The sequence below is a fragment of the Phalangium opilio genome, unplaced genomic scaffold, assembly GCF_054372755.1.
Source record: "Phalangium opilio isolate 3A_F unplaced genomic scaffold, DU_Popi_V2 ptg001170l_1, whole genome shotgun sequence".
Lineage (NCBI taxonomy): Eukaryota > Metazoa > Arthropoda > Arachnida > Opiliones > Phalangiidae > Phalangium > Phalangium opilio.
The window spans coordinates 11,051,969-11,102,717 of record NW_028324255.1 but is presented as its reverse complement, the minus strand read 5'-3'; the positions used below and the strand labels follow the sequence as shown (position 1 = coordinate 11,102,717).

The 50,749-nt window shown below is 37.6% G+C and overlaps 4 protein-coding genes and 1 long non-coding RNA gene across 5 annotated transcripts; 4 read left to right on the top strand and 1 right to left on the bottom strand.

The window, feature by feature from the left end:
• The first annotated feature begins 9,401 nt into the window (after window positions 1-9,401).
• Window positions 9,402-17,107, top strand: LOC149587251 (cytochrome P450 3A5-like). The gene is made up of 14 exons (XM_089863422.1): window positions 9,402-9,545; window positions 10,068-10,167; window positions 11,327-11,379; window positions 11,439-11,535; window positions 11,597-11,716; window positions 11,782-11,870; window positions 12,417-12,562; window positions 12,637-12,752; window positions 13,838-13,976; window positions 14,042-14,202; window positions 15,699-15,787; window positions 15,850-15,993; window positions 16,689-16,854; window positions 16,949-17,107. The coding sequence occupies exons 1-14, from the start codon at window positions 9,472-9,474 to the stop codon at window positions 17,021-17,023; spliced, it is 1,569 nt and encodes a 522-aa protein (XP_089719548.1). The 5' UTR covers window positions 9,402-9,471; the 3' UTR covers window positions 17,024-17,107.
• Window positions 17,108-18,502: 1,395 nt separating this feature from the next.
• Window positions 18,503-35,656, top strand: LOC149587250 (cytochrome P450 3A9-like). The gene is made up of 10 exons (XM_089863547.1): window positions 18,503-18,563; window positions 19,180-19,229; window positions 19,309-19,361; window positions 19,420-19,516; window positions 30,716-30,804; window positions 30,863-31,008; window positions 31,066-31,181; window positions 33,055-33,202; window positions 33,272-33,432; window positions 35,633-35,656. Exons 1-10 carry the CDS (start codon window positions 18,503-18,505, stop codon window positions 35,654-35,656), a joined length of 945 nt encoding a protein of 314 aa, XP_089719673.1.
• Window positions 35,657-36,604: 948 nt separating this feature from the next.
• LOC149587249 (uncharacterized) lies at window positions 36,605-41,070 on the bottom strand. Its single transcript, XM_089863654.1, has 8 exons — window positions 40,714-41,070; window positions 38,431-38,517; window positions 38,272-38,373; window positions 37,751-37,803; window positions 37,484-37,678; window positions 37,330-37,408; window positions 36,972-37,141; window positions 36,605-36,872 (listed from the first exon to the last, which is right to left on the bottom strand). The coding sequence occupies exons 1-7, from the start codon at window positions 40,861-40,863 to the stop codon at window positions 36,989-36,991; spliced, it is 819 nt and encodes a 272-aa protein (XP_089719780.1). The 5' UTR covers window positions 40,864-41,070; the 3' UTR covers window positions 36,605-36,872; window positions 36,972-36,988.
• A 483-nt stretch (window positions 41,071-41,553) lies between these two features.
• LOC149587248 (uncharacterized) lies at window positions 41,554-43,922 on the top strand. The gene is made up of 2 exons (XM_089863546.1): window positions 41,554-42,555; window positions 42,693-43,922. Exons 1-2 carry the CDS (start codon window positions 41,554-41,556, stop codon window positions 43,920-43,922), a joined length of 2,232 nt encoding a protein of 743 aa, XP_089719672.1.
• Window positions 43,923-47,979: 4,057 nt separating this feature from the next.
• On the top strand, window positions 47,980-49,331 carry LOC149587247 (uncharacterized). Its single transcript, XR_016380340.1, has 3 exons — window positions 47,980-48,210; window positions 48,280-48,404; window positions 48,889-49,331. It is a non-coding gene; the product is annotated as an uncharacterized LOC149587247 (long non-coding RNA).
• The last annotated feature ends 1,418 nt before the right edge of the window (window positions 49,332-50,749 follow it).

Below are 50,749 nucleotides of genomic sequence, written 5' to 3'. Positions count from 1 at the left end.
GCTTTAAGAGGAATTCGAAGGGAGACGGAAATTGCAACAGAGTTATCGGCGTGTCATGCGCAGTACAATCTACCGGACTTCTAGATTTTAGTGCAAATCAAAGCCGAATCAAGGATGATGGCGGGAGGATGCGAAATCTGAGAGAAATAGGCGCGCTGTGGAACGGCTTAGGTCCGGTGGAACGCAATAAATGGGGGAAATACTCGGAATAGGAATTCAATTTGTCCTTGATAGGGAAAAACAAGACGACGCGCATTATATATCCCTGTTAAAAAACCCTCTGCCGCAGTCTCGTCTGAACGTACGTGAAAGGCTCGGGTTGATAATCCCTCTTTAAACATCTAGTATCCCTGGTAAGGCGCGGCGCTGGTAAAACTCCATAGTGTTGATAAATAATTTTCAAAATGTTTTTCGAGGCACAAGTATAAATTAGTCTTATGGCTTAATCGCTCTCATGGTTTTCTAAGTTGGTGATTTTCCCGAGTTTTGAAAGTGGTCTCGAAATTTTTGTAAGGATTTTTACATTCGCATTGTAATGCGCAAATACGAATAAATTTATTTTAAAACGGCCTAGATTATCTTTAGAGGAAAACATAGTACATGGATATACTTAATAAATATACTATATTATGTAGTATATATAAATTTAGAACTTAATTTTCGTTAGGAATTTATTTACATCATGATGCTATCTATGTATTGGTCCAGGCCGGTTGGGCCGGGCCCCACCAAACATTTTCGAAACTCTACGCTTATGCACCATTGCAAAACCCCTATTTACCTCATTTAAAGTCCCTATCTACCCTATTTCAAGTTTATATATACCCCATTTCAAGCCCTATTTACACAGTTGCAAAACCCCTATTTACCTCATTTCAAGTCCTTATTTACCCCATTTCAAACCCGTATTTACATCAATTCAAACCTCTATTTACACCAATTTTCAAACCCCTATTTACACCATTTCAAAACCTATTTACCCCATTGCAAAATTCTATTTACAACATTTCAAACCCCTATTTACACCATTGCAAACCCCTATTTACCCCATTTCAAGTCCTTACTTACCCCATATCACCCCATTTACTGGAATCATTATTGTAGTGTTCAGTGGGACTTCACTGCCTTTCCTATTGTGTATATACACGTTGAAGGCTTTTCTATTATATCAAGCTCGAATTAACACGACTATAAGTTAATAATGTTAAAATTATGCAAAAGAACTTTCTTGGGTAACAACTAATGGAGTCAGATCGGTGTTAATAAAGAGCACGTGTTACTTTTTAAAGCACCACCTTTCTTAGGTCGGTATGCACAATTTTTACCTCTCCGAGTGACGTATGTCACGGAGAGGTTCTAATTTCGACGTGTCTGTGTGTCTGTCTGTGTGTCTGTCTGTCTGTTGTTACACCCACGTGACCGCGTTCGCAGTTTGCAAATCGGAGCAAACGTGTTCTCAATTTCCGGAAATTTCGGAAATTGTACTACACTTACAGGCTATTACTCCATTGCCTGTCTAACACCACCAGTCTCTGGTCTTTGTCCATCCCACATGGACACCAGTCTGTACACACTGGCTTCTAATCACCACCCTCTTGTGGTCTTTGTACATCCCACATTTACACCAGTCTGTACACACTGGCTTCTAATCACCACCATCTTCTGGTCTTTGTCCATCCCACATGAACACCAGTCTGTACACCTGGCTTCTAATGAGATCCCCACCATCTTCTAGTCTTTGTCCATCCCACATGGACACCAGTCTGTAAACACTGGTTTCTACACACCACCATCTACTGGTCATTGTTTTTGTCCATCCCACATGGACACCAGTCTGCACACCTGGCTTCTACTCCATCATCATCGTTAAGGTTAAGACATACGCGGCGATCGGCCAGGGTTACGAGAAACGTCCGGCCTCCCTAAGGTGGGGCTTCCACCAAAGGTTCACGCAATTGCGCTGTTCTTATCCATAGCTGCGATTCGAAACCCTTATATACTACCTATTTTAGTAAGGCGAAGCAACCGGAGTATGCTTCATTTCAAACGCCAAAATTAGTCAAGTCTCTCAAGAATGTTTAATTGTTCTTTTTTAAAACGATGTAACGTTCAATAAGGCGAATAACTAACGAAAAAAATATTAAATATTAATTATATTTATTTTTATATTTAAGATCATCTCTTTTCTCAATTCAAAATTAATACGGAAAGAGTTATGGAGCAGTCTATTTTTTTGTCTGTGTGTGTCTGTCCGTTGTCACACTAGTGCGCCGAGTTAGCAGTTCGCTTTGTTTTGATGTGTTAAGAAATCCTACAGAACCTTAATATTCACTTTTTCCATAATATAAAGTGAATATGTGGACATCCTTTTCGTAATTACGATGCATTTAGTACTTTTGTAGCTTTAAAGCTCTGTTTCATTTGGATATTCCAAGGATATTTTTTAATATTATTATTTGAAATGGCTGTTTATATATTACTTAAGCTATACTACATCTGTATATAGAATAATCCTTGTTTTAGTTATTTCAAGAAGAAAGCTAAGGCCTGGATTCTGTCGGGTAAATCAAGCTTGATCTGCAATAGGCTTAGTAAACCAAAGAGTAAATAATTGAGACCTGCGGTGGAGTAAACTTTGGGTTTTGATTATCGTGTCTGTAATGAAGGGACATTAACGGTTCAGAGTGAGCCGAAAGTTAAATACACGTTTAAATAATCAGATATAGATTTTATAATAGAAGAAAGCATCATGGTAGCATTAGATCAGTGAAAGGGCTAATCGTTATGGGGTTAGTGGTATGCATCGGAGAATAAAATTTAACATAGAACTTATATATTCTTTGTAAATAATGATTTGAAACCTAGGATTAGCGGATGATTATATATTTTACAATGTAGAGAGAACTATTCAATGACTTAAGCCTCGTTAGACAAAACAAAGGGAAAAAATGTTGCTCTAGTATTTCGATATTGTGTCGTATACTAGTCTTTTCCCCGACTCGGAGAGGTAATATTTTGGTTTTCCCAACTTGTTAGAAATATATTCAATACATGATTTCAATTATTGCTCATTCGAAAATATTTTATGGCATAAGAATTGTCATTTTTATGCTGCAGACCGAGATTAATATTAGGTCATTGCATAATAAACGCGGGCCTTTTCGAAAAAATGCTCTATTTTTTTAGGTCCTTGAACAATAACGCTATATTTTTTAAGGTTTTGAGCAATAAGCATCTTGCTTTTCCAAATATTGCTTGATTTATAGATAAGGTTAGGGTTAGGAAAGGCATAGGTTAGTGTTAGGAAAGGCATAGGTTAGTTTTGCTTATGTGTCTTTGAGACCTACGGTTCCAAAGTTTGATCATTTGACGTCTTGATAGTAAGCGTATGCATATATTCATATCCAATAAATGCCAAAAATTGAAAAACAATTTCAATAATAACAAACTTTTTATCGTTTAAAAATGAAATTTTTGCTTATTTCGTTTTTTATAGGCACTATATTACGTTAGAAAATTGTTTTTGGGTACTCATTCTATGTTCAAACTTCATAATACTTATAACTTAAAAATAACAATTTGCGAATAGCTTTATCAAGGTACATTTCTCCGATTTGAAAATATTTCGTTCTTCTAAACTCTAAATTTTGCTTAATATTTAAAAAAAAACACAAGGAATTAATGCCAAATTTTCCTAACCACTCAATCTTCATTAGGTATTCAGATTAGCGGGGGTTAAAAATCTTAGTGTTCACGAGAAATAATATATTTCCATCGGGAACTTTTAAAAATAATCGGAGGCTCCGAAATGAACTAGGCCCATGCGTGTCGCGAAACGAGAACACTTTTTTAACCAATTTAGTTCGCCGTGGTTTTACGCTTGGGGACGCTTATAGTACCGTAAAATAAACAAATTTAAACCCCGTGACCCTGTCGACTGCTTAAGTATTTGGGCCAAGGTCGCGGAATGTAAGTATACGTTTTTATTAATTTTACTAAATTAATTTAATGAAAATAATTTAACATCTAAATTTATTTAAAGAATCTTGGTTTTTTGCCTGGTTCTAAACTGTTTACAATGCAGTATTAACAAGAAAGGAAAGGAATTGCACAATGGCTCAAATGTCTGAAAATGTATCCCATATACCGCGGCCCTTCCTAAAATTTTATCCTGGAGACGGCCCTGTTGATAACTTACGTTTTCTGGCAAACTGAGTACGCTTACGTTATAGACCTCTTCTTCCATATGTTAAACAAAGAGAAGCCTTGTCCAAGAGAAAGGTTATGCTCCGATTTAGAGGTACAAAATGATTGAATCTACAGCCTGTCTTTACCAGTCGAAATCAGAACGAGTTTTGCCGCCGGAATCGACTGAAGAGTCCAATTACCACCGCACGCTCATTTTGCTGGCATCATTATCCTGCCAAAACAGAGCCTTAATAGTGTTTCGACACCAATTTGTTAAAACGTTCATTTCTAATCACGAAAACAGACATGGATCAACAGCGCCAAACGAGGAGTTCATCACTCTCAGATTTCCGGTCCACCTATTAAAGATTGCTCGTTATAATTTTAGGACTGTCAAGAGTAGGCCTTAAAAGATTAGCCGTAATCATTTTTGTTAAAAACAAGGGCGCAGACTTGTTCACTGATTACGCTGAGTGGCTGGCCCCTCGACGCCAAGTTGGAATAATTACGTTTTGAAATGATGGCATATACGACAAGTAAACACAGAGTGTTATTAAAGTCATTTAAAAATCCACTTAGTTTTGCACGCACATTTGCTAAATCAAAACTGTAAAATGTTTCATTTCTAAAGGCCTATTCTCAATCAAGATATTCTTGAAAAAAAAAAATAAGACTTTGCGTCAAATGTAATGTTCAGTCAAAAGCAGAAACACAAATTATGGATGGTTTTCAAACAAGTTTCAAATTCAGCTTGTTGTCCATGCAGGCTTTAAACCTTCGAGAAGTGGATATCTGAATGAGTTTGATATTTGTTTCTCATTTTCTTTAAATTTTAGCCGCTCTAAGTAAACGTAACTATGTTACGCCATCTTTAGTCAATTTTGTTTCTTTGATACTTGTTTGAAAACGGTCCGAGTTATTGTAGCTTTACGATATTGGATTCGAAAAAAAAAAGAAAAAAAAAGACAAAGCTAAAAGGCTGGAAAACGATGATTGAAAGTGGCCCTTAATTAAAAGTCAGGGATAAAATCTCAGTTAATACTGGCGAAAAGCTGAAATGATAGCATTGGTAATGATGGTTCAATATTAGAAAAATAGCTATCATACCGGTAATTAAGGTTTCGATTGCTTTAAACCTCATTCTTACACGGCTGAAAAAATCACAACGGAAAAGGTGTGACCGAAACCTTTCAAGCCCAGCTTGACTTAATTGCCGTTCCGTTGGATGAAACGCTTGTTCTTTTTTTTTGTTGAACTTGGCGTAAATTCCGAGTATTCCACCAATGAGCAAACGTTTTGGAAATGGCCTTTGATAAGATATGTTTCGAGCTAAAAGAAAGAGGTTTGCTTTTTTTAAGATCTCACAATCAAACTCGTTGACCAACACACACAGCTTCATATAAGGCAAGGAGACACAGTGAGTACTTTCTCTATGGTATAATTCGGAAGTCATTTTATTTACGTGGTTGGCTGAAACATTTTAATAGAATGAGAGGGGCAAATATGAGGGAAACACTAGTTACCATGATGATCAGTTAGATTCGCATTCGCGCAAGATCAGAAAGTAAAGGACGAGGTTGCCACTGCAGCGCAAGGGTCAATTAGTCGGTTGGCAATCTACCCGACTTTAAAACGAGTAATACCTTATGGGTCATGTGGATGGCCGGTGTCGAGTCGAAATGTCCCACCTGCCAAACAGCCGACCGACTTCTTTTATCTTGAACTAAAACAGACCATGTCCTTCTCTTAGGACAGCGTTGTTTTTAATTAAAATTGTAATTCAAAATCTTTAATTTCTTACTCAGCAGCAACCAAACCGTCTTTATTTTTATTTTATTCTCTTTATCATTTAAACTAATGACTAAACACTCAAGAAACAATCTTAACCTAACCATACCTGACGCAGACAAAGAAAATACAGAATATAATACTATTTTGTCCCATATATTTAGTTAACCTCCGTTCAACAGAATATTGTTTCGGAAAACCACTGTTTAGTCTACAAACCTATGAATCAAGTCCAGACCAATTGATTTACCGTGTGGTTATATAAAAACCAACAGAGCATTGCTCTGATAACCAGTTGGTTACTAAGTTATTTAGTAGACCTGTGATTCACAAAAAGACAGTGCATGCGATTCCATGGATATTGCAATCGTAAAGGGGTCTGGTAAAAGTGACAGCTTTGATGGTTCAAAAATCGTGGCAAGAGAAGTTCAGTAAAAAGCTAGGGTTCTAAAAGGAGTGTTGAAACGTATCTTATAATAGTTTGAAGAAGTTTATAATAATCTTTATACTCGTCCTCGAAATGAGCTTGCAATTTCAGAACTAGTTTTCGTATACATTTACTTGTAAAGAAAGCCTTCCCTCACTGGGAGCCGATTTGTCGTGGTGAGGTTGCTTCCAAAATTCCATAGACATCTGGAACACCTTTAGTTGGCAAGTAAGTTCATACATTTATTTTTTAGGCTAACGAAATTCTGACATTACTTTTTTCAGGGTATATTTGTGATGGTGTTGATTTTCTACTATTTACGAAAAGAGAAAAAGTTTATGCTTATTTAGAAATTACACCTTATAGTGTCGTGGTCACTGTATCCCGCGAGTATTGAATTGGGAAGGTATTTATCAATCAAGCGTTTATCGTTGTAAATGGAAAAACATTCCGTAAAATGAAGGAGATAGACAAATCTAATTTTGATTAAAGGCTGATTACTCGTCACTTACTCATCCGAATTGAATTTGGTGAAAACTCTTCAAATATGAATCGGCCCGAAGGAATCCGAAAATCGCATTTATAACCTCGAGATTCCAACATATTCAAAGTTGATAATTTTAACACTTCCGGTTTCCGGTATAAGTATTCAAAGGACAACTTGAAACGGGTAAAATGTGAAAGAGGAATGCAAAACTATAATAACGCACTTTATTTCAGAGCGCTAGCTTGAATAGTTTTTGAAATATAGTAAAATATGTACGAAAACTGCAACGCGAAAAGGCTTTTTTAACAGTCTGTACAGACTTGAAAGTTACTAAAAATCGCTTGTGATGTTGGTACTTTGATAGATTTATTAAGTGATCGTTTAAGCAGGCACGGATTTCTGGAGTTCTGGGGTGTCCGAGGCTGACTGGTGAGGGCAGTTGATTAGGTTTCAGTGGTTTTTCTTGCTTGGGGACCACTACCAGCGGGTGCACCCAGTCCGTGGGTTTAGTAACCAGAGTGATTACTTTCCCTTTTTAGTGGTTTCCGAAGAGCGTGAGGTATGGTCCGAGCTGGTACAATTCTAGGTTCGTCTTCATTCTTGAGAGTGATGTGATGTATTCCTGGGGGACTTCCCATAGGCCCAAATACGTCCTTGAATTCTTCTATAATCTTCTGAGGTGTTACTTCATGGGTTACTTGTAACCTGTGGGTTTCCAGGTGTTTCAAGTCCAGACGCTGAATAGGACGAAGTTGCCGTAGGGTGGTTGCCCCTAGAATCGGGATAGTGTCCTGTGCGGTGATGTAGTATTCGCAGACTCGTTGAGAGTTTTCCGAGGTGGTGACGAGGTTAGTTGATCCTAGCATCGGCACTCCGAGGCCCGTACATGACATAACGTTCTTAGATGTTGGTATGATTGGTGATGGGTTGAAGAGCATCTTGTACAGGGAATGCGGCAAGACATTGACCTGGTAACCAGTGTCCATTTTAAAGAGTACCGATTTGTTGTGGACTGTTACCCTAGTCATCCAGTCCTGGTTTGTGTTCGTGACCGTTGTGGCATCTATCGTTATGAGGTTGATGAAGAAGGGTTCTGTATCTTGGTATTCGTCTTCAGTGGTACATGTTGGTGTGTAGTACTGTCTCGTATCGGCTTGCTGTGTCTGTGAATACTCTTGATAATCGGGTTTTTCCGTTGCGTATTGATTTTGTGTCCTGATAATATATTGATTCGACTTGATGAAGCGAAAAAGCAGCCACACAAACTCTAGCCCAGTGGTTCCTTCCTTCACATTTGGCGCAAATTGATCGGTTTGATCCGGACATGATCGATGTTGGTGAGTTAAGCCACATATGGAACACGCTGTTTTGACTCGCGACGGTGGAATATCCCGAGAAAATCCTTGCCGTGTTGAATGAGTTGAAGAGGCACGAGAAATATTATGTGCGGCCGAACTGGATTGTCTTGTTGCAGGAGGGAACCGATTTGCACCCGGTTCTAATACGAACAAAAGGTGTATAATAATGTAAGAGTCAAAGAATATTAGTTATTAATTAGCAAAAGGACTTAATTTATAACATAATTGTTCAATTGGCGATTGAATGAGAAGAAAATGACAGACTTGGCTTTACATGGGATCTCAGTACGTTTAACGGCAAAGATGGCACGAAGCGAGGCTTGGCCTATTTTTGTACATGTTAATGTTTTTGATAGGTTAATTATTTAAGAAAAACCTCTTAATTGCGTCTCGACTCGGAGAGGTATATTTTAGTTTCCCAACTTGTTTTAATCGAACCCTGCTAGGCACCAACATATGTAAGATTTCTAATCAGCAATTTACTTTATGAATAATTCTAACAGCACGCTACACGCAACCCTAAAATCTGATTGACTCCCTGTTATCATACCCCTAAGTTTCACATTGTTAAGCAATAGAGCTTAATCCCAATAAAATATCTATCGTATCAATTTTTCCATGCGTTAAAGGGTCTGTAAAGTTCTTGACGGACCGTTCTATTTATTTTTTGAAAAAGACGTTATTGACAACACAATCCCTCGGGGGTCTTTCCTCCTAGCAAGCGCAGCGGGGGTCTCGGATTCTTCGGGGTGAGGACTGGGGAATATTTGAAGCGGGGCGGCTCACAACCAATCACCAACCACAAGAGATGGGAGGGGGTTAGTTGACTTTAAAAAAATACACCGGTTCGCCGACATCTTTACAGTCCATTAAATCCAATTTTCAATAAACCTCAATTTTGTTTGATATACGAATAGTTTATTACGAAATTAGAGGGCGTTAGTGTTCAATAATTCTATAGTTATAACAGAAGTTTCTTACGGTCAAAAATGTACGGGTTTCACAACAGCGCCTTTAATAATGGTTTAAAATAAAATACTGGTGTTTAAACATAAAGCTGTTAAATAAATTTGTTATCGATAAAGAACGAAGAGTTGCAACATTTATAGTAATTTTTTTAATCATAGATAGAGAGGCTTGTATGATAAGGAAAAATTGTAAGTCTTATACCGCAAAATCGTGGTTTGGCTTTCACTAGGCACTGTGGATTGGTAGGTGTGAAGATGGGTTTTTACGAGGGAATAGAAGTAACCGCGGCGTTAATAGCATTCCTTTGCGTGTTTCTCGGAGGCTATTGGTAGGATAAATATTTTCTATTTTAATTCCATTTAAAGGCCGACTTCCAGCGAAAAGGGTTCTAGCGAACTGAAAACCGAGCATCTAGACTAACAATGAAGCGACCGTGGCGATTTTCGAAGCCCCGCTGAGTCAAAAGTTGGAAGGGTTCTCACTAACTGAAAGCCGTGCAATGTGGTTCTAGCGAACTGAAGATTAACAATAGAAATCATTTTAAATTAATTTCCCTCGAATTTTTGCTTTCCCCTGAAGGAAATCTCTATTGTGTATCTTCAGTTCGCTAGAACTAAGGCCATTAACTGTTAATGGTCTTAGGCTAGAACCACATTGTACGTCTTTCAGTTAGCTAGAACCCTTCCATCTTTTACACCAGCAGGAATTCAAAAATCAGCACGTTCGCTCCATTGTTAGTCTCGATGCTCGGTTTTCAGTTCCCTAGAATTCTTTTCGATGGAAGTCTACCTTTAAAAACCGTGAACAACTTGTTAAAGAAATATTAGTTTATTCGTTACTTTATTCTCAGGATATACTTCAAAAGGAACCACTATTGGGTTGGAAAATCCATACCTTCAGATTCTCCAGTACCACTTTTAGGAAACGCAATCGGACTTTTAACCGGAAAGGTTAGTGACGTTTAATTATTTAGAACCTACTGGGTATTTATTTTCAAATTAGAGTGGATTAGTGAAGGACCTTCATTTGAGGTAACCCTAAAGGGGGATATAAATCGATTAATAAGTTTTGCACCAATTTTTATCCGAATAGAATGTAAAAAAATCTATGATATATAGAAATAAATGTAATATTGTTTGAGAAATATCCATTTTGAAATTTGCGGTTTAAATAATCTTTGGCGACAAGTAAGTGACACAGTTTTGCTATATCGTGTATTTTGCTAAATCAAGCAAATGCCATTGGTTAGCTACGCATCTTTACCAAAAGAAAGCAGTAATGGGAAAATACGCGAGTGACGTTGTGCCATAAGTTTATAAGATATGTGGCATAAGTATGACACTACCTTTACTTCGTAGAATTACTGAGAAGTCACTTCATGACAAGGTCTCAGTAACCAGTGACAAACTTATGGAACATATCGTATGAACTTATGCTTTAAGTTAGATAAGTTATTGCTATGTTATGTTTAATGAAATAGTTCTGTAATAATTTTTTATCTGTATGCTAAATTGGACAAATTTTAATATTGATTTTGATGCATAATAACAGAATCCACTTTTTAATTTCATGTGTATACGGAATTGGAATGTAAAAATATTGAGTGGAATCAGGGATAGATGTAATTTTAGAAGCAGGAATGGAGAAGAGAGTAATCTGGGCGCGTCAAAGTCTCGGACCATCTTCCCGGGAGGAGGGCGGTATGAAAGAAGAGGCGGGTCATAGTGATAGGGGTAAAAAAAATAAAATATTTTTCGCTGTCCCCGTCAGCTACGTCATCAAAACGTATTTTAAATGAGCCAATAAGATAATTTAAGATTTTCTTTACATGTTGGCGGGAGGGGCTCTATACTGGGCTTTGAGTTGGACTGAAGTAAATATTAACCGTTCTCCATTCCTGCTTCTAAAATTACATCTATCCCTGGTAGAATAAAATAATATTTAATAAAATTTGTAGCAGATGGGGCTGGATCATTAGTACTTGATCCCATTTGTAAGTTATTTTAGAGATTGGATAAACATTTTTTTTAAATAAATGCTTGACGTTTCAAAGCCCAACATATAGAGGCAAAATTATAAAATCTTATTAAAAAAATATTCCTGATTTAGCCTATCCATGAATGTGACAAAGAACTATATGAAAAATATGGTCGGGTTTTTGGGTAAGATTAACATTAATTGGCCTATCATTTCCAGTTGTTAAGTTACCGTAAATTTGTAGCACATATTCCGGTGTCAAACCAATTATCTACGTAGCTGATCCAGAATTGATAAAATCTATATTCGTGAAAGATTTCTCAAGCTTTTCCACCAGAGTAGTGAGTTACTTTTAGCTAGATGCAAACATAAGTCGGTCTAATTTGTTATTCCAATAAAAAGCTTTTGAATGCTGAGGATCCCTATGTGGACAACATGGTTTCGGCAATACCTGGTGACCATAAGTGGAAAAACATACGAACCACAATGACTCGGGCATTTACATCAGGGAGATTAAAAAAGGTACGATCCCGAAACTTTAAAATTGTTCAGGTTTTATATCTTACGGAATTCTTCTGTCTGATAAGATGATGCCTCTTGTTTCCGAGTGCGCTAAGTTATCTGTAGAGAACTTTGAAAAATATTCGAAAAAAGGTGAACCAGTCGATTGCAAACGGTAAAATGAAAATAACCCTTGACAGATGATAGGACTGTTCACAAGCCGAGCTGAGCGAGCTTTTTAAAAGCTCGGCTCGGCTCGAAAAAACGCTCGGTTAACATGTACATGTGTAACAAAAATATCTACTACAATCGTAAGACTTCAGAACGACTAGAAATGTTATCATATGTTTAGGAATGTAGTGGTTCAGTAAAACCCGCTCGGAAAAAAGTGAAGAAATCGTTGTATGCTCACCGTTAGAAGCGAGAGAAAGCAAATACAACGGAACGTTATTGGTGGAGAAAAGGACCAAAAGGAAAGCACTATTTCAGAAACTAAGCTCGCGAGTCGTAGTGACTCGATGCCTATCGACTCGGTTCGGCTTGACCCTAAAAAAGCTCGCCCGTTAATTTATCGAGCCACCAAAGTGTCGGCTCGGCTCGGCAAGGGCTCGAACTCGCCTCGCTCGTCACGAGCCCGAGCTGGCTCAAGCTTTTGAACAGTCCTAGTTGAACTTAACTTTTTCTGTTGCAAAAAGAATAACATTAATCTATTTTGTCTTAGAATATATGGATGTTACACATTGGATGTTATCGCCAACGTGGCGTTTGGGACGAAATTGGACTCTCTTAATGACCCTAACAGTAAGTTCGCAGAGCACGCTAGGAAGGTATTTGCCGCGGAACTTAACTGGAAACAAATTTTACCTTGTAAGATCTACCTGATCACTAAACTTAAATCTTATGGGTAAAGTTCAGACTTTTTCTTTCACATTTTTAAAAAGTGCTCGCTCCTAAATTTTCCCGCAAGCTTGGCATATCTTTCTTCCCTCAAGACACAATGGATTTTTTCAAGAATACCACTCTAGAAATTGTTAAAAGAAGACAAGCCAACAACGAGGTATTTGTAAACTAGTGCCTTTCATTTCAAAATTTCAGCAAATCGAACCTAAGAGTATGAGCATAAGTTCATAAGATATACGTTTGTCACTGGTTACTGAGAGCTTGTCATGAAGTGACGCAGGCGAAACGTCATAGATTCTCGTAAAGCCACGCCTGGTGAGGCGCTGTCAAAGGCCTAGTATAGACTAAATAGGAAGATGGACTGCAAAACGAAGTGTAGTCTTTCTCGAACAGTCGAACTAGCTCTCAGTAAGTCTCTACCATTACGAAGTATAGAAAGTGTCATACTTATGGAACATATCTTATGAACTTGACCTCTTTGAAATGAGAAAGCCCACACTTCCGGCGCTTTATAATGCCATGAAAAATATACCTAAAAAAGGCATAAATCGCGTCCGGTGCTCGCATGACAGTCGACAATCCCCCCTTCATGGGTGGGGGAACGGAGGCGGGACTTAATATTTTATCTTACTCTATGTTTTCAACCACCTATCTCTTTTTACCCTTTTGATTGGTATTTGGAACTCACGAAATCATAAGTATAGTACACTTGATTCGATTTAGAAATAATTATTGATTGATTTTCACGTTGAGACACACATTGAAAATCCATCAAATTAGGTTCAAAATCTTTAACTAACTTGTTAATGGAAATTAAAAACAACTGGCGTACCGTTTCAGCACCCCGGGCAGCATCCTTTTCTGTTTACTTTGCCCGAGGTTTTTTCTGTCTCTATTTGGAATGGTCATTCGCGTCTGTATGACCTATCCCCACGGGATCCAATGGGAAAGCGCAGATCACTGACGGGCATGAAGGGGTGGGGCTTATTTGTCCACTGACACCGGCGTAAGAGGAGAAGCCTAGAATCTCGCAATTTAATGCCTTTTTATGGTATATTTCTTCTCGATAATGCCAAACATTGACATTTTTTCACCCTTAACGATTAATAATTTCTTTCATAAACTGTCGCGTTTGCAGTTTTCAAAAAAAGCTAATAATAGTTACAGTAAAAATATATGGATTTCCATTTAATTGACCATTGGTAAAATTCAACTCATTTAACGTTCAGTAAATTCAAACAGGTCCGAAATGATTTTCTACAAATTATGATGGAAAGTCTAAAAGATGAAAATGATAAGGCAAAGAATGAATCTAACAAGGAGACTGAAAACGATGATGCGGACCCCATTATGAATAGCATCGATGACATCAAGAGACAACGTATTATAGCGCAACTCTATGATATTTATCATCCAAATTTGATTCACTTATCATTCGTGAAATAGCTCTGACCATGGAAGAATTTCTTGCACAAACAATTCTATTCTTCTTGGCCGCCTATGACACAACAGCTACGACCTTAACCTCGACAACGTACTTCTTTGCCACCAACCCGGACTGTCAAAAGAAAGCCTTGGAAGAAGTTGACAGAATATGGAAAAATAAGGTTTGATAAATCAAAGGCTATTAAGATTAGATATTGGGGGCAATTCTCTAGCTTTTAAAAGGAGTTATCGCAAGTGATAACTATAACGCCTAAAGGGTTGTTGTTAGATAGATGGCCAGTACGAGGTTGACAACAACCCTTTAGACAATAGTTATCACTTGCGATAACTCCTTTAAAAAGCTAGAGAATTGCCCCCATTATCTAGTGATTTTCACAGAAAAGCTCAGACAAAAATTAATCGTGATAAAAGATAAGATCAATTAATTTTCTTAAATTTCTGAACCGTGAGGCCTTTCTGACTGTACGTCCAGTACAGTTTTTGTAGTCCTCTGTTGTCACATTTACAACGATATCTAAAGCGTAGGAGATCAAAATTGGTGTTAACGAAAACTGCCTTTGCAGACAAAGCAATGAAAAGGTTAAGTGGACAAAATCGACTAGATGATGTAAGAGATATTCAAATATTCAGTTTTAAAATTATGATTTTGAAACATCAATTAATCTTGGTTTTTTCGCTTTAATACCATTTAGTTTTTGAAAATATATTACATAAAATTTGTCGATTATTTATTTGTAAAAGGTTGATCAAGCATACATTACATATTCCCTTATTCATATTAACGATGATTACATAAGCGTTGCTATCCGCTTATGGTGAAATCAACAACACAAATAAAAAAATTTAGCTCCAAGTATTAAAAACTAATATTAGTTGAAATTGCCATAGTTTTAAAGATCGCTTAACAACTCAATTTTGTCCTAGAAGTAAAATTGAGAGCAAAGTCGAGTGTAGTTAATATTGGTAATTGGAGGACGGTGAAAACCCTAATATTAACATTTTTTAAATTTATTAATGTTTTATAATTTTGTATTTAAAACTAATTATTTGAATATCTGTTACTTCAGCGACTGGATTTTTTCCACTTATTTAATTATTTTTACTTTTTCACGGCTTTGTCGTTTGTCCACACGCGCAATTTTCATTAATATCTGTTAGTTCAGTAATAATTTGGATAGTACCTTAGCTAGTACGTTGTAATGAAAATCAGCTGGAAATCGTTTATTATTGGTTAATTTAAAAAAATAATTAAATAGCTGTGCGGAATATAGGCCTAATTCAAATTGAACCTAACCAGAACCTAACCAAACCTAACTTGAACCTCGCCAAATCTAACCTGAACCTCGCCAAACCTAGCCCGAACCTCGTCAAACCTAACCTGAACCTCGCCAAACCTAGCCCGAACCTCGCCAAACCTAGCACGAACCTCGCCAAACCTAGCACGAACCTCGCCAAACCTAGCCCGAACCTCGCCAAACCTAGCCCGAACCTCGCCAAACCTAACCCGAACCTCGCCAAACCTGACCTGAACCTTGCCAAACCAGACCTGAACCTCGCCAAACCTGACCTGAACCTCGCCAAACCTAACATAACCCTCACCAAACCTAACATGAACCTAACGAAACATTAATAATTTAATTGTTAACAAACTCCCTAGACGGCCATCGATTTTGAAGCGTTTTCTGAAGCTAAATACATAGGGGCCGCTATAGACGAAGCGCTAAGACTTGTTCCGCCAGGAACCAGGTACGTGAATCACGGTATACGCCGATATTTGGAAAACTATACTAAATTGAATGTTTGTAAAGGCTTGAGCGAACTTGCGTCAAGGAATATGAACTTGGAAACACTGGAGTAACAATCCCACCGGGAATGATTGTTGAGGTTCCAGTATACGCTATGCATCATGATCCAGAATTTTTCCCAGAGCCAGAAAAGTTTATGCCAGAGAGGTAAAGTCATTGTGAAAAAAGTCAATCAGTAAAGATCGGTACAATAGTTTTACAGATGTAAAGAGTAATGAACTAAAAAACCTGAATCATTAGTTTTTAACCTCTCCGAGTGACGATGACGTTACAGAGAGGTATTACACTGGGGGTCTGTGTGTATGTGTGTGTCTGTCACCGCCATCGCAGTTAGCATATCGGAGCAAACGTATATGCACTATCCGTTGCCTACGGAATAAGAATTCTTATTCCGTAGGTAATGCACTATCTGACAGCATTCTCGGTAAGCTATAAGCTCCACTATCATCGTTACGGTTAAGATGTACTCGGCGATCGGCTAGGGTTACGAGAAACGTCTAGCCTCCTAATGGCAGGGCTTCCATCAAAGGTTTACGGAATTGCGGCGTTTCTTATAATTTACAGTGAATTAATCGCCTTATATAACCTATATCTACAAAAATTCTTAAAGAGGCATACGCTAGAATTCAAACGTCAACAATAGCTTTGTTTAAAATGATTTTAGAAATAACGTTTCATAAGGTAAATTACTGATGATTAAAAAAATGAATAATATCAATTATACTTAATTATTTAAGAAAAACCTCTTAATTGCGTCTCGACTCGGAGAGGTTTATTTTGGTTTCCCGTCTTCATATATTGGTTTCCCAAGTCTAATATACTTGCCAAATTTATAACAATAGGTTTTTAGGTGAAGGAAGGACTACTATCGCTAACTCGTACACATATCTCCCATTCGGGACGGGACCCAGGAATTGCATAGCCATGAGATTGGCTCTGATGGAAGTGAAGCTATGTTTACTTCACGTCTTGAAACACTTTGAATTTTCCCCATCCGCACAAACCATAGTGAGTCAAAAAATAATACCATAAGTGAATCACATGATCCACTTCTGATAATACTCGTAAATGAAATTCGTTAAAATTCGACTTTTCGTTATAGATACCATTGGAATTCCGAAACTCTGGTGTTCTACAACCAAAAGATGTGATTTTGCACTTCAAACGAAGAAATTGATTAACATTTTGAGATAAAAAAATTTCACATCATTGATCGCATATGTATAATACAATATTTTTATGATGATAAAATATCGTATAGTTATTGGCAATTTGAAATTTCAACGAGGTCAATTCAATAGCTATTTACACCTACATTTTTTAGTAGGCCTATGCATGATATTCTTTGATTTAGAAGCAATTTATGATTCATCGATTGGCGTTCTATGGAAGATACAATATGAATCGGATCTCTATAGTAAAATGTAAGAAATCCCTAGCGATTGAAAGAAAGTGAAGTTGTTATAGTGAATTATACATCTAATCTATGCAGAAAAATATCACTATAGTAAGTGAAGGCCTATGCGCCGGGCATAGTACCTCTCACGTAGAAAGCTCACCCATTCTAGGAGACACCTTGCCACCTAGTGGCGGCTAAACGCAAAAGAGGGTAGCAACTAGCAAATTATAGAACTAAAACTATTTGAGGGCATAACCATAATTTACTATTAATAAAAAATAAAATAACGATAAATGTTCCGTTAAAGCACTAAAAAAATGCTGCGCGACGCGTTAAGCCTTTATCAAAAATTAAAACAAACGAATAGACGACGCCCGATGACGATGTGCGTGGAACTAGGTGCGCGGCTAAGAATCTCCCAGAACGAGTGAAAAGGGGGTGACACCACGGCCGATAATCTGTAAGCCCGTTTCAATGGGAAAACTGACAGTCGAAGTCTCCCTCACCCCTATATCCTCCTAGATATAACCACACATAGCAAAAATAGGTCGAGTTCCAAAAAAGGTTTCTACCCCCCTCCCTTCAACCTTAAGCCGAGGAACACGGACGCGGGTGCCTGAATCTAGTTCGACCATCTACCGCCGCGAGCGTCTTACGTTTGGGAGGGAAAATCCAGAAACCGTTACCAGAGGGCCAACCGTTGGTGGGTTATTATTCACTTTCGCCAAGTGAAGAATTTGGTTACCTCGATACTTCTAGTCCCTTATCTTACTTCTGCTACTACTTTAATGTATTTTATATAAATACGTATGTATTCAGGGAGTTTTCAGTGTTTTTAAGATTTCCCACTTTAAAACATACAGTAAATTGTTAATATTTTTAAAATGAAGCTGAAAAATGTATATTAAAATTGTATCAGACATTGAGTCGTTTATAATTAACACAAAAAATTATGCTTGGTGCAGAACGTGAATTTAATTATAACAAAATCTTCGCACTTTAACGGTGTACTCCATGATATACACAACTTTTATGGTTGATGAATATTATCTGCGGAGTGATTATACGAATCCACGAGCGATGTTTTAACGACAAGTGGGTCAACCAAAGCCATTATACATCTAACTGTAAACAAACTGGGGCGTGTTTTCAATGGTTCGATCAACTATTCAGCTGTACACTGCATGTACAGGCAAAAATATTTCAAAATATTTGGTCCAGATATTACTCTAGTGGCGGCAAAAATGGTCGTTTATGATGGATTGCAAATTACCGGAGCATTATAAGCATTTATTTGCTCGTTTCTTGGAGCGTATTGGTAAGACATACTTAACGCTTTATTATACATTTAAGTTGCCCGCCAAAAAAAGTAGAGTTTGACGACAAACTAAAGTCTTTCGAATAATATATTGAACATAGGAGTTCCAAAATGGATGATAGTACCGAAGTATAGAGAGTAATTCTATGGGAAAGTAATTGAATATGTTCTATGACAATTTGCACTAATTAAGGACCATCGTTTTCAAGTTATGATTTCAGTGACCCATTAGCTTAACTAGAATTGTATTTTTTGCAGTTTCTTGTTTAAATTTAAGGAGTTATCGCTAAAACACTCTAATCATAACTTTTACAAGTCTACAAGATGTTCCTTATATGGCAAAATGTGATAAAACATTTCCGGCTCAAAATCGCCCATAGAATCTACCGTATTTCATTTCCACCACCCTTTTTGGAACACTCAAAGCGTTCGTTCTCTAATCGCTGAAATTATTTCATTAAATTTAACTTAAACCCTCGATTTTATTTATTGCTGACAAATTTAGTTCAATTGAACGATCGGTCAAAGTAATGTGTGACAATATCTGCTATTTAAACAATTCTTAGGATATACTTCAAAAGGCACAACTTTTGGGTTGGAAAACCTATACCGTCAGATTCTCCAATCCCATTTTTGGGTTACGCCGTAGGAATTTTGAAAGGAAAGGTTCGTTTATGTAATTTTATAATATGTAGCGGCTCTGCACTCAAAATAACATTTTTAATTTAAACATTCATGTGTTCAGCTACTTCATGAAATTATTCAAGAGCTATATGATAAAAATGGCCGCTTAGTGGGGTATAATTTTGATTTCATGTATTTTATGTCCATTTTCCAAGTTTTTTTCCCTTCGCAGCACTTATTTTGGAATGTCACCAGTTATCTATGTTGCTGATCCAGAATTGGTAAAATTGATTCTCGTGAAGGATTTTTCAAGCTTCTCATCTAGAAGAGTATGTTACTATTTTTCGTAGAAGCAGAAGTAGGATAAGGGACTATAAGTATTGAGGTAACCAAATTCTTCACTTGGCGAAAGTGAATATTCTTGATAACACAACAACGGTTGGACCTCTGGTAGCGGTTTCTGAATTTTCCCTCCAAAACGTGAGACGCTCGTGGCGGTAGACGGCCAAACTAGATTCAAGGAGCCGCGTCCGTGTTCCGCGGCTTTAGGTTGAGGGAAAGGGGATAGGAAATGTTTTTGGAACTCGACCAATTTCTTTCTCTCTAGTGTAGGCGCGATGGAAGCGGCATAAAATCCTCAAATTTGTTCACTAGTGTCAGGATCTATTACCAATGCTAGAGCTCTTTACTTCTAGTCTCATCCTACTTCTGGTAGAAGCAATCTTATGGTTGCCTTATTATCAGTTGCGTATTAAATTTAATTCACAACCAGTTGATTTCAACTAAAAAGACTAAAAAATTTGGAGTGCGCGGCGGCTTTTTTAAAATTAATTTACAATGAAAAGATTATGGGTTCAGTTCGAATACTCAATATATCTTAGTCAAAATATCTTGAAATTTCTCCCGGCGGGGACGGAGATACGCAACCCAAAACGGACTAATTGGGCCGGCTATAGGGAAGACCTAATCCTACGCTACGGAGGGGGTCACACTCTTAAACTTACTTCACCTAAGGATCTTGATCGGGCTGCTGGTGATTTACAGTGCTCCATCATGGAGTCGTTCCACCGGAACTGCCCACTTAAGACCGTCAACCGCTCGAGGCTTGTCCCTTGGTGGAACGCGGATCTCAGCCGGCTTCGTAAATACACGCGCAGGCTCTTTAACAAAGCCAAGCGCACGGGTGACTGGGCTGGATACAGGCAGTCCCTTAACACCTACAACAGGGCCATTAGAGCTGCTAAGAAGGACTCCTGGCGGACCTTCTGTGAGCAAATCTCCAATGTCCCTGCCACGGCTAGGGTCATGAAGATTCTAGCGCACGACAGCACACATCGACTTAATGCTATTAAGCTACGGGAGGGTGTGTACACTAAATCTGGGGCTGAGACTCTCAAGCACATGCTGGAGGTCCATTTTCCTGATTCTACTTTTATCAATCCAACAAACCCTGACTCTCTCTACCCTGTCCTGCACAGGGCTAAGAGGGAAGACTGGCTTGTAGCCAGACAGGTTGTCACGATTCCCAAGCTTCGGTGGGCTGTCAACTGTTTTGAGCCCTACAAGTCTCCGGGACCCGATGGGGTCTTCCCTCTGCTTATGCAGGAGGGCTTAGACCACATCGCCTCTCCGCTATGCAAGATCTACAGACTTTGCATTGCTCTCGGTCACATACCTCGTGACTGGAAACGCTCTAGGGTCATCTTTATTCCCAAGCCCGGGAAGGCTTCCTATCTCGAGGCGAAAGCATTTAGACCCATATGCCTGACCTCCTTCTTCCTCAAAATTCTGGAGAAGTTGGTGGACAGGTACATCAGAGACGAGGTACTTTCGGCAACTCCTCTCTCTTCTTCACAATTTGCCTACCAAAAAGGCAAATCCACTGAGACGGCCCTTCACGGCCTTACGAATTGCCTGGATAGGGCATTCGAGTTTCAGGAAATTTCACTGGCTCTCTTCCTCGATATCGAGGGGGCCTTTGACAAGGTCTCTAGCTCGGTTATTACTGAAGCTGTTGAGAGATTTGGCATCAGCGCCACTCTTGGCCGCTGGATCAAGTCCATGCTTACCGACCGCGAGGTGTCGGCGTCCCTCCTTGGGGACTCTCTAGGGGTGACTACCAGCAGGGGCTGCCCTCAGGGTGGAGTGCTCTCCCCCCTGTTGTGGTGCCTGGTGGTGGACGAACTCCTGGGGAGGCTCGGGGGTGCTGGGGGCTGTTGCTGCTTCGGGTATGCGGACGATGTAGCGATAGTCTTTACGGGGAAGTTCCCGGATACTGTCACCGCGCTTATGAGATCTGCTCTCTCTAGCGTGGAGCAATGGTGTCAGGCGGTTAACCTCACCGTTAATCCTGATAAAACTGTCCTTGTTCCTTTTACAAGGAAGAATACTAAGGATCTGTTCAATGATATCTCTTTCTTTGGCCAGGTCCTGACAAAGTCCTCCGAGGTGAAATACCTGGGGGTGACTTTTGATTGTAGACTCACATGGAAGCCGCATCTTGATCGGTGTATTAAGAAGGCCAAGATGCTCTTCTGGAGGACCAGGAGCTCTGTCGGCCAGACTTGGGGCCTCAACCCCAAGGCTGTACACTGGCTCTATACTGGGATCATCAGACCCATACTATCTTACGGGGCACTTGTCTGGTGGACAAGGGTCCGGCTTAAGACGGTGCAGGCTGCCCTGCGCAAGCTTCAAAGGCTTGCCTGCATTGGTGTTACGGGGGCCATGAGATCGACCCCAACTGCTTCCCTGGAGGTGCTCCTTGACATGCTTCCTCTTCATCTCTTCATTGAGGAGGAGGCTGTCATGGGAGCCTACAGGCTCAACATTAGTGGCTGTTGGGTTCCAAGACTTTGGGATTACAGCCATACGAAGCTCTTTCGGGAGTACGCCGCACTTGAGCCGTCGCTTACGATGTGCTCTGACAAAACCGTTACCAGTTTTGATTTCACTAAGCCATTCAGCATCCACTTCCCCAGTCGGGCAGAGTGGACTAACCTGCTGCCTCTTGGCACTGGGGGTGAAACCATTTGGTTCACCGATGGCTCCAAGACTGATTCCGGCGCTGGCGCCGGCTATTACTGTCAAACCACAAGGGTCGGCTTTTCTGCTTGCCTGGGCACCTTCGCTAGTGTGTTCCAGGCTGAAATTGCCGCGATCTGTTATTGCGCAGATTACTGTATAAACAAAGGGTATACCGGACGGACTGTGAGAATTTATTCTGACAGTCAGGCTGCCCTGAACGCTCTGAACCAGTGTCAGATAACTTCTCAACTGGTGCGTAGCTGCCTCGACCTGCTAGCGCGACTGGCATCCTGCAACAGGGTTCTGCTGTACTGGGTGCCAGGGCATAGCGGATATTATGGCAATGAGCAAGCCGATGGATTTGCGAAAAGGGGTGCGGAGGCCAAGCTCTTGGGGCCGGAGCCGGCCGTCCCCATCCCCTACAGGCACGTCAAACGGTGTCTGCATGACAGGTTGACTGTCATACAAAATCAGCTCTGGCACAGCATGGAGAGCCAGAGACAGACAAAGTTGTTTGTCGATGGTCCCTGCAGGTCTCGTGCTAGGGACCTAATTTCGCTCGGCAGATGGGATATTAGGCTGGCCACCGGTCTTTTGACCGGGCATTGCCGGCTTAATAGGCACCTCCATCTGATGGGTTTTGCCGACGACCCTCTCTGTAGGTCGTGTCAGGAGAAGGAAGAAACATCCGCCCACGTACTTTGCGAGTGCGACTACTTCGCCTCGCTTAGATTAGAATATTTTGATTCACACACCCTGGAACCCTCGAGGGTCTCCTCTCTCACGGTGGAGCGAATTCTTCGCTACGCTGCAGCTACAGGCCTATTCAAGGCCTGATTACGAGGATGCACAATATGCCTTTGGCATCGGTGCTAGGGCGCGTACCCTCCTCATCAACAATAATAATAATAATCTTGAAATTTCATTGAGAGATGTTCAAAGTTTTAAGTTCATAATGTTTTAAATAAACATTTAATATTGAAACTTATTTTTAACTTTAAAAAACATCCGCTGCAAAACCGTGTAAAATTTTAAGTTAAATATTATAGATTTTGAAACATCTCTTAGTAAAAAGTAATTGCATTTGCACCTTTGATCTGTTTGGAGTTGGAAACCTTGTCGAATTTATCATCCGCTTTGGCAGGATTGGAAAGCTTGTCGGAATTTTCAGTGTCTTTGAAAGGGATTGAAAAGCTTGTGGTATTTTCATTGCTTTTGGTCGAGATTGGAACACTGTAAAAAATTACTGTTGAAATTACGGCAATTTTACTGGCAGAAAATTACCAGGAAAGTTACCGTTAAATTACAGGGTTTTTTACCGTTAACATCAACATTAATTTTATCGTGAAACTTGCAATTAAAAACCTGATATATGTTCAATTATAGTTTAGTTAGTTTAACAGAAACGTTACTGTGGTGTTAACAGCAAATTGTACCGGATTTCTACTTTTATTTTAAAATAAAATGACGGTAAAAAACCACAACGTCATTTTTCACGTAAATATTGCAATTAAGAACTTGCTCCATGCAGAAGTGAAGTAAGGTTAGTTTTACTGGAACGTTACTGGTGTGCCAACGTGAAATTCTGCCTTCCTTCCTACTATTTTTTAACAAGAAATAAAAAGCACAAATCTGGCGAGATCTTGCCTAGTTCATTTGTAAAGGTTAAAGTGGCTTATCCTTTACTATATATCCTCATTATTTCTATTAAAGGCCTAATATATATCATTTAAATGTGTATTTAACTTTCGGCTCACTCTGAAGCGTAAAGACCTCCTCAAGGAGAAGATGAATCAAGGCTAATATTGCTTTAGCCCAAGGAATACTTAATTCATGGATCCACTTCGTACAACAGTTACTACAATAATAAGCGCTAACATCCATTGAAACTATGAAAGTTATATTTTACGTTTACCCTATATATAAATCATTAAAGCTGAATTAACAAGTTGGGAAAACCAAAATATTACCTCTCCGAGTCAAGAGGTCTACTACTACAAACTTGTTTACCTAGATATGGAATTATTTCTCTTTCTTGAAGTGAAAATTTACGAAATATTGAAGCAGTATTCCAAGCATAGCGAATATACAATAAAGCAGACGACATTTTACATCCAATAAGGATAAATCTTGGACACATGGAAATCAGTCAATGGGGAATAGATCAGGAAATGAAGTCTACGCTTCAGCTGTTTACCGTATATTCTGATAGCTACATTCACAACTGGTTTGCAGTGTAAACACTATCGTCTCGTCTCACCTCAACAATATTCTTAGTTTGTCAACATGAATGTTAACGTTAAATAACACCAAAGCTAAATTGTAGCTAGACGCACTAACAGTCAAGGCGCACCATAAAGAGAATAAAAGGTCTGTAGCTACTACCCGTTTACCATTAGCCCTTTTACTATTCGAATTGCCACCATGATCCTTTCTTCTATTATAAAACCTTAACCTGATTATTTAATAGTGTATTTAACTTTCGGCTCCCTCTGAACCGTTGATGTCTCTTCATTTCAGACACGAAAATCAAAGCCCAAAGTTTACTTCACCTCAGGCCTCAATTATTTACTATTTTTTTCACTAAACCTATTGCGGATGATACTCAATATACCCGCTGGAGTCTAGGTCTTAGTTTTCTTCATGAAATCAATAAACCAAGGATTATTCTATATACAGATGTAGTATAGCTTAAGTAATATATAAACAGCCATTTCAAATAACAATATAAAAAAAAATCTTTGGAATATCAAAATGAAACAGAGCTTTAAAGCTACAAAAGTACTAAATGCATCATAATTACGAACAAGTTGGGAAAACCAAAATATTACCTCTCCGAGTCGGGGAAAAGACTAGTATACGACACAATATCGAAATACTAGAGCAACATTTTTTCCCTTTGTTTTGTCTAACGAGGCTTAAGTCATTGAATAGTTCTCTCTACATTGTAAAATATATAATCATCCGCTAATCCTAGGTTTCAAATCATTATTTACAAAGAATATATAAGTTCTATGTTAAATTTTATTCTCCGATGCATACCACTAACCCCATAACGATTAGCCCTTTCACTGATCTAATGCTACCATGTTGCTTTCTTCTATTATAAAATCTATATCTGATTATTTAAACGTGTATTTAACTTTCGGCTCACTCTGAACCGTTAATGTCCCTTCATTACAGACACGATAATCAAAACCCAAAGTTTACTCCACCTCAGGTCTCAATTATTTACTCTTTGGTTTACTAAGCCTATTGCGGATCAAGCTTGATTTACCCGACAGAATCCAGGCCTTAGCTTTCTTCTTGAAATAACTAAAACAAGGATTATTCTATATACAGATGTAGTATAGCTTAAGTAATATATAAACAGCCATTTCAAATAATAATATTAAAAAACATCCTTGGAATATCCAATTGAAACAGAGCTTTAAAGCTACAAAAGTACTAAATGCATCGTAATTACGAAAAGGATTTCCACATATTCACTTTATATTATGGAAAAAGTGAATATTAAGGTTCTGTAGGATTTCTTAACACATCAAAACAAAGCGAACTGCTAACTCGGCGCACTAGTGTGACAACGGACAGACACACACAGACAAAAAAATAGACTGCTCTATAACTCTTTCCGTATTAATTTTGAATTGAGAAAAGAGATTATCTTAAATATAAAAATAAATATAATTAATATTTAATATTTTTTTCGTTAGTTATTCGCCTTATTGAACGTTACATCGTTTTAAAAAAGAACAATTAAACATTCTTGAGAGACTTGACTAATATTGGCGTTTGAAATGAAGCATACACCGGTTGCTTCGCCTTACTAAAATAGGTAGTATATAAGGGTTTCGAATCGCAGCTATGGATAAGAACAGCGCAATTGCGTGAACCTTTGGTGGAAGCCCCACCTTAGGGAGGCCGGACGTTTCTCGTAACCCTGGCCGATCGCCGCGTATGTCTTAACCTTAACGATGATGATGGAGTAGAAGCCAGGTGTGCAGCCTGGTGTCCATGTGGGATGGACAAAAACAATGACCAGTAGATGGTGGTGTGTAGAAACCAGTGTTTACAGACTGGTGTCCATGTGGGATGGACAAAGACTAGAACATGGTGGGGATCTCATTAGAAGCCAGGTGTACAGACTGGTGTTCATGTGGGATGGACAAAGACCAGAAGATGGTGGTGATTAGAAGCCAGTGTGTACAGACTGGTGTAAATGTGGGATGTACAAAGACCACAAGAGGGTGGTGATTAGAAGCCAGTGTGTACAGACTGGTGTCCATGTGGGATGGACAAAGACCAGAGGCTGGTGATGTTAGACAGGCAATGGAGTAATAGCCTGTAAGTGTAGTACAATTTCCGAAATTTCCGGAAATTGAGAACACGTTTGCTCCGATTTGCAAACTGCGAACGCGGTCACGTGGGTGTAACAACAGACAGACAGACACACAGACACGTCGAAATTAGAACCTCTCCGTGACATACGTCACTCGGAGAGGTAAAAATACTTCCACATATTCACTTTATATTATGGAAAAAGGGAATATTAAAGTTCTGTATGATTTCTTAACACATCAACACAAGGCTAACTGCTAACGCGACGCACTAGTGTAACAATGGACGGACACACACAGACAAAAACATGGACTGCTTTTTAACTCTTTCCGTTTTAATTTTGAGTTGAGAAACAAGATTATCTTTAATATTTAAATAAATATAATTATTTTTAATTATTTTAATCTTCAATAATTAACATTAATAATAGTTAAATCGTTTAAAATAAAGTTATACCTATTATCATCTCAAACTTTGCTAATATTGACGTTTAAAGTGAAGGGTACCCCTCTTGCCCGCTTTCTTCAAATTTTGGGGTATATATACGATTCGTTTCCATTATAATAGTAAGGAAAAAGCGCAATTGCGAAAACCTTTGGTGGCGATCCCACCTTAGGGAGGCTAGACGTTTCTCGTAACCCTAGCTGATCGCCGCGTATATCCTAAAACCAAACAATGATAATGGAGTAGAAGCCAAGGAGACAGATTGGTGTCTATGTGAAATAGACGGAAGAGCAGTAGATGGTGGTGTTTAGAAGGCAGAATGTACAGACTGGTGTCCAAGTGGGATGGACAAAGACCAGAAGATGGTGGTGATTAGAAGCCAGTATGTACAGACTGGTGTCCAAGTGGAATGGACGAAGACCAGAAGATGGTGGTGATTAGAAGCCAGTATGTACAGACTGGTGTCCATGTGGGATGGACGAAGATCAAAAGATGGTGGTGATTAGAAGCCAGTAAGTACAGACTGGTGTCCGTGTGGGATGGACAAAGACCAGAAGATAATGGTGTGAGAACACAAGTAGAGGAGCCATTTCTGTGACTGTGAAAGCAGTTCGGAAATGGCGAACACGTTTGCTCCGATTTGGAAACTGCGAACGCGGTCACGTGGGTGTAACAACAGACAGACAGACAGACACACAGACAGACAGACACGATCGTTACAGAACCTCTCCGTGACATACGTCACTCGGAGAGGTAAAAAGTAAACACAAAATTTGAAATATTAATATCAAGAGATGTTCTTGGAATATTGAAATGAAACAGAGCTTTATAGCTTCACAACTACTAAAAGAATCTAAAGGTCGAAACATATTTAATAGATTTTCATTTAATATTCTGCAAAAAGAAAATGTTTATGGTTTTGTAAGAGATCTTTTCATCCTACTCGCTTTATATTAACTTTGATACACGTATAGTGTTTCGATTCAGATGCAATCTTCATTACTCGTTCTATATAAACTTTCAATCGTGTCGTTCCGAAGAAAGAAGTTTATCTTAAATAATTAAATAAATATATCTTATATTAATTAATTTAATCGTCTGTATTTTAGATTAATTATAGTTAAGTCGATGCAAGAAACATCATTCCTAAAACTATTTTAAACAAAGCTATTGTTTGCGTTTGACTTCTAGCGAACACCTTTTTCGGAATTTTCGTGAATTTAGGGTATATAAGGTGATCGATTCACGGTGAGGTATACGAAAATTAGCATATGCGTGAACCTATGGTGGAAGCCCTGCCATTGGGAGGCTAGACTTTTCTCGTAACCCGAGCCGCTCGCCGCGTACATCTTAAACCTAAGGACGTAGAATCAGTAGAAGCTAATGTTGCAGATTGGTGTCTATGTGGTATAGACTAGTGCATGGTGTTGTTGTTAGAATCCAATTAATATTTATTGGTATTGGGTGAAAGAGTTCGCCAGCAGTTGATGTTATAACGGCTAGTTAACGATTGACGTTAAGTAAGATAAATATAGCGATGAAGTAAAGTTTTCCGAATTTCTGTGTACTGCGAATGCGGTCCGGAAATTGCGAACACGTTTGCTCCGATTTGCCAACTGCTAACGCGGTGACAGACTGACGGACGCAGAGACACGTCCAGTATAATAACTCTCCGTGACGTCATCGTCACTCCGAGAGGTAAAAATAAATTTCTAGATAAAAAGTTTTAGGAAAATGAAATACTTGTTGAAAAATCTGAGATAATTAGTTTTTTATTTCAATGAATTTATAAGAAATAAATCCAATACCAGTAAAATAAATTTCCCTAGATATGGGAAATTTCCCTCAATCTGGCATCACTGAATTACGCGGAAGAATGCTGGTTAATCCGATTTGTTACGCTTAGTTGTTGTCCAATGTCGTAAATTGTAATAATAAAAAAATAATAGTAAATAATATCCGAACAGAGAAAAAAGGTGAACTTATTTGAATTTATTTCATTTGGGGTAGTACGAAACCCAATGCAAAGAATACCGTTGTTGATATACTATTATCAGGAGCAGATGACAAAGGAGTCTCGGACGCTAGCTTCCACAAATATAGAGGGCAATGGGACCCGCGTACGTCACAGCTGTGGCGGTATCGTTTGCCATAGAGGCGCTATCAAAGTCTGCTGGGATTTTTTTTGTAATAACGGACTAACGGTGGCTACTTACCCGATCGCGACATAAATATACACAATATAATTACTTTATTCAAACAGCTGTAATCGTTGGTATTAAGATAAAAGATAAGACTACATTTTGTGACCTTAAAGGTAGGAATTAATTGACTGCTACAAGAGGTTGGAAACGAAATCACTGTCTCTTATTTTTTGGGTTTTTAAAGATCTTGAGTGATTTCTTTTCCCAACCTCTTGTAACTATCATTTAATTCAAGAAGAAATTTAGAAAAATTTGGCACTGAAACACATTTTAGTTACTCGCTGGGCTTTTCATTATCAATTTTAGATTATAAAAAAAGATTAAAAAGCCGTTGAAATCCATTTTTTAACTCTAATACTCGTTAAGCCTAGGCTAATTATAAGCAGACGATACGTATTTCTAAAAAGAGAGGCTCCAGACGTGATTTCCCAGATCTCCTTTCGAGACTTTGCAGCTACGCTATTGGTTGGAAAATACAGCTCAAATTTCCTACGAGAGGTGGCACTGACGTAATGATTTTGGTTAATAATCGTGACGTTCGCGGATCCCATTGCCCTCTACATTATGGAAGCTAGCGTCCGAGACTCCTTTGTTATCTGCTCCTGCTATTATTCCTAACCTAACAGATGATCACTGATTATTTATTGTTGATGTTACGATATTTCTAAACGACAATGTTTCTACTATTACTTAGAGTTGATTTTACAGTATTTTTAATCGATCGAATTTTTACTATTACTTTATTGTTGATGGTACGGTATATTAAGATAACAGTAACTTTCTTGTTATTTATTGAACATTTACTGCTAAATGTACAGTTACTATAATTATTACATTTTTACTGTTGCTTATATCCTGTTAATCCAACGGTAATATCTGGTATTGGATGTTACTTGTTGAAATTTTACGGTAATTCAACAGGAAGAAACGGTTATTTTTAACAGTGAAACGTTGTGGAATCTATCAATTTGCTTTGGCAGGGATTGGAAAGTTTTTGGAATCTATCAATTTGCTTTGGCAGGGATTGGAAAGCTTTTGGAATCTATCAATTTGCTTTGGCAGGGATTGGAAAGCTTTTGGAATCTATCAATTTGCTTTGGCAAGGATTGGAAAGTTTTTGGAATCTATCAATTTGCTTTGGCAGGAATTGAAAAAAAAATTGATTGGCAATTGGGAGCGGTTGTAAATAACACAATAACTTTAGAGTGGCAATGGCGTTTACCATTGGAGTGCCAGGCTTTGGAAACGAGTTTTTCGTTTTGCAGCCCTGTATCTCACACGATACTAATTTTGATCTTAGATTTTTAAATCAAACAATCCCATTGTGGACAACATGCTCACTTCATTAAAAGGTGACGAAAAGTGGAGAAATGTACGTAAAACAATCACAAGCGCATTTACATCTGGCAGATTAAAAAAGGTAACTTTCAAATGCAAAGAAGTGTTAATGGGGTAATACCAAAAACATAAAGACCACAAGAAAATGAATCACTCAAAAATCTGTTCAATGCCTAGATGATGCCACTCATATGCGACTGCGCAAAATTAACCGTCGAAAATTTCGAAAAATATTCCAGAAACGGAGAACCAGCAGACTGTAGACGGTAAATTAGATAACCCACTAGTGAATGTGAACAATATTTATCTCTAGCTTTTTCTCAGAATATATGGAAGTTACACATTGGATGTTATCGCTAACGTGGCATTTGGGACAAAACTTGACTCTCATAATGATCCGGACAACCAATTCGTTCAACATGCGAAAAGCGTGTTCTCCACGGAAATTAACTGGAAAGTCATTATACCTTGTAAATTAGGCTTCCTCATTAACAAGTATAAAAAGTATCTAAGAGTTTTTCTTTCAGTGCTCGCACCTAAATTTGCTCGCAAGATTGGCATAAGTTTCATTCGTCGTGAAACTATGGATTTCTTCAAAGGCTTGACACTTGAAATTGTGACAAGAAGAGAAGCCAGAAACGAGGTATTTATAAACCATTATCAGAACTACAATTACAAAGGTTAGGTAAACCCTGCCGTGACTTCCGTAAATAACCTCGACGTTCGAGAAAATGAAAAATAGCACTGTTAGAATCTAATCAGGATATATTTGAAAGCAGATAATGAAAATAAAACGTCTATTCCATAAAGGAATGTAAAAAAATACCGTATTTAACTACCGTTACATTTTTTTCCAAAAATAAACACAAAACGGTTCATTCAGTAGGTATGCTATCGATTGGGCGTGTTATCAAAACAGCATTGTCCAAAACGGCTTTTTCATAAACACGTTTGTCATTATAGCCATTTCTCGTTTTAGCGCATTTTGATTACAGCGTTTATATCTTGAGCGTTGTTTCATACGCCTTTTCCAAAATATTTTTGTTTATCTTCTTTGACTTCCCAAAATAATATGCCTTTTCCAAAAAATTATATTTTATATTTACTTCCGATATAACATTTCTCCTTTTTGCATAATATTGTTCTTTGTTCTATATAATTAATATAATAGAGATTTCCCTCCCTATCAAATCAGTTTCGGCGGAAACAGCAACCGCTGTTTTGGAAAATGGCGCTGTATTGAGAAACGCGGAAACAGGAACCGCGGTTTTGCAAACCGCTTTTTTGGGAACCGCTTTACTCCAAAACGCTCTTTAGAAAACCGCTCAAGTACCCGTGAACCCATTCAGCAGTGAGGAGAGACTTGAGAGGGAGTGATAAAGTGAATAGGCCCGTTCGTTCGCTTTCCTGGCGAAACTCGTCTCTCTCTGGCGCTGACTCAGGGACTCATCGCGGTGTCCGCGCACATGCGTCAAATTTAAAAACCGGCTTTGAACTAGAGGGGAAGGTCGTGTTTGAATTTCTGCCATGGTTAACTAAAAGAAGTGTTTTTTTTAATTGTTCAAGTAACCCTAAGTATTTAACAAGACCCGACATGTAAAATATAGTTTTCAAACCATTTCCCAAACCCAAAACAAAGCTTGAAATTTATTGAAAGTGAATACAAGCTAGTGGAAATCGGTCTTCCACAAGCTAATATCCATCTTTTACATTTTTCTATCTGGGTTTTTGGCTTTGGAAACGCGTGGAAGGATATTCCTTTCATATATTTTTAAGCGAATACCTTGAATCATTCCTACAACCGTTACAAAAACAATTTGGCATTTTTATTAAGCCTCGGTTTCCTCCCATCAGACGTTGATTGTTGGTTGAACAGAGTGAGTGGGGCGGCAGTCGATGGAAGCGGAAGCTTGCGCTTCTGTTTTTTTTTTAAATTCTCTCTGCTGAAGCCTGGCGGTAGTAAACGACGTCACTCGCGCCTGCGCGTTAGCTAAAATTGAGGAACGGAGATAAAAATTCCTACCCCCACTTTCTTTCCCATTTGCCACTGTATGACGGTTTTTTTAGCATTAGATCAACACTCCCTCTAACGTTCCTTACTCCCTGCCATTCAGTAAACCCGAAAATGACAAACATTTTGGTTCGAAGATATTTTCGCCGTTCAACGGTTATTTACCACGGTAATTTAAAACGGTAAAAATGCGGTAATTTGCAACGGTATTTGAAAATTGATAACTTTCAACGGTATATGAAAATTGGGAATTTACAAGAATAAAATGAAATATTTTATTTGGTTAATTACCGACTCACATTCCTAATTCTTAATAAGTTATGTGTGCAAGCTCTAGGTCACATCTTCCAGAACAATAAATTGCTTCGAAAAGAAGGTGCAGATTCCTTGAATTTGAATTATTATTATCTTGTCCTATTATTTAAGAGATAACAAATTGTGCAATTTGCCAACTAAAGGTACAATTAGTGGCATAATTGTAACTAGTGTCTTACCTTCTACAAAGGTTCAACATGATTTCCTGCAAATAATGATGGACAGTCTGAAAGAGAAAAATGATTACACGAAGAAATGCTCCAATGCCACTAATGAGGAGATTAGAAACGATCATGTGGAATCCAGTGTTAGCAGTATCGATGACATCACAAGAAAACGTAATAAGGCTCACTTCAAACGTGCAGTCAAATCAGTCTAATGTGATTTTGTTATCGATCTCAATATAGCTCTAACTATGGACGAATTTCTTGCGCAAACAATAATGTTCTTCCTTGCCGCCTATGACACCACATCTACCACCTTAACCCCGACCACATACTTCTTTGCCATTAACCCTGACTGCCAAAAGAAAGCCTTGGAAGAAGTTGACAGAATTTGGGAAAATAGGGTTAGTTCAAGCAAATACAATTTATTAAATTATAGATTCGCAGTGACGATTAAAGTCAGCTCAATGCGAGTCTTTTATTACCTCTCCGTGTGACGTAGTCCAGGAGAGGTTCTGTAACGGCCGTGTCTGTGTGTGTGTCTGTCTGTCTGTCCGTTGTTACACCCACGTGACCGCGTTCGCAGTTTGCGTATCGGAGCAAACGTGTTCGCCATTTCCGAACTGCTTTCACAGTCACGGAAATGGCTCCTCTACTTGAGTTCTCACACCACCATCTTCTGGTCTTTGTCCATCCCACACGGACACCAGTCTGTTCTTACTGGCTTCTAATCACCACCATCTTTTGTTCTTTGTCAATCCCACATTGTCACCAGTCTGCACTTACACTGGCTTCTAACACCACCATCCACTGGTCTTCCAACACCACCATCCTCTGGTCTTCCGTCTATTCCACATAGACACCAATCTCTATCATTGGCTTCTACTCCATTATCATCGTTTGGTTTTAGGATATACGCGGCGATCAGCTAGGGTTACGAGAAACGTCTAGCCTCCCTAAGGTGGGATCGCCACCAAAGGTTTTCGCAATTGCGCTTTTTCCTTACTGTTATAATGGAAACGAATCGTATATATACCCCAAATTTGAAAAAAGCGGGCAAGAGGGGTACCCTTCACTTTAAACGTCAATATTAGCAAAGTTTGAGAAGATAATAGGTATAACTTTATTTTAAACGATTTAACTATTATTAATGTTAATTATTGAAGATTAAAATAATTAAAAATAATTATATTTATTTAAATATTAAAGATAAACCTCTCGTGCAAAGAGAGAGATTATCATTGCCTCCTTTATCTACCAAGGCCCGTGCATGCGATATATTTCCTTCATTGCCTCCTATATCCATCAAGGCCCGTGCATTGTGATATATTTCATACATTGCCTCCTATATCTATCAAGGCCCGTGCATTGTGATATATTTCATTCATTGCCTCCTATATCTATCAAGGCCCGTGCATTGCGATATATTTTTCAAAACAATAACAAAAATGGGAAACCCCAACTCAGAAACATAATAACGTTTTCATTGGATACTTAAGTTTATATAATCTTCTTGACACGGAGAGGTAATATTTTGGTTTTCCCAACTTGTATTTAAATAATTTTAAGTTTATCATTAGGCAATAGCCACCAAAGTATACACTCTAAGAAATGGATGTGTTAAAAGGGTGCAATTTTTGAAAACACTTTCTTCACAACGTAAAAAAACCCAAAATAGAGTTTTATTACCTCGAGTTTTTGCAGCCAATTTAAGGTGTAAATTCGGTGTTAATTAAAATATTTAAACACAGTTTGAAATTAAACATGGAAAATTATAGCACTACGGGTTTCTTGAAAAAGTCTTCCATTTTTATTAATTCACACAATAAAAAAATTATTGTTGGAATTCAATGAAAACCAACAGCATTTTTTAAAAGATGATATTCATGAATGAAAATATTTTTCCCATTAATAAAATTAACAAAACAATTTGTGATAAGGCTGCTAAACGTGTTATACAACACTCTGAAATGTGCTATGCGAAAGTTTTGAAAGTTTTATGCGACTCTGATAGAAGTGTTAAACTCGGAAAGGTGCTATGCGCACCCTTCACGGTATTGCACAACACTAATTAAAGAGTAAAAATCAATTTAAAGTGAGATATAAGAGATAAAAAGGTGTTTTACTTCACCTCTGTAACTTGCACAATTTTTATTTTCATCTTTGACACTTATTGTTCAAATAAGTCTGATTAAATCCTTTCAGGGGTGGAAATGAACACTTGAAACAGTGTCAAATTTGGACCCATAAAAACTACTCTTAAGGGTGATAAAACACACTCCATTTTCATAGAGTGTACGAAATTACCGTGCTGTCAAGAAAAAGCAATTTTTTATACCAGTATAGGATGAGTTTTCAAATTGAATACTAAGTCTCCGAATCGAGTACTGATTCAAACGAACATAACTCACACTGTAAAAAATAACGGTTTGAATTTCAACCATTAAGGGATATGTCAGTTTTGTCAGAAAATCATACCCCAAATGGTTTTGATTTTCACCGTTAAGGGAGTGTTATAAAACAAAGGGTGTTCATTGAAACCGTGGTAATAGCCCTTTAGGGTTTAAATGCGACTTCTTTCCGGTTGTTTATGTTACTCTTTAGGGTTTAATCAGGGGTTGCGATTAAACCATTTCTGGAGTAAATACGGCACCTTTCCAGTTCTTAATTGAACTCTTTGTGGTTTAAAATGGGGTTGTGAATAAACCTTTTCCGGTTTAAACACGGCGCCTTTCTGGTGCTTTATTCCTCTCTTTTGGGTTTATTCAGGGGTTGCTTTTAAACTATTTCAGGTTTAAACACGGCACCTTTTCGGTGCTTTATTGCACTCTTGAGGGATTAATCAGTGGTTGCGATTAAACCTTTTCCGGTTTAAACACGGCGCCTTTCTGGTGCTTCATTGCACTTTTTGGGGTTTAATCAGGGGTTGCATTTAAACCATTTCAGGTTTAATCACGGCGTCTTTCCGGTGCTTTATTTCACTCTTTTGGGTTTATTCAGGGGTTGCATTTAAACTATTTCAGGTTTAAACACGGCGCCTTTTCGGTGCTTTATTGCCCTCTTGAGGGATTAATCAGGGGTTGCGATTAAACCTTTTCCGGTTTAAACACGACGCCTTTCTCGTGCTTCATTGCACTTTTTGGGGTTTAATCAGGGGTTGCATTTAAACCGTTTCAGGTTTAAACACGGCGCCTTTCTGATGCTTTATTCCTCTCTTTTGGGTTTATTCAGGGGTTGCGTTTAAACCATTTCAGGTTTAAACACGGCGCCTTTTCGGTGCTCTATTGCACTCTTTGGGGTTTAATTACGGGTTGCATTTAAACAATACCCGGTTGAACTGGGCCACCTATCGGGTGCTTTATTGCACTCTTTGGGGTTTAGTCAGGGATAGCGTTTTTAAAACATTTCCCCGTTTAAATGCAGCACCTTTCCGGTGCTTTATTTATCTCTTTGGGGTTTACTCGGGGATTGAGTTTAAACCATTTCCGGATAAATGCCGCACCTTTTCGTACTTTAATAAAGAAATAGACCTGGAGTCAAAAATTTACCCACACAAATTATTTAATAGATCCTAGTTATTTTTAACATCAATCACATTTTGACTCTTTCATGCATCTGGTTTTTAATTTTTTAACTTGGAAATTGCATTTTGTATAATTTAGTTCCAAAAAGCAAGCTTCTATAAAATTTAAGGTTTTGAAAGATCCAGAGTAATACTGCACATCAAAAATCCAATAAGTTGCAATTAGAGTCATCATGGCGTTTGCGAAGTTTGAAACCTGGCCATCTGCGATTTATGTGCGGCAATGCTTTCTTCGTCTTCGAATGTTGGAAAATCTGCCGGCTATTTAAGTTTAAGAGAAAATTTTAGATAATTTATTCTTTTCAATTAGGTGTCTTCACAAATGTGAAAAAGATACATCTAACAGAAAATTTACTTTACCTTAATTCTCACTATGTTCATAATAGAATAATCTTCAGAGCCTTTTGCAGCAGGCTCTTTTTTGTATGAGTCTTTCGCGTATTTTTTTTATGCTCCGCTACGATTGCAACATTAGTCAAACTTTGTCGAAAATTCTTGAATTTGGAGACCAATGTAGTGTGCCATTTATTCTGTAATAAAATTGAAATGTCATACGCAAATAATACAGAACATCCGTTTATTTCTTTGTGAAAGATTTTGGAGTCTCACTAACGGGGACCTTACATAGTAAGTTTATAGTAAACAACGATCTAACAACAAATAAATTGTAATAAAGAACAGGACTGTACTTAAAACGTATATTGGAATTTATGTATACCTGTCCTTCTCCAGGTTGAGATTTCAGATGAGGATACTCCATGACTAACTTTTCTGCTATAATCTTGTGATATGGGTATCTAGATAATAAACTCCATAAAATTATCATTTCCAGAAGTCGGTTTTGCAAAAAATAAAAACATTTGTGTACATACAAACCAAATCTTTTTAGGCAATCACTGAAGAGTATGTTTAGCAGTGTTTTGTTCATTGCTTTTTTACCGTTGGAATCCATAGCGTTGTACTTCTCTTTGTTTTTAATAAAATCCGGTAGATCAGGTAACGAATATTTCAATGAGAATTCTGTCCTGGAGCATGTCCCAATAGCCTGTGGTAAATTTTCGGCAACCCTATTTAAACAGAAAGTAATTAGTTGTCTTTGAAGCTACTAAGGGTCTCTCGTATTTAACTCTTAAACTTACCAAACTGTTAATTGTGAATCATTCTCGGCAGTTTCTTCTGTCACATCTACATTCTAGAAACCAAAGTGGTTTTGAAATTTTGATTTCAAATAACTGGTACCAATGGAAATATTATTTGGGGTTCAATAGACCCATATCGAAAGAGGGGCCGCAGTGTCGATAAGAGAGGTAAAACGGAACTTCCCGTTGTGACGTAAAGGTCACGTGACCTTTTGGCCTCATCCAATTCGAGGGCTCTTAACAGAAGGGGAAGCAAACGACCCAATACAAAGAATAACGAATTTTAGTGGAATGGCAACTCTGAACGTCGTTGACCGACTAGTTGTACCGGACGATTCGTCTTCACTCAACAAAATGGTCAAACTTAGGTTCGGTTTTTCCCCGACTTTCAACATGGGTCTATTATGTATCCTATGGCTAGGTATTTTTTGGTTTGCATAAGTATGCCAGGATTTTGGGGCACCAAAACTTAATATACTATCTATTAAAGGAAGAGTAAAATGGCAATAGTGGTTACGAACCGGTTCATTGTCAACTTCAATTGTACTAGTTCCTTGTTCTGAATCCGAAACTTTTTGCCTTTTATCGTCTTGAACATCGATGTCTTCCATCAAACGCTTGTTCTTGAAATGAATAAAGTGTTAATATCTCTTTCCTCTTGCAAAATTTGCTTTTATCACCTTTCGAATACATTTTACTTCAATTTTGTCTTTGAGTAGGGTTTTTTCATCTATATTAACGTATGTTTTGAAATCTTCATCGTAAATCTGTTAGCAAATTATTTGATGATTTTATTATTTTAGATTTAAGATTTGCTTTAAAATTGCGATTAATTACGATTGTATAAAGCGTAATTAGGTTCAGGACCTATTAGGACACGAAACGAAGTATCGGGCAGGTCGAGTTCCGGCATGACGAAAAATCACCCCGCCATCGTTGTTAAAGAGTTGTCATGTTACCGGAAACTCGCCTGCCCCAAAAATGCTCAACGCGACATCTTGTTTGGGCGTCATCACGTTTAATCGAGGGACCAGTCACTTGGCGTAATCGGTGTACACGCTCTACCTTTGACTTTACTAAAGTGATTACGCGTAATCTTTAAAATCCCGGTCTTTGACAGTGCTAAAATGATTACGCGTAATCCGTAATCGGTGTACAAAGAATCCGAGAGTGATTAGCCCCTCGCGTTTAATAGAGTCAAAGGGGGGCCTACCACTCCCCTTCTAAATTATCTCTGTTAAAACATTGCGCAAGATATCATTTGACTTGAAATTTCTGCAACATTTCAACAACCAGTTTTTATTTCTGAAATTTTCCCCGCGCTAGAACCAGCACATGCAAGCTTCTCTATACACTTTATACCGCTGCTAAAAATGGGGGCTGCCATGTTGGTCTACTGAATTTTATATGATTTTGCCAAACTAGCAAGAAATGTAGGAATTAAAAAAGCAATTTCTAAAAAATCGGTCATTATAGGATCATCTTAATATTATAATCATAAGAATAATAGGATCACCGTAAGCCCCGCAATCATTCAATTAGGTATGCTTATTTTACACACAGTTGAAATATCAGAGACGACCCCTTCCTCGAACGCGTACGTGTACCAGTAACGTTTACAGAAAAAAACTTAATGCTATACGTACACGAACGCGTTTCAGTGAGGGGGTTTCTTGTTCTCTTTACTCTTTAGAAAGCATATACGTTAAAGGGATAGTGAAGCAGGCAAACAATTTATTTTTAATCGATTGAGGCTGTTAAGATATCCATAAAAACATTAACATCACTCACCAAATCGTTTTCGTTAATATATAATTAATGGTCAAAGTTGTGATTTGAGCTCACTAAGCCTAACGCGATTTTTAAATAAAATTTCGATATGAAGAATTGAAATGTCCGTGACCAATCGGGGGGGAAATGATTACACGTGAAAACAGATTCGACGCTCTATAGAGTAATTTGAGTACCCTGCCTTTGAATGTATTACCATGGATGAAGGATGCGCGTGAGGAAATTTGTTTTCACGCTATAGGATCGGCAACTCCCTATCTCGAACGACAGAATATTCTGTATATACTCTGTTACAACGTCGGTTGTCAGCACGCGCAAAGCTATGTCTCTATGTAACGTAGCTTTGTACGTGCTGTCAAGAGACAAAAAACTTCAGGATCTTCAGGATTTAAAATATCCGCGAGTTTTTTAGCTCGAGTGCACGGACCTCTAGGCCTTATTTTCAAATACGTGTGAAATTGCATACAGTCTACCACACGCATTTGAAACTAAGGCCTAGAGGTCCGTGCACTCGAGCTAAAAAACTCGCGGATATTTTAAATCCTGAAGATCCTGAAGTTTTTTGTCTCTTGACAGCACGTACAAAGCTACGTTACATAGAGAAATAGCTTTGCGCGTGCTGACAACCGACGTTGTAACAGAGTGTATACAGAATATTCTGTCGCTCGAGATAGGGAGTTGCCTATCCTGTAGAGTGAAAACAAATTTCCTCACGCGCATCCTTCATCCATGGTATTACGGCCTATGGGAAGATAACATGAGGTGATACAGGATAGGCAATAAAAGTTTGAAAATATTCAAATCGCGCGCTAAACAATTGATTAGCGAATGATTTGAATCTTTTCAAAAGGACATTTCAAATATTCTTTATATCGAAATTTGGTTTAAAACTCGAGTTAGGCTTAGCAAGCACAAATCACAACTTTGATAATTAATTTTAAATTAACGAATCATGCGATTTGGTGAGTGATGGTAATGTTTTTATGGATATCTTAACTACCTCAACCGATTAAAAATAACTTGTTTGCCTGCTTCACTATCCCTTTAAAGGATATATGTTTTTCGATAAATTTCTTAAACTCCTTATTAAAGAGAAACAAGTTCGGAAAACGAAAATATTTAACCTTAACGTTATTCTAGCTTAATAGAAATAAGTACGTTGAAACACATACCTGATGAATAATATCTCGTCCAGTAAACTCATCTAAAGTCGGATCACTGTGGAGGCATTCCAAAAATGAAGAGTAGCATTGGTCTTTAATTTTAATTTTCCTTCGGCTTTCTCCAAAGGTCAATAACAAGTTCAAACTCTGATCTTCCATTTGAACACTTTGATTTAATACAAATGCACCGTTCCGATACCGTAATATTTCGCGACGAATGATAATAAAAATATTTTTTAAAAACTGAAAATAACGTAGAAATAAACACGCTGCTTATCGCGGGAAACGGACGCGTTGCGTTTGGTTCAGTATTTTTTCTTCCCTAGTGGCCGTTGGTTTTCAAAAGTTAAGGGAGTGCCCATTCCAAAGTTGCTTGCAAAGGGTTGATGGTAATAACCTAATCCTACTTCTGTTAAGCACAAAGCCGAAATAACAAGGCTAAAAAAACGGGGGGCTCTATGGAAAATTGGACCGTAGTCCCATGGCATCACGTCAGCGCCTCAGGGGGAGCGGATGGGGTAGATCTAATCTCTGACTCTAGATAGGCCTAGTTACTCTTTTCTATAGCATTCACTTCATTGTCAACAAACCACCTCTGAAGGCAAATTTTTACTACAATTGCTTTTTCTTTACTTTTCCAAGAAATTTCCACTTTTTCTTGAGCTTTTGAAAACTCAAAAAGGCATATTCTGGTTTTAAGTTATCTTGAAAGTTACTTTTCTGTAAGCGTGCTGTTAAATTCTGAAACTTGCCTTAAAATCAGTGAAAAACATTATGGCCACGTGTGGATTATATAGCTGTGTACGATGTACATTTTGTTCAAAGAAATTTGGAACACTTTTAACTCACATGCAAAATAAACATTCCCATGATCCAAATTTTAACGTCGTTTGCGGACTTGAAACTTGTGGAAGATCTTTTAAACAAATCAAATCATTTCATCGACACGTGCGATACAAGCACAAACAATTTCTCAATGGAGAAAACGAAAATCCGCCAGGTGTTGCGCAACAAACCGAGAATGACATTAATATGGAAAATGAGGAGGAACCAGCACACAACGATCCATTAGAAACTAGGAATGAACGGCAATTAAAACCTCCAGAAATTCGTGAGACTCTACTTAAAATAATCCTTAAGTATCGTGAAGCTCATCATATGCCTCGAACTGTAGTGGAATCATTAGCGAATGATATAATAACTTTTTGCGAACACATTATTTCAATGAATACTGATAACTTGCTGAGTATCATACGTTCGAAAAACCTAAATGTTGATGAACGTGAATTGTTTTCCAAAAATACCGAAGTTCGAAGCGCTTTTGAAAGTTTAAATTCTAATTATAAAATTAACGCAATTACCAAGTCTGAATACGGGTTAGTAGAACCCGTACAATGCACGTTTACAGCTTCATTAAAAAGTGAGAAAAAAAAATTCTTTCACTATGTACCAATAATCAAAGTAATTCAAAAGCTTTACAACTCGGATCAACAGCTTGGTAAACATGAAGATTTTATGAAAATACCCAGTAACTGCATCGGTCATTTTTTACAGAGTGACAGCGCTAAAACAATTATTGAAAAAAACCCTAGCTTTAATATAAACACGCTTCAATTGCAAATTTATCTCGATGAGTTCGAAATTGCCAATCCCCTTGGCTCAAAACGCGGGAAACACAAAATACTGGGGTGTTATTTTTCAGTCCTGAACTTAAAGCCGAAATATAGATCAAAACTTAGCGATATAAATCTAGTGTTTTTGGCCAAGTCAAAAGACGTTGATGAATTTGGTTGGCACGAAGTGCTAGAACCATTAATTTTTGATCTGAATTTTATGTCAAGAGAAGGAATAGTAATTGAAAGTCTGGGAACCTTTCTAACAGCCACTGTTTCAATTTTTTCGGGGGATAATCTTGGGCTCCACAAACTAGGTGGGTTTAATGCTTGCTTTATTCGGGGAAAATATGCAGATTTTGCATGATCTCAAAGGAAAATATTTCAACCAAAATAAAAGAAAACGAACTAATACCAAGATCGTTGAATCGCCATTTATACCATCTGGAGAGCATAGCTAGGGTTCCTAGTGAAAAATCCGTTTATGGAGTTAGATACGAAAGTCCCCTGATGAATATATCTGGCTTCGATCTGACCGAACAATTACCGCCGGATCCTATGCACGATCTAAAGGAAGGCATTATGCCAAGTATTTTAAAGCGAATTTTGAACTACTTGTGTAGGACCACTAATTTGAATGTTGATGAGATTAACAATGTAATAAAATCTTTCCGATTTGGTAAAAGCGAAACTAGCAGACCAGAAACTCAGATTCGAGCGGCGATAATGGGGGGCGCCCCATTAAAAGGATCTGCAAGTGAAATATTTTGTTTATTTCGACTGCTACCTTTCCTCTTTTTCGAATATTTGCCAGAAGAGAATGATTTGCATTGGGTTGTATACATTAAACTTAGAGAAATTGTTGAATATATATATTCAAACCACTTGCACACCTATTTCTTCCCCACACTTCAAAATCTAATTGAAGAATTTTTAGATTTAGTGTCACGAGTGTTTGGTAGTGAAATCATGACACCGAAATTTCACTATTTAATTCACTACGCTAAAGCTTACATTAAATATGGACCTCTTAAAACAATATCTTGCATTCGATTTGAGGCAAAGCATAAATATTTCAAAATAATTGCAAGAGCAATTAACAACTGGAAAAATATTACGAAATCATTGTCTCATCGCCATCAGTATTTGCAATGTTATAACATGTTAGATGAGCAACCCAATGGTGTTCAAAGTACAACGGCTGGCAAATTTATCACAAAAAATGATTTACCACACCATTTAAAAGAAGTTCTTAATGAGGATTTCCCTGAAAAGGTTTATACATTTACAAATGCAAGTTTTGATAATGTCTTTTATACCACGGGTTGCTTAATCCTTTATCAAACGGAAGGAAATGATATCAAATGTTTTTTTAAAATTAAGTTCATTTTCCACATAAATATGTCCCTAATAATGGCTGGAACAATATTCCGAGTTGAAAATTTTTGTAAGCGTTTGCACGCTTATTCTGTTGTAGAAGAGCCACAAAATTGGGAACTTATTAAAGCGGGAAGTGAAAGTCAACACGAAATGCTAGATGAATATGTTGTTGATCATAAATCTTATGTAACGTTAAGGTCTAAATCTGTAAGCTTTGCTAATTAAGTTTCCTAAATTATTGTAATAAATATTTTTAATTGTATTTTCGGGCAAAATGTTAATAAAAATGTTAATAGACACGTAAAAGGGTAATTTATAATTTCTCAGAAATTCAAGAGTGCTTAGCTAGCATGTTTACTTTAAGCATATTTCACTTCTTATCGATCTGAACGTGGGCTATCTTCAACAACACGAAAGTTTCTATACTATATATTATCATACGTTTATAAGACACTTTCCTTAAGTGTGCCACTGGTTACTGAGAGCAAATCGGTGGGGCTTACAGTGCACTTGATGACTTAGCCCCGCAAAACCTTATGTAAAAACATAATTAAACGTTGGAATATAGATTCCCTCGTAATCTTGGTTATTTTCCATGCTCGATGGCTTCTCGCTAGTTTTGGAGATTTTCCATCGTTCTTAAAAACCCACACCTGAGGAGCGAGGGGCTTACTAGAGCTTTACAATAGAGATAGAAAGAAACTGATGTTATCGTAAACAAGGTAGCAAGGGACTTTATCTTGTGAGCCCTTCTTTGATATATTCTTTAGATTTCTAAGAGAGTCGCAATAAAAGTGTACCTATTTTAAATTCGTCAAAACCTACCCCAACCGGCTTTATTTTATTTAAACTTAGTCAAAACTAAGTAAAAACTTTGTAGCTGCCATTTCAGAGAATCCTTATATCTGCCTGGAGTCCTATAGTTGTTACACTCATCCACAAGTAACACGTGCTCTCTTTTGAAAATATTTTTCCTTGGAATTTGGAACAAGATGGCCCAAGGGTTGGGCCTTAATAGTAATTTTACACGGCTCACGTGGCCACCCATATAGTTGATCTCTCTATTCATACTTATTTTGTTACTTATGATTTAATGTATACAAAAGACACGCGAACCCGACAGGCGCTTGGGCCCTTTCTTAAATTTTGTGACACGCGAATCAGCGAACCTCCAAAGATCAGCGCAAAATCACTATATAGTTTATGCATTAACTGTATAATTAATATAATATATACATACGTAGGTTTATAAGACGTTTTCTATAGGTTTAGCATTCATATTGGGGAAGTTTCATACTTATGGTTCTTTTGTTACTTATGATATAATGATTTTAAAAAGCAATAAGAGTCGACTAATGTAGCATCTTCTTTCTTTACTTCCACACAAATAAAGTGTAAAACGTGGTAGCTTTTACCTTAATCCTTTAGGAGACTCATAGTCTGACCCCTTTCTTTTCACATGTCCCGAACACGTTTATTTAAAAAAAAATAGTCAAAGCACCCCTTTCTCTATATTCCGCGTCTCTTCTATATTGGGGAGAAAGAGAGTGGCGTCCGTCGGTGGTTTGTGCTCTGTGGCTACCGCGTCCTATAATTGTAGGCCCATACTTTACATCTTAGATTTTGACATTTTCTTGTCAAGCAATGGAGGTTGCCAACAAAAGATAATTGCCAAGATAAAAACCTTAACTTTTTACGCGATTTACTGGTGTAGGCATGTAGTTTGATATAATGGCATTTTCGCGGAACGATTAATTTTTAAATCACATCACAAATGTCCATTAACGATGTAGTTTTAAAGCGTTTCTCTTGCATGGTTCATTTTTAAACCAATTCAAAATAATTACTTGGATGGTTTAAAATAACACAATTTTCACGACACGGGAAATTTTAAAACCACTTCAAAAATATCCATAAACGGTGCAGTTTTAATCCGTATCTGCATCATGGTTCATTTTTAAACCATTTCTAAATAAATGCTTGAAGAGTATAAAATAACACCATTTTCGCGACACGGGTCAGTTTTAAACCATTTCTAAATAAGTACTTTAAGGGTGTAAAATAACACCATTTTCGCAACACGGTTCATTTTTAAACCATTAAAAAAATTTACTTAAACGGTGCAGTTTTAATCCGTGTCTTCATCATGGTTAATTTTTAAACCATTTCTAAATAAGTACTTTAAGGGTGTAAAATAACACCAATTTCGCAACACGGTTCATTTTTAAACCATTTTAAAAATTTCCTTAAACGGTGCACTTTTAATCCGTGACTTCATCATGGTTAATTTTTAAACCATTTCTAAATAAGTACTTTAAGGGTGTAAAATAACACCATTTTCGCAACACGGCTCATTTTTAAACCATTTAAAAAATATCCCTAAACTGTTTAGTTTTAAACCGTAGCTCAAACAGGGTTCAGGTTTAAACCATTTCCAAATAATTACTTTTAGGGTTTAAAATATTACCATTTTCGCGCCATGGTTTACTTTTAAACCACTTCAAAAATGTCCCTAAACGCTGCCATTTTAAACCGTATCTCCAAAATGGTTCATTTCATATCCGTTAATGGAAAAAATAAAAAATGGTGTAAACCATTAGGGGTTTAAATTATATAGGCACTCTTTTTAAACCGTTTGAATGTTTAATTCAAACCCATAAGAGTACTTCATAAGTCTATAAACCATTAATCAAAACGTCTTGGATTTAACCAAGACCTAAAAAGTATCGATAAGAACAAGGTTAATCACTTGACTGAATGCGCAGATATTGAAAGTTTTTTTTTTAATTAAGACTTACATGCTTAAGATGCTGTTCGGACAGTGGGACAAAGGACGAGCTTCCTCGTAGAGCTTAACATGGCGGGTGGGTAAAAAAGGAGAGGGCGTCGGACAGCCCCTTTAAGAAACTAATGTTCCATCACCCTATTCCATTGAATAAACTTAATTTACTGGTAGTCAATTTACTCCCTCTCAATAATTTTAAAAATTTACTTATCTCGGGTTTTCGAGCACAATTCCATTCCCCGTTTACATTTTATAAGTACATTATCATTTTTAGGAGAGTACGTGTATGACATTGTGTCGTTAATAGGTTGCTAACATATCCCCGTTCATGGCCTGAACGATTTATAGTGAAACCTTTTGTTTTTGTGCAAATTTCAAACGAATGGCTAAAAGTGCGCCTCTTTTTAGGGTAGAAAGAAACTAAAAATAAGGATTTTTTGGAAAAGGTGGCAATTAACAAGCAAATTAGCAATAATTTGGAAAGGTACCAATAATTAGGGGTAAAAACATATTCTATTTAGTAAAATTTTGGAAAAGGGGAAATTTATTCAGTTGATGAAACTTGATAATAACAAAAACAGGCCCACATTTAGCCGCTCATATTTCAACAATGGCGGAAAATTCAATAGGGATGTTATGATTTTTAGTCTTGGTTAAACTGAATATATGTAAGAGGGAAAGACACGGGGAAAATACTTTGCCTTCCATCTCGCTCGATGGAAAGATCATAAAAAGAGTAGAGACGTCGAGGGGTCAACCCCCTGTATATCCCGATACTGAGCATTGAAATCTCTTGTGTCTATAGCAGCGGTACGACAGACAACGGTCACACGGTTCTATGCCAGGCCCATGGCGTCTCTATCGTTTCTATGGCTCGCAAGCAGTAGGGGGGGGGGGGTGCATACTATTCGAAATTTTTTTATTTTCTTTGTTGTAAACTTGTAATTGCCAACTTAAGGGCGCTAAGGGTGTGAGAGTGTCAGCTGGACTCAGCGCGGTCGTAGCCTGAAATTTCTGACTTGGCTATTTTGCAATATAGCCTGCGTTCACCGAGTCGCGTGATCTAGGAGGCTGTGACACGACTCTGCTACTAAGTCTGTATATCTTCAGGAACAAGATTAATGAATGTATTAATGGTTTTTAAAGGAATATGGGATTTATCAGGGATAGCCCTGGATTTATGTACTCGTTGCTGCGAATCTTCCTATATAAATGTAGTATTTCAAGTAGCCGCAGAGACTTCTGGTAGCACTCTGTAATTGTATACATTTGGTAGAATACTTTTATAGAAATTGAAATGGTAGAAAATATTTTCAAAATAAAATTTGGTCGAATTATTTCGTAGTTGTCCTATTTCAAGCCGAGGAATGTTCTAAAAAAACAATTACTATTTGATGACGGAAACCTTAAAAAGTACTATTCACAGTCACACGGAATTTTGGAGCAGCTTAACGCGTAATTGAGTGGGCTATTGCCTTGGTGACGAGGCCAGCGAAAGAAGGCATGAGAGTGGCACAAGGCGTACTTCTAGCCAGGACGATGTATACAGGTATGCATCCTCCTTGCTCGTATCAGGCATAGCAGAGGCTAAAGCAGACTACGATTAAATCGTTTTGTCATTGTTACGTGTATTTATAAGGTATTTTTCATGACGAAATCCCCTAAAAATGATAATGTAGTTATAAAATGTAAACGGGGAATGGAATTGTGCTCGAAAACCCGAGATAAGTAAATTTTTCAAATTATTGAGAGGGAATAAATTGACTACCAGTAAATTAGGTTTATTCAATGGAATAGGGTGATGGAACATTAGTTTCTTAAAGGGGCTGTCCGACGCCCTCTCCTTTTTTACCCACCCGCCATGTTAAGCTCTACGAGGAAGCTCGTCCTTTGTCCCACTGTCCGAACAGCATCTTAAGCATGTAAGTCTTAATTAAAAAAAAAAACTTTCAATATCTGCGCATTCAGTCAAGTTCTTATCGATACTTTTTAGGTCTTGGTTAAATCCAAGACGTTTTGATTAATATCTGTGACTTCGGTCTTAATTTTTATTAATTTTGTGTAGACACGTTGGTGATTTTATATTGATTATTTCAACGCTTATTTCTGCATGCCGTAGAATAGGGAGCTAACAGTTCTGAACCTGAAACGTCCCGCCCTTCTATCTCTTACTGGAGTTCCATCCCCCCTAACGGTTGGAAACAGTATTCGACGCGCAAAAATGCCAACCAGATAGGGGCTGTGTGACATTAGACTATCTCTTCCCCATTGCCAGTTGTTAGCTCCCTTTAGAAAATTGTTGAGAGATCGGAGCTATGGGATCAGTCATTCAGTTTTAATGTTATTATCTCCGTCCTTGGATTCAGCCTTTGGGAAATTGAAGTTGGTGTTTAAATGATTTGCCAGAATGCTAGGAGGTCAGGCAATGGAAGTATGCTTTGATTTATCATTAAATATAGGAAATAACAGGATTAAATTAATATTTACTTGAAATTAATGGTAATTTTACACGCTGTAAACTATTTTACCTTTAATAAATAAAGTTAAATGACAGTTATGGTAATTTATTGATGACAAAATTTAGGGTTAATAATATTATTTCATATAATAGTTAAAATACAAATAGGAATGTTTTTAAGTAATGGCTGTTGAATAATTACTTTCAAATCATTAAAGTACTAAATTGCATTAAGAATGTTTTTGTTTGACTATTTTCAAGTTTTTAAACACGCATGATTTAGATTATGATATTGGAAGGCGCAAAAGATTTATTTAAATAAACATTTGGTTTGATACTTGCCATGTTTATTTACAGCATGTAATTTGGGCTTAATTTCCCTAGTTGTTATTTAATTATGGTATTCATTATAAATTTATTCCTGTGAATAAATATAATGTTTATTTACGTTTAAAGGTAAAAGTTGCATATATTAAAGGGTTTTTCCAAAGAAAATTGTTTTTGACACCAGAAAGGGTTTTGAGGATAATTAGCGATTGCGTCCTGCTGTCAAAAAATAGACCTTAACAGGGAAAAGCTAAGAGTAACTATAATTAATTTGAAATGAATCTATAATGTAAGTTTCACAATGAATGCGTGAGAGGGATTAAAAAATTGTTCAAAGACACTCATACGTGAAGGTTGGATTTAAAAAGTGTGAGAGTTCAACATTATCGTATGAATGCCTATAACAATTTTGTTAATCTCTCAAGTGAACAATTCAATGACGAAAAAATATTTACATTTAATCCTAGGATTGTCAAATTGAGACTATATAATTGCCAGAAAAATAGTAAGCATGTGTTTTAATATTATATTTTTTAAGGTATAAAAAAAGGGAAGGGGAGTTTGTTAAATTACTTCTAATATACTTAAAGATGCTTTTTAAAAGGGTAGTGATTTGCTATTGTAGAATCTGCAGTTTAGTTCAGAGAGTTAATGAGGTGCCTTGTATTTCGTTAGTGACATCTCCAATCCAGTTGATTTTAGGTTTTTTTCTATATTTATTACTATTGAACTCAGATGGCGTTGGTAGTTAATGTCATTAATTGTAGTTTTTTTACTGGTTCCATCGCGCTTGATTTTGTTTTGTTGATGTAGAATCTGCAGTTCAGTTCAGAGAGTTAATGAGGTGCCTTGTGTTTGGTAGCGACATCTCCAATCCAGTTGATTTTAGTTTTTTTTTTCTATATTTATTACTATTGAACTCAGATGGCAATACTGCTTAACGTCATTAATCGGCAGCATTTTTGTATTGGTTCCCTCGACCTTGTTTTGTTTGGCAAACGTCCGTTAAACAATGTAATATACCATCATGGTATATTACCTTTAAGGCGTTTTGATGAAAATTGAAGTCCAAGGTTAATCAGTTGGTATTTTAGAGTAACGAGTGAAGTACTTGAGGTTTAATCGAGTGGTGAAGGAGGGGGGATTTGGGGTATTTCACCACCCGCGGACGCGGGGTAGTCAGTTCCTGTAGGGTAGGCATGCTGACAAGTCCCTTATTCCCTCAAAACTTTGTTGCCCAGAAGCTTGGCTTACAGGAGTGCGCCCAACTCCCAACATAGTCAAGTACATAATTTTAGTAACAACCCATTGCTGTTCTAAATTTTAACAACGTTGAGGCAACTTTTGCGAGAAAAAGGTTTTTTTGTGAATCCATAGCTGTTATGAACTTCTATTGTGTTGATGAACTTGTAGGCACGGCTTGCCAATCCGTAACGTGATTATATAGGGAAACCAAAGAGGTGACATGTATTATTTGGCCTT

Bases quoted from the DNA above. Each gene is read 5' to 3' on its own strand.
- LOC149587250 (XM_089863547.1), top strand. From the start codon at position 18,503: ATGGATTGCAAATTACCGGAGCATTATAAGCATTTATTTGCTCGTTTC. The intron at 30,805-30,862 runs GTAAATTAGATA...GCTTTTTCTCAG, and splicing joins GAACCAGCAGACTGTAGACG to AATATATGGAAGTTACACAT. The intron at 31,009-31,065 runs GTAAATTAGGCT...TTTTTCTTTCAG, and splicing joins CTGGAAAGTCATTATACCTT to TGCTCGCACCTAAATTTGCT.
- LOC149587249 (XM_089863654.1), bottom strand. From the start codon at position 40,863: ATGGAAGATCAGAGTTTGAACTTGTTATTGACCTTTGGAGAAAGCCGA. The intron at 38,374-38,430 runs GTGATAAAAGCA...ATTCATTTCAAG, and splicing joins AAGTAAAATGTATTCGAAAG to AACAAGCGTTTGATGGAAGA. The intron at 37,409-37,483 runs GTATGTACACAA...TTTATTATCTAG, and splicing joins TGCCTAAAAAGATTTGGTTT to ATACCCATATCACAAGATTA.
- LOC149587251 (XM_089863422.1), top strand. From the start codon at position 9,472: ATGGGTTTTTACGAGGGAATAGAAGTAACCGCGGCGTTAATAGCATTC. The intron at 10,168-11,326 runs GTTAGTGACGTT...TTCCTGATTTAG, and splicing joins TCGGACTTTTAACCGGAAAG to CCTATCCATGAATGTGACAA. The intron at 11,871-12,416 runs GTAAAATGAAAA...ATTTTGTCTTAG, and splicing joins GAACCAGTCGATTGCAAACG to AATATATGGATGTTACACAT.
- LOC149587248 (XM_089863546.1), top strand. From the start codon at position 41,554: ATGCAAAATAAACATTCCCATGATCCAAATTTTAACGTCGTTTGCGGA. The intron at 42,556-42,692 runs GTAATTGAAAGT...ATGATCTCAAAG, and splicing joins TTATGTCAAGAGAAGGAATA to GAAAATATTTCAACCAAAAT.